This window comes from Coenobita brevimanus, chromosome 44 (assembly GCF_032717465.1).
Source record: "Coenobita brevimanus isolate Jiangsu-jjx chromosome 44, ASM3271746v2, whole genome shotgun sequence".
Lineage (NCBI taxonomy): Eukaryota > Metazoa > Arthropoda > Malacostraca > Decapoda > Coenobitidae > Coenobita > Coenobita brevimanus.
This window is the reverse complement of record NC_136997.1, coordinates 23,143,861-23,215,949: the sequence shown is the minus strand read 5'-3', so window position 1 is coordinate 23,215,949 and position 72,089 is coordinate 23,143,861.

The window sequence follows — 72,089 nt, the reverse complement described above, 5'->3', positions numbered from 1 at the left end:
AGGACCTGGCAGAGAATACAATTCAGAGTTTAATATCATTACTACATAAAATGGAAGAGAAATCTGAAAGAATTATATTAATTGGAGATTTTAATACAAATATAAATTGGAATACTCTAGATATAATTAGCCAAGAAAGCTGTTGGGACCAAAAGCTCCTAGATCTCGTGCAAGAGTTTTTCCTAATGCAATATGTGAGGGAAACCACCAGAAAAAGAGGACTCAATGTACCTTCAGTGCTAGATCTAATATTTACTAGGCAAGAAAATGATATTGACAGTTTAATATATCACCCTCCACTCGGCAAAAGCGATCATGCAGTACTAAATTACAACTTCAGGATAGCATATGACATAGTTAACAGCAATGAAAGTTACAAAAAGAGCCTAAACTATAAAAAGGGAAATTATCAAGACCTAAAGAAGTATTTCTTAGAAGTTGATTGGGAAAATGAGCTTAGAGGACAAGATTTAAATACTGTATATAAAAAATTCTGTGAATTTTATGAAATAGGAGTCCAGAAGTACATCCCACAGCACAAAGAGGCAGATAAGAAAATACAGAAATGGTTCAATACAGAATGTAAAAAATCAAAAGAAAGAAGAGATTTGTTGTGGAATAGATACAGAAGACATAATAGTGAAAGGGCGTATAATAATTACAAACAGGCAAGGAACGATTATACAAGAATAAGGAGGGAAGGCCAAAAACAGTTTGAGAAGGATATAATAAAAATAAGTAGTGATCAACCAAAGCTGTTTTACAGCTATATCAGAAGCAAAACCAAAGTAAAAGATATAATACAATCCATTACGGACGAGGGAATCACTTATACACAAGAGAAAGATATTTGTGAAGCACTAAATAAGAATTTCCAATTAGTTTTTACAAAAGAAAAAAAAAATTGAGAGGGACTATGTGGAACATGCATGTCCACACGTATTACCAGATATACAAATAGCGGAAAAAGTAATACAGGAGGAGTTTAGTAAATTAGACAGAGGAAAAGCAAGTGGTCCTGATGAAATTTCGTGTTGGGTACTACGAGAATGTGCAAAGGAGTTAAGTAAACCATTATTTTTAATTTTCAAGAAATCCTTGAGTCAAGGTAAACTACCTGATATTTGGAAAAAAAGCAAATATTGTCCCCTTATTCAAGAAAGGAAATAGGCAAAATCCACTTAATTACCGACCAGTATCACTGACCAGTGTTGTAAGCAAGGTCTTAGAAAAGCTTATAAGAAAAGCTTGGATAAATCATCTAGAAGAACACAGTATGATAACAGAAAGACAGTTTGGTTTCAGAAAAGGAAAGTCATGTGTAACTAATCTGTTGAGCTGCTATGACAGAGTAACAAACACAATACAGGAAAGAGAAGGATGGGTGGACAGTATCTATTTAGATTTCAAGAAAGCTTTTGACACAGTACCACACCAAAGACTTTTATGGAAACTGTACCATCAAGGAGGAATTCGAGGCAAACTGTTTTGTTGGATGCAAGATTTTCTCATAAAAAGAGAAATGAGAACAGTACTAAGAGGAAACTACTCATCATGGAAAGAAGTGACTAGTGGAGTACCACAGGGTTCAGTGCTGGCACCAATCATGTTTTTAGTGTATATAAATGATATAAACAGTAACACTGGAAATGAGAGCTATCTGAATATGTTTGCAGATGATGCACAAATACAAAGGAGAATTACAAACACAGACTCCTGTAAAGAGCTACAAGAAGAATTAAATAAACTTCATGAATGGAGTAATACATGGCAAATGGAATTCAATGTGGACAAGTGTCATGTAATCAAGTTTGGTAAAAGTGGAAAAAGACATGATTGGGATTATAAGTTAGGAAATAAAACCCTATACACATGAGAAAGAGAGAAGGACCTAGGTGTGATTATCAATAACAGACTATCTCCGGCTGACCACATCAGGGAGAAGGTACGGAACATGTATACACTGCTTGCAAATATGAGAATAGCATTCACATACATAAATGAAGACATGCTAAGAAGGATAATAACATCATTCATTAGACCAACCCTGTAATATGCATCAGTAGTCTGGAGTCCTCATCTCAAAAAACACATAGACAAGATTGAAAAAGTTCAAAGGGCCGCTACAAGATGGATACTAAGCTTAAGGGACCTAAGCTACGAAGAAAGGCTAAATAAACTGAATCTGCCAACACTACAGGAGAGAAGGAAAAGAGGTGACATGATAATGCTATATAAGTGCATATCAGGAAAGGAGAAAACAGACATAAATGATTACTTAACATATGGAGAAGCATCAGCAAGAGGACACTCCAAAAAACTGCATAAGAAGAGAGGTGAGAAAGACGTAAGGAAATTCCCAAATAGATGGCTACCAACCATCTCCTGAAGGAGGGGTGAGCGGCCATTGGCCATCTCAAGGGCACCTTCGCAATGGCTATCGGCCATCTCAAGACAAAGGCGGGAGTGGCTACTGGCCACTCCTTAAGGAGGGGTGAGCGGCTACTAGCCGTCGCAAAGGCATCTTCAGAGCGGCTACTGGCTGTCTCAATATGAAGGCGGGACCAGCTACTGGCTGTCTCCTGAAGGAGGGGTGAGCGGCTACTGGCTGTCTCAAGGGCACCTTTGGAGCGGCTACCAGCCATCTCCTGAAGAAGGGGTGAGCAGCTGCAGGTCGTCTCAAGGGTGCGGCTACCAGCCATCTCTTGGGTGCTGTCTGGAACTAGAGTAATAGATCCACCCTGATCCTGTTGAGGGTCAGCTCGCCCACAAGGTAGTCTCCTTTTCCTGTTATGGTGGCGGTAGGCGAGTTCCGGGTCATAGGAGCGCGGTGCCCGGGCGGACTTATGTCCCTGCCGCCCAGGGTCGGGTCGCGCTCTATCTGCCCCTCCGTAGGCTCCTCCTGGGAGTGTTGTGTTGCCCTCAGTCGCTGTTCCCAGCATTTTAACTAGTATAATAGTAAACCTCCCTGGGAACAAGGGAAATCGCCTGGAAAGCTTGATTCAAATCCATCAAATAGCCTAAAGGGGTTATATCACACACACACACACACACACACACACACACACACACACAGAGGCAATCAAAGGAGGTGGACATGCGACATCGGCGCTCTGTACCGAACCATCACGGCCAGTGGCATTACCTAAATTAGTATCTTTGTATGAGTCAAGCTCTGTACCAGGTTAGACTAAATGATTTTTCATTCTTAAAAAATAATAATAATAAGAAGGTTAAACAAGACTTGTTCAAACAGAAAAGAGAACCAAGACGGAAAAATGCGCTCAGTCAGCTGAGGTTTGTTTACAGCATCACAGGGAGTGTAAGTACATACTCTTTACTTTTAGTATTGCAAAATGGATACATACTTTAGTAAAGCAAATTTGGAAAAGAAAAGGGATAAAGGTAGAAAGCAAAATGATGATTTCTACCAAGAACTGGTTGAAGCGGAGACTCACAGCAGACTTGTTGAACGTGTAAACAAACTAGAAATGGCTTTCAAAAATGAAATTGACGAAATAAAGAAGCAGATGCACTTGCAAAAGGAAGAAATAGAAAAACTAAGAAGGGAGGCCAACAAGAAAGACACAACCATCTGTGAACTAACAGTGGAATTGAGTACACTTAGGAAGAAAATGAGTGAAATGGCAAGTACAGTAGTCAGTCACGAGAGTGTTATGGAAGAGTTCAAAAATGACACAGAGACAATTAGGCAAGTAAGCAGTCTTATAGACCAGAGCGTGATATTGAGGAGAAGATAACACAGGTGAATGAAGCTGTGCAAAGCTACAAAAATGATGTGGAAACCACATATGCTGAAATGGTGAAAGTAAAGAAAGACTTAGAAACAAGGGTGGAGGAAAAAAGCATTAAACAGGAAGTGAAAAGAATAATCCAAAACAATCCAAAGTTAGTCAGAGATTCAGTAGATATAAACAAATCTATAGTAATCACTGGTATAGAAGAGGAAGAAGTAAAAAACAAGATCATAAGAGACAAAAAGGAGATGGCAAATGTATTGAGCTTACCGAAAGAAGTATCAGAGGAAATCTGTAGTAAAGACATAGAGGAACACAAAAGGTTTGGGAAATACGAGAAAAGCAGGACAAGACCTCTAAAGGTGACTTTCCAGAGTATAAACACTGTGGAGGAGATACTAAAAAATGCAAAGAATCTTATGGAAAAAGAGGAGTTCAAAAATGTATGGATAAAAACATGCCTAACACAAGAGGAACTGGAATTACTGAAAGAGAAAAGGGAGGACGCAAAAACAAAAAAATGAGGGAAGATCAGAAGAGGACAAGAAGAAATAAACCATGTCATGACAAGTATATAAACAAGATGATAAAGTTGATGTACTCAAATGTGGATGGAATGGTATCTAAATTACTAGAGATGAATGATTATGTCAGAGAAAATGAACCACAAATAATATGCCTAACTGAAACAAAATTAACACCAAGGATATCCAATGACATACTAAACTTAGAGGAATACAATATATGGAGAAGAGACAGAAATTTAAAAAAGTAGGAGGAATTATAATATTAACTAAGAAAAATCTAAAAGTCAATGAAACAAAACTAGATATACCATCACAAGTAGAACTGATTGCAGTAGAGATCAACACATCTGAAGGGAAAGTAACTGTAGCCAAATTGTACATGCCACCCAGATCAAACACATGGGAAAGAGACGAATATGAGGACCTGGCAGAGAATACAATTCAGAGTTTAATATCATTACTACATAAAATGGAAGAGAAATCTGAAAGAATTATATTAATTGGAGATTTTAATACAAATATAAATTGGAATACTCTAGATATAATTAGCCAAGAAAGCTGTTGGGACCAAAAGCTCCTAGATCTCGTGCAAGAGTTTTTCCTAATGCAATATGTGAGGGAAACCACCAGAAAAAGAGGACTCAATGTACCTTCAGTGCTAGATCTAATATTTACTAGGCAAGAAAATGATATTGACAGTTTAATATATCACCCTCCACTCGGCAAAAGCGATCATGCAGTACTAAATTACAACTTCAGGATAGCATATGACATAGTTAACAGCAATGAAAGTTACAAAAAGAGCCTAAACTATAAAAAGGGAAATTATCAAGACCTAAAGAAGTATTTCTTAGAAGTTGATTGGGAAAATGAGCTTAGAGGACAAGATTTAAATACTGTATATAAAAAATTCTGTGAATTTTATGAAATAGGAGTCCAGAAGTACATCCCACAGCACAAAGAGGCAGATAAGAAAATACAGAAATGGTTCAATACAGAATGTAAAAAATCAAAAGAAAGAAGAGATTTGTTGTGGAATAGATACAGAAGACATAATAGTGAAAGGGCGTATAATAATTACAAACAGGCAAGGAACGATTATACAAGAATAAGGAGGGAAGGCCAAAAACAGTTTGAGAAGGATATAATAAAAATAAGTAGTGATCAACCAAAGCTGTTTTACAGCTATATCAGAAGCAAAACCAAAGTAAAAGATATAATACAATCCATTACGGACGAGGGAATCACTTATACACAAGAGAAAGATATTTGTGAAGCACTAAATAAGAATTTCCAATTAGTTTTTACAAAAGAAAAAAAAAATTGAGAGGGACTATGTGGAACATGCATGTCCACACGTATTACCAGATATACAAATAGCGGAAAAAGTAATACAGGAGGAGTTTAGTAAATTAGACAGAGGAAAAGCAAGTGGTCCTGATGAAATTTCGTGTTGGGTACTACGAGAATGTGCAAAGGAGTTAAGTAAACCATTATTTTTAATTTTCAAGAAATCCTTGAGTCAAGGTAAACTACCTGATATTTGGAAAAAAGCAAATATTGTCCCCTTATTCAAGAAAGGAAATAGGCAAAATCCACTTAATTACCGACCAGTATCACTGACCAGTGTTGTAAGCAAGGTCTTAGAAAAGCTTATAAGAAAAGCTTGGATAAATCATCTAGAAGAACACAGTATGATAACAGAAAGACAGTTTGGTTTCAGAAAAGGAAAGTCATGTGTAACTAATCTGTTGAGCTGCTATGACAGAGTAACAAACACAATACAGGAAAGAGAAGGATGGGTGGACAGTATCTATTTAGATTTCAAGAAAGCTTTTGACACAGTACCACACCAAAGACTTTTATGGAAACTGTACCATCAAGGAGGAATTCGAGGCAAACTGTTTTGTTGGATGCAAGATTTTCTCATAAAAAGAGAAATGAGAACAGTACTAAGAGGAAACTACTCATCATGGAAAGAAGTGACTAGTGGAGTACCACAGGGTTCAGTGCTGGCACCAATCATGTTTTTAGTGTATATAAATGATATAAACAGTAACACTGGAAATGAGAGCTATCTGAATATGTTTGCAGATGATGCACAAATACAAAGGAGAATTACAAACACAGACTCCTGTAAAGAGCTACAAGAAGAATTAAATAAACTTCATGAATGGAGTAATACATGGCAAATGGAATTCAATGTGGACAAGTGTCATGTAATCAAGTTTGGTAAAAGTGGAAAAAGACATGATTGGGATTATAAGTTAGGAAATAAAACCCTATACACATGAGAAAGAGAGAAGGACCTAGGTGTGATTATCAATAACAGACTATCTCCGGCTGACCACATCAGGGAGAAGGTACGGAACATGTATACACTGCTTGCAAATATGAGAATAGCATTCACATACATAAATGAAGACATGCTAAGAAGGATAATAACATCATTCATTAGACCAACCCTGTAATATGCATCAGTAGTCTGGAGTCCTCATCTCAAAAAACACATAGACAAGATTGAAAAAAGCTCAAAGGGCCGCTACAAGATGGATACTAAGCTTAAGGGACCTAAGCTACGAAGAAAGGCTAAATAAACTGAATCTGCCAACACTACAGGAGAGAAGGAAAAGAGGTGACATGATAATGCTATATAAGTGCATATCAGGAAAGGAGAAAACAGACATAAATGATTACTTAACATATGGAGAAGCATCAGCAAGAGGACACTCCAAAAAACTGCATAAGAAGAGAGGTGAGAAAGACGTAAGGAAATTCCCAAATAGATGGCTACCAACCATCTCCTGAAGGAGGGGTGAGCGGCCATTGGCCATCTCAAGGGCACCTTCGCAATGGCTATCGGCCATCTCAAGACAAAGGCGGGAGTGGCTACTGGCCACTCCTTAAGGAGGGGTGAGCGGCTACTAGCCGTCGCAAAGGCATCTTCAGAGCGGCTACTGGCTGTCTCAATATGAAGGCGGGACCAGCTACTGGCTGTCTCCTGAAGGAGGGGTGAGCGGCTACTGGCTGTCTCAAGGGCACCTTTGGAGCGGCTACCAGCCATCTCCTGAAGAAGGGGTGAGCAGCTGCAGGTCGTCTCAAGGGTGCGGCTACCAGCCATCTCTTGGGTGCTGTCTGGAACTAGAGTAATAGATCCACCCCGATCCTGTTGAGGGTCAGCTCGCCCACAAGGTAGTCTCCTTTTCCTGTTATGGTGGCGGTAGGCGAGTTCCGGGTCATAGGAGCGCGGTGCCCGGGCGGACTTATGTCCCTGCCGCCCAGGGTCGGGTCGCGCTCTATCTGCCCCTCCGTAGGCTCCTCCTGGGAGTGTTGTGTTGCCCTCAGTCGCTGTTCCCAGCATTTTAACTAGTATAATAGTAAACCTCCCTGGGAACAAGGGAAATCGCCTGGAAAGCTTGATTCAAATCCATCAAATAGCCTAAAGGGGTTATATCACACACACACACACACACACACACACACACACACACAGAGGCAATCAAAGGAGGTGGACATGCGACATCGGCGCTCTGTACCGAACCATCACGGCCAGTGGCATTACCTAAATTAGTATCTTTGTATGAGTCAAGCTCTGTACCAGGTTAGACTAAATGATTTTTCATTCTTAAAAAATAATAATAATAATAAGAAGGTTAAACAAGACTTGTTCAAACAGAAAAGAGAACCAAGACGGAAAAATGCGCTCAGTCAGCTGAGGTTTGTTTACAGCATCACAGGGAGTGTAAGTACATACTCTTTACTTTTAGTATTGCAAAATGGATACATACTTTAGTAAAGCAAATTTGGAAAAGAAAAGGGATAAAGGTAGAAAGCAAAATGATGATTTCTACCAAGAACTGGTTGAAGCGGAGACTCACAGCAGACTTGTTGAACGTGTAAACAAACTAGAAATGGCTTTCAAAAATGAAATTGACGAAATAAAGAAGCAGATGCACTTGCAAAAGGAAGAAATAGAAAAACTAAGAAGGGAGGCCAACAAGAAAGACACAACCATCTGTGAACTAACAGTGGAATTGAGTACACTTAGGAAGAAAATGAGTGAAATGGCAAGTACAGTAGTCAGTCACGAGAGTGTTATGGAAGAGTTCAAAAATGACACAGAGACAATTAGGCAAGTAAGCAGTCTTATAGACCAGAGCGTGATATTGAGGAGAAGATAACACAGGTGAATGAAGCTGTGCAAAGCTACAAAAATGATGTGGAAACCACATATGCTGAAATGGTGAAAGTAAAGAAAGACTTAGAAACAAGGGTGGAGGAAAAAAGCATTAAACAGGAAGTGAAAAGAATAATCCAAAACAATCCAAAGTTAGTCAGAGATTCAGTAGATATAAACAAATCTATAGTAATCACTGGTATAGAAGAGGAAGAAGTAAAAAACAAGATCATAAGAGACAAAAAGGAGATGGCAAATGTATTGAGCTTACCGAAAGAAGTATCAGAGGAAATCTGTAGTAAAGACATAGAGGAACACAAAAGGTTTGGGAAATACGAGAAAAGCAGGACAAGACCTCTAAAGGTGACTTTCCAGAGTATAAACACTGTGGAGGAGATACTAAAAAATGCAAAGAATCTTATGGAAAAAGAGGAGTTCAAAAATGTATGGATAAAAACATGCCTAACACAAGAGGAACTGGAATTACTGAAAGAGAAAAGGGAGGACGCAAAAACAAAAAATGAGGGAAGATCAGAAGAGGAGAAGAAGAAATAAACCATGTCATGACAAGTATATAAACAAGATGATAAAGTTGATGTACTCAAATGTGGATGGAATGGTATCTAAATTACTAGAGATGAATGATTATGTCAGAGAAAATGAACCACAAATAATATGCCTAACTGAAACAAAATTAACACCAAGGATATCCAATGACATACTAAACTTAGAGGAATACAATATATGGAGAAGAGACAGAAATTTAAAAAAAGTAGGAGGAATTATAATATTAACTAAGAAAAATCTAAAAGTCAATGAAACAAAACTAGATATACCATCACAAGTAGAACTGATTGCAGTAGAGATCAACACATCTGAAGGGAAAGTAACTGTAGCCAAATTGTACATGCCACCCAGATCAAACACATGGGAAAGAGACGAATATGAGGACCTGGCAGAGAATACAATTCAGAGTTTAATATCATTACTACATAAAATGGAAGAGAAATCTGAAAGAATTATATTAATTGGAGATTTTAATACAAATATAAATTGGAATACTCTAGATATAATTAGCCAAGAAAGCTGTTGGGACCAAAAGCTCCTAGATCTCGTGCAAGAGTTTTTCCTAATGCAATATGTGAGGGAAACCACCAGAAAAAGAGGACTCAATGTACCTTCAGTGCTAGATCTAATATTTACTAGGCAAGAAAATGATATTGACAGTTTAATATATCACCCTCCACTCGGCAAAAGCGATCATGCAGTACTAAATTACAACTTCAGGATAGCATATGACATAGTTAACAGCAATGAAAGTTACAAAAAGAGCCTAAACTATAAAAAGGGAAATTATCAAGACCTAAAGAAGTATTTCTTAGAAGTTGATTGGGAAAATGAGCTTAGAGGACAAGATTTAAATACTGTATATAAAAAATTCTGTGAATTTTATGAAATAGGAGTCCAGAAGTACATCCCACAGCACAAAGAGGCAGATAAGAAAATACAGAAATGGTTCAATACAGAATGTAAAAAATCAAAAGAAAGAAGAGATTTGTTGTGGAATAGATACAGAAGACATAATAGTGAAAGGGCGTATAATAATTACAAACAGGCAAGGAACGATTATACAAGAATAAGGAGGGAAGGCCAAAAACAGTTTGAGAAGGATATAATAAAAATAAGTAGTGATCAACCAAAGCTGTTTTACAGCTATATCAGAAGCAAAACCAAAGTAAAAGATATAATACAATCCATTACGGACGAGGGAATCACTTATACACAAGAGAAAGATATTTGTGAAGCACTAAATAAGAATTTCCAATTAGTTTTTACAAAAGAAAAAAATTGAGAGGGACTATGTGGAACATGCATGTCCACACGTATTACCAGATATACAAATAGCGGAAAAAGTAATACAGGAGGAGTTTAGTAAATTAGACAGAGGAAAAGCAAGTGGTCCTGATGAAATTTCGTGTTGGGTACTACGAGAATGTGCAAAGGAGTTAAGTAAACCATTATTTTTAATTTTCAAGAAATCCTTGAGTCAAGGTAAACTACCTGATATTTGGAAAAAAGCAAATATTGTCCCCTTATTCAAGAAAGGAAATAGGCAAAATCCACTTAATTACCGACCAGTATCACTGACCAGTGTTGTAAGCAAGGTCTTAGAAAAGCTTATAAGAAAAGCTTGGATAAATCATCTAGAAGAACACAGTATGATAACAGAAAGACAGTTTGGTTTCAGAAAAGGAAAGTCATGTGTAACTAATCTGTTGAGCTGCTATGACAGAGTAACAAACACAATACAGGAAAGAGAAGGATGGGTGGACAGTATCTATTTAGATTTCAAGAAAGCTTTTGACACAGTACCACACCAAAGACTTTTATGGAAACTGTACCATCAAGGAGGAATTCGAGGCAAACTGTTTTGTTGGATGCAAGATTTTCTCATAAAAAGAGAAATGAGAACAGTACTAAGAGGAAACTACTCATCATGGAAAGAAGTGACTAGTGGAGTACCACAGGGTTCAGTGCTGGCACCAATCATGTTTTTAGTGTATATAAATGATATAAACAGTAACACTGGAAATGAGAGCTATCTGAATATGTTTGCAGATGATGCACAAATACAAAGGAGAATTACAAACACAGACTCCTGTAAAGAGCTACAAGAAGAATTAAATAAACTTCATGAATGGAGTAATACATGGCAAATGGAATTCAATGTGGACAAGTGTCATGTAATCAAGTTTGGTAAAAGTGGAAAAAGACATGATTGGGATTATAAGTTAGGAAATAAAACCCTATACACATGAGAAAGAGAGAAGGACCTAGGTGTGATTATCAATAACAGACTATCTCCGGCTGACCACATCAGGGAGAAGGTACGGAACATGTATACACTGCTTGCAAATATGAGAATAGCATTCACATACATAAATGAAGACATGCTAAGAAGGATAATAACATCATTCATTAGACCAACCCTGTAATATGCATCAGTAGTCTGGAGTCCTCATCTCAAAAAACACATAGACAAGATTGAAAAAGTTCAAAGGGCCGCTACAAGATGGATACTAAGCTTAAGGGACCTAAGCTACGAAGAAAGGCTAAATAAACTGAATCTGCCAACACTACAGGAGAGAAGGAAAAGAGGTGACATGATAATGCTATATAAGTGCATATCAGGAAAGGAGAAAACAGACATAAATGATTACTTAACATATGGAGAAGCATCAGCAAGAGGACACTCCAAAAAACTGCATAAGAAGAGAGGTGAGAAAGACGTAAGGAAATTCCCAAATAGATGGCTACCAACCATCTCCTGAAGGAGGGGTGAGCGGCCATTGGCCATCTCAAGGGCACCTTCGCAATGGCTATCGGCCATCTCAAGACAAAGGCGGGAGTGGCTACTGGCCACTCCTTAAGGAGGGGTGAGCGGCTACTAGCCGTCGCAAAGGCATCTTCAGAGCGGCTACTGGCTGTCTCAATATGAAGGCGGGACCAGCTACTGGCTGTCTCCTGAAGGAGGGGTGAGCGGCTACTGGCTGTCTCAAGGGCACCTTTGGAGCGGCTACCAGCCATCTCCTGAAGAAGGGGTGAGCAGCTGCAGGTCGTCTCAAGGGTGCGGCTACCAGCCATCTCTTGGGTGCTGTCTGGAACTAGAGTAATAGATCCACCCCGATCCTGTTGAGGGTCAGCTCGCCCACAAGGTAGTCTCCTTTTCCTGTTATGGTGGCGGTAGGCGAGTTCCGGGTCATAGGAGCGCGGTGCCCGGGCGGACTTATGTCCCTGCCGCCCAGGGTCGGGTCGCGCTCTATCTGCCCCTCCGTAGGCTCCTCCTGGGAGTGTTGTGTTGCCCTCAGTCGCTGTTCCCAGCATTTTAACTAGTATAATAGTAAACCTCCCTGGGAACAAGGGAAATCGCCTGGAAAGCTTGATTCAAATCCATCAAATAGCCTAAAGGGGTTATATCACACACACACACACACACACACACACACACACACACACACACAGAGGCAATCAAAGGAGGTGGACATGCGACATCGGCGCTCTGTACCGAACCATCACGGCCAGTGGCATTACCTAAATTAGTATCTTTGTATGAGTCAAGCTCTGTACCAGGTTAGACTAAATGATTTTTCATTCTTTAAAAAAAAAAATAATAATAAGAAGGTTAAACAAGACTTGTTCAAACCGATAAGAGAACCAAGACGGAAAAATGCGCTCAGTCAGCTGAGGTTTGTTTACAGCATCACAGGGAGTGTAAGTACATACTCTTTACTTTTAGTATTGCAAAATGGATACATACTTTAGTAAAGCAAATTTGGAAAAGAAAAGGGATAAAGGTAGAAAGCAAAATGATGATTTCTACCAAGAACTGGTTGAAGCGGAGACTCACAGCAGACTTGTTGAACGTGTAAACAAACTAGAAATGGCTTTCAAAAATGAAATTGACGAAATAAAGAAGCAGATGCACTTGCAAAAGGAAGAAATAGAAAAACTAAGAAGGGAGGCCAACAAGAAAGACACAACCATCTGTGAACTAACAGTGGAATTGAGTACACTTAGGAAGAAAATGAGTGAAATGGCAAGTACAGTAGTCAGTCACGAGAGTGTTATGGAAGAGTTCAAAAATGACACAGAGACAATTAGGCAAGTAAGCAGTCTTATAGACCAGAGCGTGATATTGAGGAGAAGATAACACAGGTGAATGAAGCTGTGCAAAGCTACAAAAATGATGTGGAAACCACATATGCTGAAATGGTGAAAGTAAAGAAAGACTTAGAAACAAGGGTGGAGGAAAAAGCATTAAACAGGAAGTGAAAAGAATAATCCAAAACAATCCAAAGTTAGTCAGAGATTCAGTAGATATAAACAAATCTATAGTAATCACTGGTATAGAAGAGGAAGAAGTAAAAAACAAGATCATAAGAGACAAAAAGGAGATGGCAAATGTATTGAGCTTACCGAAAGAAGTATCAGAGGAAATCTGTAGTAAAGACATAGAGGAACACAAAAGGTTTGGGAAATACGAGAAAAGCAGGACAAGACCTCTAAAGGTGACTTTCCAGAGTATAAACACTGTGGAGGAGATACTAAAAAATGCAAAGAATCTTATGGAAAAAGAGGAGTTCAAAAATGTATGGATAAAAACATGCCTAACACAAGAGGAACTGGAATTACTGAAAGAGAAAAGGGAGGACGCAAAAACAAAAAATGAGGGAAGATCAGAAGAGGAGAAGAAGAAATAAACCATGTCATGACAAGTATATAAACAAGATGATAAAGTTGATGTACTCAAATGTGGATGGAATGGTATCTAAATTACTAGAGATGAATGATTATGTCAGAGAAAATGAACCACAAATAATATGCCTAACTGAAACAAAATTAACACCAAGGATATCCAATGACATACTAAACTTAGAGGAATACAATATATGGAGAAGAGACAGAAATTTAAAAAAAGTAGGAGGAATTATAATATTAACTAAGAAAAATCTAAAAGTCAATGAAACAAAACTAGATATACCATCACAAGTAGAACTGATTGCAGTAGAGATCAACACATCTGAAGGGAAAGTAACTGTAGCCAAATTGTACATGCCACCCAGATCAAACACATGGGAAAGAGACGAATATGAGGACCTGGCAGAGAATACAATTCAGAGTTTAATATCATTACTACATAAAATGGAAGAGAAATCTGAAAGAATTATATTAATTGGAGATTTTAATACAAATATAAATTGGAATACTCTAGATATAATTAGCCAAGAAAGCTGTTGGGACCAAAAGCTCCTAGATCTCGTGCAAGAGTTTTTCCTAATGCAATATGTGAGGGAAACCACCAGAAAAGAGGACTCAATGTACCTTCAGTGCTAGATCTAATATTTACTAGGCAAGAAAATGATATTGACAGTTTAATATATCACCCTCCACTCGGCAAAAGCGATCATGCAGTACTAAATTACAACTTCAGGATAGCATATGACATAGTTAACAGCAATGAAAGTTACAAAAAGAGCCTAAACTATAAAAAGGGAAATTATCAAGACCTAAAGAAGTATTTCTTAGAAGTTGATTGGGAAAATGAGCTTAGAGGACAAGATTTAAATACTGTATATAAAAAATTCTGTGAATTTTATGAAATAGGAGTCCAGAAGTACATCCCACAGCACAAAGAGGCAGATAAGAAAATACAGAAATGGTTCAATACAGAATGTAAAAAATCAAAAGAAAGAAGAGATTTGTTGTGGAATAGATACAGAAGACATAATAGTGAAAGGGCGTATAATAATTACAAACAGGCAAGGAACGATTATACAAGAATAAGGAGGGAAGGCCAAAAACAGTTTGAGGAGGATATAATAAATATAAGTAGTGATCAACCAAAGCTGTTTTACAGCTATATCAGAAGCAAAACCAAAGTAAAAGATATAATACAATCCATTACGGACGAGGGAATCACTTATACACAAGAGAAAGATATTTGTGAAGCACTAAATAAGAATTTCCAATTAGTTTTTACAAAAGAAAAAAAAATTGAGAGGGACTATGTGGAACATGCATGTCCACACGTATTACCAGATATACAAATAGCGGAAAAAGTAATACAGGAGGAGTTTAGTAAATTAGACAGAGGAAAAGCAAGTGGTCCTGATGAAATTTCGTGTTGGGTACTACGAGAATGTGCAAAGGAGTTAAGTAAACCATTATTTTTAATTTTCAAGAAATCCTTGAGTCAAGGTAAACTACCTGATATTTGGAAAAAAGCAAATATTGTCCCCTTATTCAAGAAAGGAAATAGGCAAAATCCACTTAATTACCGACCAGTATCACTGACCAGTGTTGTAAGCAAGGTCTTAGAAAAGCTTATAAGAAAAGCTTGGGTAAATCATCTAGAAGAACACAGTATGATAACAGAAAGACAGTTTGGTTTCTGAAAAGGAAAGTCATGTGTAACTAATCTGTTGAGCTGCTATGACAGAGTAACAAACACAATACAGGAAAGAGAAGGATGGGTGGACAGTATCTATTTAGATTTCAAGAAAGCTTTTGACACAGTACCACACCAAAGACTTTTATGGAAACTGTACCATCAAGGAGGAATTCGAGGCAAACTGTTTTGTTGGATGCAAGATTTTCTCATAAAAAGAGAAATGAGAACAGTACTAAGAGGAAACTACTCATCATGGAAAGAAGTGACTAGTGGAGTACCACAGGGTTCAGTGCTGGCACCAATCATGTTTTTAGTGTATATAAATGATATAAACAGTAACACTGGAAATGAGAGCTATCTGAATATGTTTGCAGATGATGCACAAATACAAAGGAGAATTACAAACACAGACTCCTGTAAAGAGCTACAAGAAGAATTAAATAAACTTCATGAATGGAGTAATACATGGCAAATGGAATTCAATGTGGACAAGTGTCATGTAATCAAGTTTGGTAAAAGTGGAAAAAGACATGATTGGGATTATAAGTTAGGAAATAAAACCCTATACACATGAGAAAGAGAGAAGGACCTAGGTGTGATTATCAATAACAGACTATCTCCGGCTGACCACATCAGGGAGAAGGTACGGAACATGTATACACTGCTTGCAAATATGAGAATAGCATTCACATACATAAATGAAGACATGCTAAGAAGGATAATAACATCATTCATTAGACCAACCCTGTAATATGCATCAGTAGTCTGGAGTCCTCATCTCAAAAAACACATAGACAAGATTGAAAAAGTTCAAAGGGCCGCTACAAGATGGATACTAAGCTTAAGGGACCTAAGCTACGAAGAAAGGCTAAATAAACTGAATCTGCCAACACTACAGGAGAGAAGGAAAAGAGGTGACATGATAATGCTATATAAGTGCATATCAGGAAAGGAGAAAATAGACATAAATGATTACTTAACATATGGAGAAGCATCAGCAAGAGGACACTCCAAAAAAACTGCATAAGAAGAGAGGTGAGAAAGACGTAAGGAAATTCCCAAATAGATGGCTACCAACCATCTCATGAAGGAGGGGTGAGCGGCCATTGGCCATCTCAAGGGCACCTTCGCAATGGCTATCGGCCATCTCAAGACAAAGGCGGGAGTGGCTACTGGCCACTCCTTAAGGAGAGGTGAGCGGCTACTAGCCGTCGCAAAGGCATCTTCAGAGCGGCTACTGGCTGTCTCAATATGAAGGCGGGACCAGCTACTGGCTGTCTCCTGAAGGAGAGTTGAGCGGCTACTGGCTGTCTCAAGGGCACCTTTGGAGCGGCTACCAGCCTTCTCCTGAAGAAGGGGTGAGCAGCTGCAGGTCGTCTCAAGGGTGCGGCTACCAGCCATCTCTTGGGTGCTGTCTGGAACTAGAGTAATAGCTCCACCCCTCAACATGCCACCTACCAACTCCTACAGGACTTGTGGCAACCCCACAGACGACCTACCCCTGGCATACACTCCAGACGTCCCATCCCCAATGCCCGGCCACTGCCTGCGGTTCCTGGCGCAGGGCCTCCTGCCGCCCATGACCCGAGCACTCCCCTCCGCCTGTTCCGTGAGGAAAAGATTCTGAGGTTGTTTGTACCCTAGAGTCTGGGAAGTCCCTACCCCAGTGGACCCGCCCTCTCGCCCCAGTGTCTCCCCCCTCAGTGTTACCTCCCTGTGTGAAATAGCCAACTCCCCACCAATAAGCTCACACGCGGAGTGCGTGGTGCTAGGCCATGGGCCACCCCCAAGAGCAACTATCCCCCCCAGTGTTACATACGGACAGACAGCATCAGTGCCTCACCCCCTCCCCTCCCATTTGCTTTGGCCATATGAAGTGAATAGAAAGTGATATATGAGGGGCACTCCCAACTTACTGTCTCGTAAGGAAGTCTATATCACCACTCCCCCCTCCCCCTCCCCCCCTCTGCCCCCAAGCGCGGATAGATCGTGAATGCTATATTATCTCGTCCTGTGTGACGCACATGTACATAAGGCTAGCTAGGGTATCGTCTGTCACGCGGATGCATGTAACTAGCATAGGAGGCCGTTTATGTTATGCGAATATATATTTAAGGAATTGAGTATATACTGTCGTCCATGTCACGCGTTTGGGTATATTGAGATATACATGACTGTCTGTTATATATATGAGACCAAGCGTACCTGGTGTATTGTGTGAACCATATGTACGACACTGTGTGGAAATTATCATATGTAAGGAAAGGTAGAATACTGTGTAAAGGTCAAACTCTCTGAACTAGGTGGAGATATTTATTGTAAGGGCTAGTCTTCTGAGATTATCTGGTTATTATATGTCCCATAGTTTTGATAACGGGTGTGTGTGTAGTTGTCTATTGTTAATATATAAGTGTGCCTTTGACCAGTTGCTTTTCCCTCCTTGCCTGTGACTGAGCCGGTCGAGAACAAAGAACCCACGGTCGCACTGTACCTGAACCCGAGAAGTCTGGACTCAGAATATGCTGCATAACATATATATATATATATATATATATATATATATATATATATATATATATATATATACTATGGCACTAGCCGACAAGAATTCATTATTATGAAACATAATAAGTAAAAAGTATACATCAGTATACATGGATAGTACCAGGACAAATACTTCCATCAATATATCACATATACGCTCATTACTGTACTACTACAATATAAAAAGATACAAATTCATGTAATTATACATATAAAGGAACAATTACGAATTTATTGGTCCTGAAAAAAGAAAAATTACACAATTATAAAAATGGAACCTCCTCCTGCAATTAAAGTTATATAAATATGTATTGAAGTATATACATATGAACAAAACTATAATCCTATAGACAAATAGATAACGTTATTAAAAGTGAAATAGGGAAAAAATATATATAAAAAAATAGATATATACAATAATTAAATCACAACCAATTTCATAAAATAAATCACAGCTCTCTGAGATGTCCGGTTTGTTTCAGGAAAGTCATCAGTTTGTTTGTCACACCAGCGTCCCCATCATCCAAGACAGAATCCAGTGTGAATGGAAGCGCATAAATTTTGTCTTACAGTTGGCAGGCAGAGGAGTACGTTCTCCAGAATTCCTACTGCAGTACAAAAGGATGTGACTGTTAGATAACACCGCATCACAGGTGGTACATTGCGGTGGAAATTGTCTCTTAATATATGGTAACATATGTGTAAGCAAAGTGGAATTCATGTGAAGGTGGGCTAAAACGACCTCCTCCCGTCTGTTTCCACGGAAGGAACTGGATCAGTCACAGATGGTCTTTTTGACTGATGGAAGTGCCAGGTCGGTCCACTGACTTTACTATGGAAGATTAATCGAATTATTTCCGAAAGAAAGACTAGACTGTTGCTCACGAGGGACGTCCCAAGTCTCCTCGAGTTCTACAGCCGATTTAGTTAGTATGTCAGCCTGCTCATTGCCGGAAATACACGATGACCAGGCACCCAGATCAGGAAGACGGATTTCGCACATGTGTGCAGCTTATTCATAATGTGGCCCAGGACCTCATGTGAATCAGTCCTTCATGAATTAATTGCCTGATGGGCCGACTTAGAGTCCGAAAAAATGGCAAAACTGTCGTGATTTTAATGCAAAACAAAATCTATAGCTTGATCTATGGCAAATAGTTTGGGAGTGAATACAGAAGTACGGGGGCAAGCGAAAACGGATATGGCACTCTGTAGACCATGCACTCGCACCCATACATTCGTCAACTTAGAGCCATCGGTGTACAAGTGGAATGACATAAGGTGTTTAATGAGTATCATCCGGAATAACTGTCGTATCTCCACTTCAAGTGCCCAGGACTTAGCAACAGGGAGCCAGTCAGCATTGAATGTGTTAGCAAGTGACTCCCATGGCGCTATTTTGGATGTTAAAACCTGATCACCACTTGAAAGTTCGTACCCTAATGCCTCACAGAGGAAGTGACCTCACAGCCACCAGCTTGAGGGCTGCTTACAGCAGTTATTCCCACTATAGGAGGATCCGACAAGTCAGGAGGTCAAGTGAGCACTTACGGTGCATAAGAAAATAGTAGGTGGTCTCGTCGTAGATGGAGAGATGGCACATTAGCCTCCACTTCCAACTGCTCCAAACAAGTACATAGAAGGGCTCCAAGACATATATGCAAGCACATGTTCTGAAGCACATCCAGTCTACGGAGTACAGCATCCTTTGCTGACCCATACACTTGTGAGCCATGGTCAAGCTAAGAACGGATAAGGGACTTATATACCAGCAATAAAGACGTTCCCCACGATTTACCAGAAAGAAACTTAAGGACGTTAACTTTTTTACATCAAGAAGCAAGGAAATTATTAATATGTGTTCTCCAAATGAGCCTACTGTCAAAATACAGACCCAAGAATCTTACTGATTTTCGAAAAGGTATCGGCTGATTATCTGAAGTTGTATACAATGGAGGTACGCTAAGTTTACAAGTAAAAACAACACTGATTAACTTAGGGACGGAAAATTTAAATCCCCACACCAGTGCCTAATATTGAATAGATTCAAGCCCCAGTCGAATTTGCTGTGCCAAGGATCGTGCATTGCAGGAAGTGCCATATTGCACAACCATCAGCATAGAGAAAGTATCAAAGCATCCTGTGGACGGAAGCAGATGGCAGAATGTCATTAATGGCGACATTAATTAAAGAATGGCCTAGCACACTTCCTTGTGGTACGCCGTTCTCCTGGACAAATACAGTATGTCCAATGTTACAATACAGGGCAATCTGACAGAAAAAGTTCTGTCATTATGGAAGTTCTGAAGGAAATTGGGAAAATTACCTCTTAAACCATGAGAGTAGAGTTTACGTAATATTCCATATCACCAGGTCATATCATAAGCCTTATGAATATCCAAAAAAATTCCTATCATGAATTTGCGATTGGCAAAAGCCACGGCTAGGTAATGTGCCAGGAGCACTAAGTGATCCAGAGTGGACCTGTATTTACGGAATCCACTCTGTTGATCATTTAACACACCCTTCAACTCTAAAACAAAGAGTAACCTTTTATTAACCATACATTCAAAGACCTTACACAGACAGTCAGTCAGCTCAGTAAGGCGAAACGAACTGGGACTCATAAAGTGACTGTTCTGGCAAGGTATCGGTATTACGTATGCATAGTGCCATGAGTTTGGAAATGTGTGAGACGCCCAAATCTCACTGTACACCGCTAACAGCTTACTCAGGTTGGCCTGGGTAAGATACTGAATCAAACCGTGCGTAATGGCGGACGGACTGGGACTGAACTCTTTACAGGATTTTAGGGCATGAAGATGTTCATCTAATGTAAATCTGGAGGTGTAGCTGATATCTCCGTCTTCCGTGGCAAAGGCTAAATTCTGCAGCTCAGTCGTACGTTTAAGGTGGAGAAAGCAAAGATTGTAGTTGGCTGAGCTGCTTACATGGGCAAAATGGTCGGCAATAGCATTGGCAATGTCCACAGGATCGTCAGTGACATGCCCGGCCACCTCAAGTGTGAGGGCTGAGTGACGGCTTGGGCTATCCAGGTGCCATGCATTGACGCCCCCACGCCCACACCGGAGGCACTGAATCTGTGGTGAACATAGGAGACGAGAGTGGGCAGCCATGGGGTTAGTGGGAGCTGGTGGTTTGGGTGGTTGGGGCAGTTATGGGAACTCAAATGAGTGGGGGTCAGGTGCAAGGGGACTGGGAGAGTGAACAGTGACAGAGTGCCTGGCAGGGCAGGTTGTGGTTGAACGGGGGCCACTGCACAGACCACACTGTTCTGCAGACCAGCAGTAGCGTGACAGGTGGCCGGACTCATAACTGCAATAACACAAGGGCTGTGATGGCGTGGCCTCTACAAAGGTGCAGGGGGGAAATGGTAGCTCATAGAGGTAATCGCGAGGGGGGGAGCCCTCTCCCTTCCATACAACAATGGCACTGTTGATGGGTTCGCCCAAAGAGTTGTATAGGTGACGTGCCAACTTGACACCAGGTATGTAGTGTAGGACTGTAACAGAACAGTCAGCTGCCATGCGTTTGACTTAATACTCCGTCAGCTTTTTTGGGCAAATTAGGGCATCAAGAAGTAAAAATCTGACACCCCAAAACCCCTCAGTTGTTCACGAGTCGGCGTGATTTTCTATTTAAATAAACTCGTGACATTAAATTTTAGTGGGAAACCGCGAATTCTAGTGGAATCCCAGTATGTATCACTCAGTCAACCGCCACGTATTCACCCGATCGGGAGTGTTTTTCAGGACATTTTTCACTATTTCATAAGTGATCGTCCTTGTGTGCGACGTTAGCACCTCTGCTGAGTGATTTATTGTGGGTGTGTATCGCTCACACTCGTTGGCCGTTAGCAAGTATGGCCCAGTCTTGCCTCCCTCTCTCACAATTTGAACTCAGTCACGATTTGAGCGCCGTGGAAACAGGTTACAGTCGTTCTATTTTATGAAGGCAGTTTGGGTGGGACGCTCTGGGACTTCACACTGTTAGCTCTGTTGTCACATCGCCGCCGATACACGTGTAATTATTTGTGTTCACCTCTCTCTCCCTCTCACACTCTCCTACTTTAAGCTAGTAACTACTTATAAATGAATTTTAAACACTCTGTATAGATGTAATTCAATAAAAAAGCTGTAGTATAGTATACATCTCATAAGACTCGTCAGTGTTGCCTTTCAGACGTTGTCAGGTGGTGACACGAGGGACAGCCCTGCGTGAGTGGGTCATACTCGGTCAGTCTCCCGCCATGGAAGCTATTTAAAAAAAACAAAAAAAAACCACCTATAGACTTTTACCTCAGGGGTGGTGTGGAAAAAAAGTCGAAAACAAGAGAAAAAAATTAAGAAAATACAATTAGTAGTAGTTAATATATAATATGAGAGAGAGAGAGAGAGAGAGAGAGAGAGAGCACACGTGTGTGGCGACGATGTGGCAACAGAGCTAACAGAGTGAGGTCCCAGAGGGCCCGACCCAAACTGCCTTGATAAAATAGAACGACTATAGCAGTGTGTGTGGCAGCGTCCTTCGTCAGCCGACGCCCAGTTCCTGCCAACGCCGTTGTCCAGTTACTGAATTCCCACCTAGCGTGATTTGGCAGGAGGCTCAGCGTGTGCAGCGTCCTTCTTCAGCAACGACGCCCAGTCATCCGCTTAGTCCACTCTCTGACCAGTATTTTCCTTTCGTTTTTCCTAGGTTTAAGAGTTAGCTTTTGAGTGAGCAAGTGAGTGCAATCTCCTTATTTTGAATTCATTTGAGACTCATGTAACGTAATTTATTTAATTGTAATCAATAAATTACAGTTCTTTTCTCTTGACCTTAATGTAATGTAAACTCATGTCTTATTTCTCCACAAGCTTATTTCACTTATAGCACCTAATTTGCATAAACTCTTTGCATTATTCATAACTGGTACTTAGGCCAGTTCTTTTTATTAACTTAAATCCATTGTGCAACCAGGAGTTAATGCACCAGCAAGAACCTGTTTATCATTAATAGCATTAGTTATTGATTGTCAGGGGTGGAGTCACTTTCTCCAGAGGCTAACAGTACTAGCAAACAGCATTTGTGAGGAATTAGTCTCTGCTGTGTACTGTTGAGAAAGTTTATAAATTCTCGTCCTTAGAGAATCGGCGAAGTAAGCCGCCATAAAATAATCATTGCTTGATTCTCACAAGTCAATTCTTTGTCCTGTTCTCAAGCATTATTGAATATTATTCTTTATTATTACATATTCTCAAAAATCCCGTGACATTTGACAGCCTCACCAGGATATTAACTCCTAGCTCTAAAGCTATTCACGAGATAATACTCACTCACTCATACTTAGGTATTTATCATTAACCCCTACACCGCGGGCATGTTTACCAATGTTTTGCGTGTCCCGCGGGGTTATTCGTGCTTCGACAGACTCTCAAAAAATATTTGCCAAAAATCAGTTATTAGTCCTAGAATATTAAAATTAAATATGCTTATGGCACATACCTTCAGCTTTCTCCTGGAATGTTTGTTGAGCCTTCGTCAGTTACCGTAGGACTTGTGGAGACCTGTGAAGTTGGGTAACGATGTCTCCACTTAACACTTCCCGACAACCTGTAATATGATTACCACAGCCAGATATTGACACTATAAACACTACTCTATGATTTTCAAGTAGTTTGGGATCCATACTCCAAAAAAAAACACTGTGAAAGCAATGGAAATTACGAGCGCGTCTGACCATCGCACTTGTGCTAGTTCGCTCTTGGTACTCTGTCATTTATTATTCATAAAACCCCTCACACTTTATATTTCTATTACTATATCACACTTATATATATCTGGAGTCTTTATCCATAAGTTTCCTTCAGTAGTATTAGTTTATTGTCACTGAAGTCATTCAATTTTTCATTCAGTAAAATACATAGAGAGCCACGGATTCACTTTCACTGTTATAACATAAAGTATTTGTACTCATATTCTTATATTACTAATTACTTACATTACTATTTACATTTTCTATTGTATTTTCAATATTTACCTTTCTATTTTACTTACACTATGTTATTCACTGTCACTTTCAGTAAGATAAAACTAGAATACACTGTTCAATCATATGAACTGAACATCCATTGCTTTCACTTGCTATTTACACATTATTTACACATTATTTACACATTACTCTCCTTTCCCACTTGCACTGTTAGAACTGCTTCTGGCTGTGGTAATCAAAGAAGCAGGTAACACAGAGGGGAACCTGGCACTCAGCGCACTGCCAAGAAGTGCGTTTGTGCTCAGGTGTGCGGCGGGTGGTATGTGCACACACCTGACACCTGCGGATCGCAGCCTTCCTTTTCCCTGTGGCAGGCATTAGCTCCAGTCTGTGCTGATCCATATACGCCCTCTGCTCAAGTCGGTCAGGAAGTGTTACTGGATGGCGCCTTGGAGTTGCTGCTGTCACCCTACCATATCTTTCCATCAGCTGCTGGACACAAGTCCTGGCGAACAACCTCAGGGAGAAGAACTTGGGTGGCTTGACCTTCATCTTGTACAGGATGAAGGCGTTCAGCATCGTCATATCTATGAGATGCAGAAAAACTTTCCTGTACCACCTAGTATTCTTCCTGAGGCAGTCGATCTCACCAATCATCATGTTGGACTTGTCCACCAGCCGCATGTTGATATTGTAGTCCATCAGGTTTCATCACAGGTTCGCCTGTCCTACGGTCGACCTTCCCACTGCCTGTCATCTCCCCCTTATGTACGGTGGTGAGCATGTGCACGACCCTCTTGTCATGCCACCGTATTGCCAGCATCTTCTCAGACTTGCGTAGGTGCACGTCTCCTCACTGCGAGGTTCCTGCCTCTGTGAATTTAGGGAAGTGGGCACGATTACTTTTGACAGTGCCGCAGGAGCCAATGCCGTGCTCTGAAAGGTATTTGGCAAGTTTCGGTGCTGTATAATAGTTGTCTGTATACAGCACATGATTCCCACCAAAATACTTTTCAAGGAGCACTTTCACTACACAGCCTGAGAAGCCAAGGGGGTGTGCTTTATCCAGATCGACAGTGCTGGCTGAATAAATGACGAAGTCAAGGATGTACCCCGTCTTACAGTCGCACAGTACAAAGAACTTAATTCCAAAGCGATGGCGTTTGCTTGGAATGTACTGAACAAAGCAAAGACGTCCTCTGAACAAAACCAAGGATTTGTCAATGACAACCTTCTGAAAGGGGTGGAAGAATGACATAAACTTATCCTTCATTCTGCTCAGAATCTCCCGGATCTTCCAGACTGGGTCGGTTTGGGAAGGTACATCGTTGTCAGCAAAGTGCAGGTTTCCCATGATGTTCCGGAAGCGATCTCTGGCCATGTACTTATTGAAGGTGGGTGAGGGTAGTAAGGGGTCCATGGACCAGTATTCTTCCAACTCATGCTTCTTGGAGTGTGGCATGAGAAGCATGAGGGCAAAGAACACATACAGCTCCTGCACTCCCAGCATGGACCACTGTTGCATCTTGGCTGCACCTGTACCACTTGCAGCACGTTGTGATTCATACCTGTTGGTCTCATCACATATGTGCTGCATGACTTTGTCATCTAGGAAGGCCAAAAGGTAGTCGACACACTCAGCATTATCGTCAATAGTGAAGGCAGGCTGAACTCCTGAGGAGCTCTCATCAAAAACTAAATGTTCAGGCACAAAATCTGACCCATCCACGCGAAGGCGTCCAGGATTCCCCGTCGTGGCGGTGTAGGGTGGGTGGTGGTGGTGGGTGGCTGTGAGGAAGATTTACCCCATTCAAGGTCACTCGCACTGACCCTGGGTTGCAGTACAGCACTAGCAGCCCTTACTCTACTACCAACTCTACTTTTACCAGTCCGGGATTTACCTCTTCCTCTATGCCCTGCCTTCACTGTTGATGCTGGTGGTGACTCCGACGACAAAGACTCCGGAGATAACTCAGCAGACAAAGAGGAAGAAATGAGTGAAGTGGGGCTTGGGGAATGGGGAGGTGAATCAACTTGGGACTCATGGTGGGCTGGGTCACGCGGGGGCATTGTTCTGGGGCTAACACGCCACCTTTTCACTCCCTTCCCAAATTCCTTCCCTTGCTGCACTAACGGCTCCTTTCCCTTGGAGCTAGGGATAACTTCCGACACTGAAGAGCTCGTACTAGCACTTTCTGGCATGATTACCTCACCCGGCTCATCACACGATTCACCCGAATCGTCAAAATCACTATCCATCATCACCATGGACAATTCTGCTAGTTCCCGTGCCACTGCAGAGTCACTAAGTCCTTTCCTGCTTCCCTCACGACTTTTTATGGGGGTAGAGGTCACGGGGCCCTTTGCAATGGGCATAGAAGCGGCAGAAATGGTGGGGTGCGAGTGCGACATGGTTTGACTACAGCGGAGGACAAGGAACTAAATGCCGCGGCTTATCTGAGAAGGCAAGGGTTGACAATGACACTGAGGCTGACTGCTGCTAACTTACATGCTAATTTTTTATTGGTAGAAAATCTCGGCAACACATAAAGAAATAGGTAGTTCCAGGTGAATGTAAATGTCACTTAGGCTTCTCCCTTCCTTTCTGATATATATTTTTATTACAGACATCGATTACAAGACATAATTCAAAGGGGAAATTACCGTGGTAATGTAGCGAATGAATGCACGTGAGGTGTTGTCAGGTGATAATTAGCCAATTCCTGGTGTATAACACTATCACTTACCTTATTTTGGGGGGGTATATATTATTTTGTATAAGTATAGGGCATAGGGCTTATTTCAATGGACGAAATCTGTTGAAAAATCTGGGGGAAATTTGCATAGCGCAGCGCGGCGTGGGAGGTGAGAGGACAGGGTAATGGACAGCAGGTAGGAAGGGGAGTCAGGAAGGGGGGAAAATCGCTATAATGTCAACAATGGATGGGAGTACAGATGAGATTTGGAGTGCTGACTAGTGTTGGACATTGCCAGTACTGATAGATGATACGAGCCACCACTTGAGAGCCTGAGATAATTCAAAATAACACAGAACCACAAAAGTGACGCCCAGCGGTATAATCCATTGTGGTCAAGCATCACTTAAGTGACGCCCTGCGGTTAAGGGGTTAAAGTCTATAGGCACTATCTTACTGGTGATTATTGATTCAGTTCTATTAATATTACATAATAGTTTTCACAGTCAGTTGTTTGTTTAATTTTATTTTATTTACCAGTTTAATTAGATAAAACTGGTCACCACTAACCTGTGCCTATATTCTTTATTATCGATTATTGGCATCTTTCGCTAAAAAATTGCAGTCAATACTGAGTCTCTAGTTCACTTAGATTGACTTAGCATCATGTCTACCAGCGTATATGTACAGGAAGCTAAAGATATGGGGTTTACGGATCCAGAGAAAATAAAGGACTATGTCCTCTCTCAGTTTAATTATGAGCAGCAACGCGAGAATGATGCTCGTGAAGAGTGTCAAATTCAGCGCGAGGAACGTGGAAAAGAGCGCGAATATCAGCGAGACCAGCGCGAACATGAACAAAAACAAGGCGAACTCAAGTTAGAACAACGCAAGAGAGAACATCGACACAAGTTAGAACAACGAGAGAGAGAACGTGAATACGAGCATGAACAACGAGAACATGAACATGCTGAGCGAGAAGCACACGAAAAACATGAACATGAAATGTTGAAGCTCAAGCGAGATTCCTTGGCTTCAGACACATCTGGTGCAGCTGGCCCAAGCTCTACGAGCGCTCTCCCTGCACATGTTCTGGCGACCCCACACATCTAGCTTCCCCCATACAAGGAAGGCGAGCGAATCAAGCCATACATAGCTCGTTTTGAAGACATGGCTCAACTTTACCAGCTGGATGATGCAGCTAAGTGGCTTCAGTTTCTTAGCCTGTTTGAGGGCCCTGCCCTCGATATTCTCCACAAAATTCGTGGAGACAGTCTCATGTATGAGATGATGAAGGCTGCACTCGTCAAAGCGTATGGTCCCACAGTTGACGACGCCAAGAGTCAGTTCATGAGGGCGCATTTACAGTAAAAAGAGACTGCCATTCAGTTTCTTGACCGGCTTACTGCTTACTTAGATGAGTGGATGGAGAAAGATGAAACTCCTTCCACGTGTGAGGGGATAATCGACCTTATGCTGCGCATACAGCTAGAAAAGTCGTGGCCTACTGACCTTATGGCTCAGCTTAAGATCTGCCAGGTAAGAGATGCCAGCCAAATGATGAAGAAGGCTGATGCATTCTTCACTGCATACGGGTATCAAACTCGTAACCAGCATACCTGGAACAGGAAACCTGATAAATCTGGGAAACCGTCTCAGACTGAATCCCAGCAACAAGGCCGTTCTCAGAATAATGGCCAAGGTCCAAAACCGCAGAAGAAGGACCAGGGGCAAAACACTCAGAAACATGAGTGGAAGGGGTACAACAGGTACCCTAACCAGCAGCAGTATCAGCCACACAACCGACCGTCGGGACTGTCCTTTTCAGCACCAGGCACTTGGAGGCAGGAGGCTAATGCAGCCTTCATTCCTCAACAGCAGCACGGTGGTGTCTTCCCTAGCAGTACGGGTACTTCCCCATAGTTCACTAGTCCCAAGGCGACAATGAACACTCCTCCACAGGAGGCCAATGCTCCATCTCCACAGACAGTGAGTACAACCCCTCAAGTATGTAATTCTCAGGGCACCATGTTTGCTGCACCATTTATTCAGCAGCCTAATCAGTGGCTAGCTGCTTCCTCCACAGGCCCTCCCATAGGTGACAGTGCCTTCCTTGTTCAGCCAGGGTTTGTGGGAGCCATTCCTGTGAAGGTCCTGAGAGACAATGGTTCCTCAGGTTGCTCTGTCAGGCAGAGTCTAGTTCGGCCTGAGGAGTACACAGGTCAACAGATCCAAGCTAACCTTATTGATGGATCAGTGAGATTGTTCCCTGAGGCACTTATCCAGGTGACATCTACATTTTACACTGGTACGACACTCGCAGTTGTCATGCCAGAACCTTTATTTGACCATATCATAGGCAATATTCCCGGTGCCAAGTATAGTTGCACTAAAGATGACGCTACTCTGACTTCGGCTACAGTAACATGAGCCATGGCTGAGGCTCCAAACTGTGTCACCCCGGTGACCATTGAATCGCCGCAAGATCTGATGTGTAGCCAACTTGTTGTTCAAGAACAACATTCTGACCCGACACTTGCTGCTGTGCGAAAGAAACAAAAGGGTAGAGTGATAAAGTATTCACTGGGAGGTCAAGCCAAGTTCCTTCGCAAACAAGGACTGCTGTACCGTGAGTCACGAACACCCCAGGGCAAGGTTCAACTGCAGCTTGTCGTTCCCGCCAAGTATCGCCAATCAGTATTAGAATGGGGTCATTGTTCAGCACCAGGAGGTCACTTGGGCAAAAGGAAAACCCAGGGCCGTATCCATGCTGACTTTTTCTGGCCAGAGATGGGACGAGAAATAGATAGTTTTGTGCGTTCCTGCAATGTGTGTCCACGTACCACTAATCAGGGACATGTCCTTCCTGTGCTGTTTGAAAACACACCCATAATCTCTGAGTCAGTTGAGAGACAGGGCAGTGGTGATGTGGATGCAGACCTGACGTCTCACCCATTGGCCCCACAGGACACAGTATGTCCAGGGCCTGTACATACATATGTACCGTAAGTTAAGGGCGAAGTTCGAGAACCCCGTAGAGACAGTCCGAGGCTGTGTATGAATTATCTTGTGGAATGTCTCGAGCTGTGGGCCTCTCTCAGGATTCCCGGAGAATGCACAATATCCACATGAATGTTCACACCCATGGTGGGTGTTAAAACGTGACCTGCCCGAGATTGTGTAGGGATTCTCACATTCCTGTCATTAATTGTAAGTGTAGTGTTAGGTTAACCAGTAAACTGCCCATTCTAAGAAATTTGTGAATTCAAGAACTGACACGTTTACTGGTTAATAATGTTAGGTTCACCAGTAAATTGCCCGTTCTAAGAGATTTGAGCAATTCAAGAACTGACACGTTTCCTGGTTAATAAGTTAGCTTAACCAGTAAACTACAAGGGTCCTGAGAGATTTGTAAATCCTAAGACTAAGTTTCCTGGTTAATAATGACATAAGTACTGATTGCTAGGCAGAGATAGAGAAATGACACTTTTGATGCTCCACTTTGATTCCTTTCACAGGTGCAGCTGGTGGCTGCAGCATTGTCGTGCAGATCAGCTGGTCATTCCTGTCACATACTGCTGCCCCTTCTCTTCTGCCTCGTCGTCATTATTTACTATAAATTTGTATTACTTGATTTTACACATAGGTACAGTTACACCACAGCTGTCACACCTACACCATGTATTACATACATCACACTTCATAACAATTAGTTGTTAATGTAAATGTAGCGAATTTTTCGCTCACTTTGACCTGAGTACAGGATTTTTCACCGTCGTCACAGAGTTTTTTCCTTAAGCTTGCTTCTATTAACATAAATATGAGATTTTTTCACTCAATGGCGACTGTGACTTTCTCCTATAGCAGGATAGCACATACACACCACAGTGTGAATCTTGTGTGAATGAGTAGGATTTATAAGTATGTATAATGAATTTGGTTTTTTTCCTGAGAAAAAAGAATTATTTTGATGGGACGTAATGTCATGAGTCGGCACGATTTTCTATTTAAATAAACTCGTGACATTAAACTTTGGTGGGAAACCGCGAATTCTAGTGGAATCCCAGTATGTATCACTCGGTCAACCGACACGTATTCACCCGATCAGGAGTGTTTTTCAGGACATTTTTCACTATTTCATAAGTGATCGTCCTTGTGCGTGACGTTAGCACCTCCGCTGAGTGATTTATTGCGGGTGTGTATCGCTCACACTCGTTGGCCGTTAGCAAGTACGGCCCGATCTCGCCTCCCTCTCTCACAATTTGAACTCAGTCAGGATCTGAGCACTGTGGAAGCAGGTTAGCGGCGTGTGTGGCAGCGTCCTTCCTCAGCCGACACCCAGTTTCCGCTGCCGCCATTGTCCAGTTTCTGAATTCCGACCTAGCGCGATTTGGCAAGAGGCTCAGCGTGTGCAGCATCCTTCTTCAACAACGACGCCCAGTCATCCGCTTAGTCCACTCTCTGACCAGTATTTTCCTTTCGTTTTTCCTAGGTTTAAGAGTTTGCTTTTGAGTGAGCGAGTGAGTGTGATCTCCTTATTTTGATTTCACTTGAGACTCATGTAACGTAATTTATTTAATTGTAATCAATAAATTACAGTTCTTTTCTCTTGGGCGTAATGTAATGTAAACTTGTGTTTTATTTCTCCACAAGCTTAATTCACTTATAGCACCTAGTTTGCATAAACTCTTTGCATTATTCATAACTGGTACTTAGGCCAGTTCTTTTTATTAACTTAAATCCGTTGTGCAACCAGGAGTTAATGCACCAGCAAGAACCTGTTTATCATTAATAGCATTAGTTATTGATTGTCAGGGGTGGAGTCACTTTCTCCAGAGGCTAACAGTACTAACAAACAGCATTTGTGAGGAATTAGTCTCTGCTGTGTACTGTTGAGAAAGTTTATAAATTCTCGTCCTTAAAGAATCAGTGAAGTAAGCCGCCATAAAGTAATCATTGCTTGATTCTCACAAGTCAATTCTTTGTCCTGTTCTCAAGCATTATTGAATATTATTCTTTAATATTACATATTCTCAAAAACCCAGTGACATTTGGGGACCTCGCCAGGATATTAACTCCTAGCTCTAAAGCTATTCACGAGATAATACTCACTCACTCATACTTAGGTATTTATCATTAAAGTCTATAGGCACTGTCTTACTGGTTATTATTGTTTCAGTTCTATTAATTTTACGTTATAGTTTTCACAGTCAGTTGTTTGTTTAATTCTATTTTATTTACCAGTTTAATTAGATAAAACTAGTCACCACTAACCTGTACCTATATTCTTTATTCTCGATTATTGACATCTCTCTCTGCAAAGTTGCAGTCAGTACTGAGTCTCTAGTTCACTTAGATTGACTTAGCATCATGTCTACCAGCGTCTATGTACAGGAAGCTAAAGGTATGGGGCTTACGGATCCGGAGAAAATAAAGGACTATGTCCTCTCTCGGTTTAATTATGAGCAGCAACGCGAGAATGATGCTCGTGAAGAGCGTCAAATTCAGCATGAGGAACGTGAAAAAGAACGCGAATATGAGCGAGAACAGCCACGAACATGAACAAAAACTACGCGAACTCGAGTTAGAACAACGCGAGAGAGAACGTCAACACGAGTTAGAACATGAGAGAGAACGTGAATACGAGCATGAACAACGAGAACATGAACATGCTGAGCGAGAAGCACACGAAAAACATGAACATGAAATGTTGAAGCTCAAGCGAGATTCCTTGGCTTCAGACACATCTGGTGCAGCTGGCCCAAGCTCTACGAGCGCTCTCCCTGCACATGTTCTGGCGACCCCACACATCTAGCTTCCCCCATACAAGGAAGGCGAGCGAATCAAGCCATACATAGCTCGTTTTGAAGACATGGCTCAACTTTACCAGCTGGATGATGCAGCTAAGTGGCTTCAGTTTCTTAGCCTGTTTGAGGGCCCTGCCCTCGATATTCTCCACAAAATTCGTGGAGACAGTCTCATGTATGAGATGATGAAGGCTGCACTCGTCAAAGCATACGGTCCCACAGTTGACGACACCAAGAGTCAGTTCATGAGGGCGCATTTACAGTAAAAAGAGACTGCCATTCAGTTTCTTGACTGGCTTACTGCTTACTTAGATGAGTGGATGGAGAAAGATGAAACTCCTTCCACGTGTGAGGGAAAAATCGACCTTATGCTGCGCATACAGCTAGAAAAGTCGTGGCCTACTGACCTTATGGCTCAGCTTAAGATCTGCCAGGTAAGAGATGCCAGCCAAATGATGAAGAAGGCTGATGCATTCTTCACTGCATACGGGTATCAAACTCGTAACCAGCATACCTGGAACAGGAAACCTGATAAATCTGGGAAACCGTCTCAGACTGAATCCCAGCAACAAGGCCGTTCTCAGAATAATGGCCAAGGTCCAAAACCGCAGAAGAAGGACCAGGGGCAAAACACTCAGAAACATGAGTGGAAGGGGTACAACAGGTACCCTAACCAGCAGCAGTATCAGCCACACAACCGACCGTCGGGACTGTCCTTTTCAGCACCAGGCACTTGGAGGCAGGAGGCTAATGCAGCCTTCATTCCTCAACAGCAGCACGGTGGTGTCTTCCCTAGCAGTACGGGTACTTCCCCATAGTTCACTAGTCCCAAGGCGACAATGAACACTCCTCCACAGGAGGCCAATGCTCCATCTCCACAGACAGTGAGTACAACCCCTCAAGTATGTAATTCTCAGGGCACCATGTTTGCTGCACCATTTATTCAGCAGCCTAATCAGTGGCTAGCCGCTTCCTCCACAGGCCCTCCCATAGGTGACAGTGCCTTCCTTGTTCAGCCAGGGTTTGTGGGAGCCATTCCTGTGAAGGTCCTGAGAGACAATGGTTCCTCAGGTTGCTCTGTCAGGCAGAGTCTAGTTCGGCCTGAGGAGTACACAGGTCAACAGATCCAAGCTAACCTTATTGATGGATCAGTGAGATTGTTCCCTGAGGCACTTATCCAGGTGACATCTACATTTTACACTGGTACGACACTCGCAGTTGTCATGCCAGAACCTTTATTTGACCATATCATAGGCAATATTCCCGGTGCCAAGTATAGTTGCACTAAAGATGACGCTACTCTGACTTCGGCTACAGTAACATGAGCCATGGCTGAGGCTCCAAACTGTGTCACCCCGGTGACCATTGAATCGCCGCAAGATCTGATGTGTAGCCAACTTGTTGTTCAAGAACAACATTCTGACCCGACACTTGCTGCTGTGCGAAAGAAACAAAAGGGTAGAGTGATAAAGTATTCACTGGGAGGTCAAGCCAAGTTCCTTCGCAAACAAGGACTGCTGTACCGTGAGTCACGAACACCCCAGGGCAAGGTTCAACTGCAGCTTGTCGTTCCCGCCAAGTATCGCCAATCAGTATTAGAATGGGGTCATTGTTCAGCACCAGGAGGTCACTTGGGCAAAAGGAAAACCTAGGGCCGTATCCATGCTGACTTTTTCTGGCCAGAGATGGGACGAGAAATAGATAGTTTTGTGCGTTCCTGCAATGTGTGTCCACGTACCACTAATCAGGGACATGTCCTTCCTGTGCTGTTTGAAAACACACCCATAATCTCTGAGTCAGTTGAGAGACAGGGCAGTGGTGATGTGGATGCAGACCTGACGTCTCACCCATTGGCCCCACAGGACACAGTATGTCCAGGGCCTGTACATACATATGTACCGTAAGTTAAGGGGGAAGTTCGAGAACCCCGTAGAGACAGTCCGAGGCTGTGTATGAATTATCTTGTGGAATGTCTCGAGCTGTGGGCCTCTCTCAGGATTCCCGGAGAATGCACAATATCCACATGAATGTTCACACCCATGGTGGGTGTTAAAACGTGACCTGCCCGAGATTGTGTAGGGATTCTCACATTCCTGTCATTAATTGTAAGTGTAGTGTTAGGTTAACCAGTAAACTGCCCATTCTAAGAAATTTGTGAATTCAAGAACTGACACGTTTACTGGTTAATAATGTTAGGTTCACCAGTAAATTGCCCGTTCTAAGAGATTTGAGCAATTCAAGAACTGACACGTTTCCTGGTTAATAAGTTAGCTTAACCAGTAAACTACAAGGGTCCTGAGAGATTTGTAAATCCTAAGACTAAGTTTCCTGGTTAATAATGACATAAGTACTGATTGCTAGGCAGAGATAGAGAAATGACACTTTTGATGCTCCACTTTGATTCCTTTCACAGGTGCAGCTGGTGGCTGCAGCATTGTCGTGCAGATCAGCTGGTCATTCCTGTCACATACTGCTGCCCCTTCTCTTCTGCCTCGTCGTCATTATTTACTATAAATTTGTATTACTTGATTTTACACATAGGTACAGTTACACCACAGCTGTCACACCTACACCATGTATTACATACATCACACTTCAAAACAATTAGTTGTTAATGTAAATGTAGCGAATTTTTCGCTCACTTTGACCTGAGTACAGGATTTTTCACCGTTGTCACAGAGTTTTTTCCTTAAGCTTGCTTCTATTAACATAAATACGAAGTTTTTTCGCTCACTGGCGACTGTGACTTTCTCCTGTAGCAGGATAGCACATACACACCACAGTGTGAATCTTGTGTGACTGAGTAGGATTCATAAGTATGTATATTGAAATTTGTTTTTTTCCTGAGAAAAAAATAATTATTTTGTTAGGGCGTAATGTCACGAGTCGGCACGATTTTCTAATTAAATAAACTCGTGACATTAAACTTTGGTGGGAAACCGCGAATTCTAGTGGAATCCCAGTATGTATCACTCGGTCAACCGACACGTATTCACCCGATCAGGAGTGTTTTTCAGGACATTTTTCACTATTTCATAAGTGATCGTCCTTGTGCGTGACGTTAGCACCTCCGCTGAGTGATTTATTGCGGGTGTGTATCGCTCACACTCGTTGGCCGTTAGCAAGTTCGGCCCGATCTCGCCTCCCTCTCTCACAATTTGAACTCAGTCAGGATCTGAGCACTGTGGAAGCAGGTTAGCGGCGTGTGTGGCAGCGTCCTTCCTCAGCCGACACCCAGTTTCCGCTGCCGCCATTGTCCAGTTTCTGAATTCTGACCTAGTGCGATTTGGCAAGAGGCTCAGCGTGTGCAGCATCCTTCTTCAACAACGACGCCCAGTCATCCGCTTAGTCCACTCTCTGACCAGTATTTTCCTTTCGTTTTTCCTAGGTTTAAGAGTTAGCTTTTGAGTGAGCGAGTGAGTGTGATCTCCTTATTTTGATTTCATTTGAGACTCATGTAACGTAATTTATTTAATTGTAATCAATAAATTACAGTTCTTTTCTCTTGGGCGTAATGTAATGTAAACTTGTGTTTTATTTCTCCACAAGCTTAATTCACTTATAGCACCTAGTTTGCATAAACTCTTTGCATTATTCATAACTGGTACTTAGGCCAGTTCTTTTTATTAACTTAAATCCGTTGTGCAACCAGGAGTTAATGCACCAGCAAGAACCTGTTTATCATTAATAGCATTAGTTATTGATTGTCAGGGGTGGAGTCACTTTCTCCAGAGGCTAACAGTACTAACAAACAGCATTTGTGAGGAATTAGTCTCTGCTGTGTACTGTTGAGAAAGTTTATAAATTCTCGTCCTTAAAGAATCAGTGAAGTAAGCCGCCATAAAGTAATCATTGCTTGATTCTCACAAGTCAATTCTTTGTCCTGTTCTCAAGCATTATTGAATATTATTCTTTAATATTACATATTCTCAAAAACCCAGTGACATTTGGGGACCTCGCCAGGATATTAACTCCTAGCTCTAAAGCTATTCACGAGATAATACTCACTCACTCATACTTAGGTATTTATCATTAAAGTCTATAGGCACTGTCTTACTGGTTATTATTGTTTCAGTTCTATTAATTTTACGTTATAGTTTTCACAGTCAGTTGTTTGTTTAATTCTATTTTATTTACCAGTTTAATTAGATAAAACTAGTCACCACTAACCTGTACCTATATTCTTTATTCTCGATTATTGACATCTCTCTCTGCAAAGTTGCAGTCAGTACTGAGTCTCTAGTTCACTTAGATTGACTTAGCATCATGTCTACCAGCGTCTATGTACAGGAAGCTAAAGGTATGGGGCTTACGGATCCGGAGAAAATAAAGGACTATGTCCTCTCTCGGTTTAATTATGAGCAGCAACGCGAGAATGATGCTCGTGAAGAGCGTCAAATTCAGCATGAGGAACGTGAAAAAGAACGCGAATATGAGCGAGAACAGCCACGAACATGAACAAAAACTACGCGAACTCGAGTTAGAACAACGCGAGAGAGAACGTCAACACGAGTTAGAACATGAGAGAGAACGTGAATACGAGCATGAACAACGAGAACATGAACATGCTGAGCGAGAAGCACACGAAAAACATGAACATGAAATGTTGAAGCTCAAGCGAGATTCCTTGGCTTCAGACACATCTGGTGCAGCTGGCCCAAGCTCTACGAGCGCTCTCCCTGCACATGTTCTGGCGACCCCACACATCTAGCTTCCCCCATACAAGGAAGGCGAGCGAATCAAGCCATACATAGCTCGTTTTGAAGACATGGCTCAACTTTACCAGCTGGATGATGCAGCTAAGTGGCTTCAGTTTCTTAGCCTGTTTGAGGGCCCTGCCCTCGATATTCTCCACAAAATTCGTGGAGACAGTCTCATGTATGAGATGATGAAGGCTGCACTCGTCAAAGCGTATGGTCCCACAGTTGACGACGCCAAGAGTCAGTTCATGAGGGCGCATTTACAGTAAAAAGAGACTGCCATTCAGTTTCTTGACCGGCTTACTGCTTACTTAGATGAGTGGATGGAGAAAGATGAAACTCCTTCCACGTGTGAGGGAAAAATCGACCTTATGCTGCGCATACAGCTAGAAAAGTCGTGGCCTACTGACCTTATGGCTCAGCTTAAGATCTGCCAGGTAAGAGATGCCAGCCAAATGATGAAGAAGGCTGATGCATTCTTCACTGCATTCGGGTATCAAACTCGTAACCAGCATACCTGGAACAGGAAACCTGATAAATCTGGGAAACCGTCTCAGACTGAATCCCAGCAACAAGGCCGTTCTCAGAATGGCCAAGGTCCAAAACCGCAGAAGAAGGACCAGGGGCAAAACACTCAGAAACATGAGTGGAAGGGGTACAACAGGTACCCTAACCAACAGCAGTATCAGCCACACAACCGACCGTCGGGACTGTCCTTTTCAGCACCAGGCACTTGGAGGCAGGAGGCTAATGCAGCCTTCATTCCTCAACAGCAGCACGGTGGTGTCTTCCCTAGCAGTATGGGTACTTCCCCATAGTTCACTAGTCCCAAGGCGACAATGAACACTCCTCCACAGGAGGCCAATGCTCCATCTCCACAGACAGTGAGTACAACCCCTCAAGTATGTAATTCTCAGGGCACCATGTTTGCTGCACCATTTATTCAGCAGCCTAATCAGTGGCTAGCCGCTTCCTCCACAGGCCCTCCCATAGGTGACAGTGCCTTCCTTGTTCAGCCAGGGTTTGTGGGAGCCATTCCTGTGAAGGTCCTGAGAGACAATGGTTCCTCAGGTTGCTCTGTCAGGCAGAGTCTAGTTCGGCCTGAGGAGTACACAGGTCAACAGATCCAAGCTAACCTTATTGATGGATCAGTGAGATTGTTCCCTGAGGCACTTATCCAGGTGACATCTACATTTTACACTGGTACGACACTCGCAGTTGTCATGCCAGAACCTTTATTTGACCATATCATAGGCAATATTCCCGGTGCCAAGTATAGTTGCACTAAAGATGACGCTACTCTGACTTCGGCTACAGTAACATGAGCCATGGCTGAGGCTCCAAACTGTGTCACCCCGGTGACCATTGAATCGCCGCAAGATCTGATGTGTAGCCAACTTGTTGTTCAAGAACAACATTCTGACCCGACACTTGCTGCTGTGCGAAAGAAACAAAAGGGTAGAGTGATAAAGTATTCACTGGGAGGTCAAGCCAAGTTCCTTCGCAAACAAGGACTGCTGTACCGTGAGTCACGAACACCCCAGGGCAAGGTTCAACTGCAGCTTGTCGTTCCCGCCAAGTATCGCCAATCAGTATTAGAATGGGGTCATTGTTCAGCACCAGGAGGTCACTTGGGCAAAAGGAAAACCTAGGGCCGTATCCATGCTGACTTTTTCTGGCCAGAGATGGGACGAGAAATAGATAGTTTTGTGCGTTCCTGCAATGTGTGTCCACGTACCACTAATCAGGGACATGTCCTTCCTGTGCTGTTTGAAAACACACCCATAATCTCTGAGTCAGTTGAGAGACAGGGCAGTGGTGATGTGGATGCAGACCTGACGTCTCACCCATTGGCCCCACAGGACACAGTATGTCCAGGGCCTGTACATACATATGTACCGTAAGTTAAGGGGGAAGTTCGAGAACCCCGTAGAGACAGTCCGAGGCTGTGTATGAATTATCTTGTGGAATGTCTCGAGCTGTGGGCCTCTCTCAGGATTCCCGGAGAATGCACAATATCCACATGAATGTTCACACCCATGGTGGGTGTTAAAACGTGACCTGCCCGAGATTGTGTAGGGATTCTCACATTCCTGTCATTAATTGTAAGTGTAGTGTTAGGTTAACCAGTAAACTGCCCATTCTAAGAAATTTGTGAATTCAAGAACTGACACGTTTACTGGTTAATAATGTTAGGTTCACCAGTAAATTGCCCGTTCTAAGAGATTTGAGCAATTCAAGAACTGACACGTTTCCTGGTTAATAAGTTAGCTTAACCAGTAAACTACAAGGGTCCTGAGAGATTTGTAAATCCTAAGACTAAGTTTCCTGGTTAATAATGACATAAGTACTGATTGCTAGGCAGAGATAGAGAAATGACACTTTTGATGCTCCACTTTGATTCCTTTCACAGGTGCAGCTGGTGGCTGCAGCATTGTCGTGCAGATCAGCTGGTCATTCCTGTCACATACTGCTGCCCCTTCTCTTCTGCCTCGTCGTCATTATTTACTATAAATTTGTATTACTTGATTTTACACATAGGTACAGTTACACCACAGCTGTCACACCTACACCATGTATTACATACATCACACTTCAAAACAATTAGTTGTTAATGTAAATGTAGCGAATTTTTCGCTCACTTTGACCTGAGTACAGGATTTTTCACCGTTGTCACAGAGTTTTTTCCTTAAGCTTGCTTCTATTAACATAAATACAAAGTTTTTTCGCTCACTGGCGACTGTGACTTTCTCCTGTAGCAGGATAGCACATACACACCACAGTGTGAATCTTGTGTGACTGAGTGGGATTCATAAGTATGTATATTGAAATTTGTTTTTTTCCTGAGAAAAAAATAATTATTTTGTTAGGGCGTAATGTCACGAGTCGGCACGATTTTCCATTTAAATAAACTCGTGACATTAAACTTTGGTGGGAAACCGCGAATTCTAGTGGAATCCCAGTATGTATCACTCAGTCATCCGACACGTATTCACCCGATCAGGAGTGTTTTTCAGGACATTTTTCACTATTTCATAAGTGATCGTCCTTGTGCGTGACGTTAGCACCTCCGCTGAGTGATTTATTGCGGGTGTGTATCGCTCACACTCGTTGGCCGTTAGCAAGTTCGGCCCGATCTCGCCTCCCTCTCTCACAATTTGAACTCAGTCAGGATCTGAGCACTGTGGAAGCAGGTTAGCGGCATGTGTGGCAGCGTCCTTCCTCAGCCGACACCCAGTTTCCGCTGCCGCCATTGTCCAGTTTCTGAATTCCGACCTAGCGCGATTTGGCAAGAGGCTCAGCGTGTGCAGCATCCTTCTTCAACAACGACGCCCAGTCATCCGCTTAGTCCACTCTCTGACCAGTATTTTCCTTTCGTTTTTCCTAGGTTTAAGAGTTAGCTTTTGAGTGAGCGAGTGAGTGTGATCTCCTTATTTTGATTTCATTTGAGACTCATGTAACGTAATTTATTTAATTGTAATCAATAAATTACAGTTCTTTTCTCTTGGGCATAATGTAATGTAAACTTGTGTTTTATTTCTCCACAAGCTTAATTCACTTATAGCACCTAGTTTGCATAAACTCTTTGCATTATTCATAACTAGTACTTAGGCCAGTTCTTTTTATTAACTTAAATCCGTTGTGCAACCAGGAGTTAATGCACCAGCAAGAACCTGTTTATCATTAATAGCATTAGTTATTGATTGTCAGGGGTGGGGTCACTTTCTCCAGAGGCTAACAGTACTAACAAACAGCATTTGTGAGGAATTAGTCTCTGCTGTGTACTGTTGAGAAAGTTTATAAATTCTCGTCCTTAAAGAATCAGTGAAGTAAGCCGCCATAAAGTAATCATTGCTTGATTCTCACAAGTCAATTCTTTGTCCTGTTCTCAAGCATTATTGAATATTATTCTTTAATATTACATATTCTCAAAAACCCAGTGACATTTGGGGACCTCGCCAGGATATTAACTCCTAGCTCTAAAGCTATTCACGAGATAATACTCACTCACTCATACTTAGGTATTTATCATTAAAGTCTATAGGCACTGTCTTACTGGTTATTATTGTTTCAGTTCTATTAATTTTACGTTATAGTTTTCACAGTCAGTTGTTTGTTTAATTCTATTTTATTTACCAGTTTAATTAGATAAAACTAGTCACCACTAACCTGTACCTATATTCTTTATTCTCGATTATTGACATCTCTCTCTGCAAAGTTGCAGTCAGTACTGAGTCTCTAGTTCACTTAGATTGACTTAGCATCATGTCTACCAGCGTCTATGTACAGGAAGCTAAAGGTATGGGGCTTACGGATCCGGAGAAAATAAAGGACTATGTCCTCTCTCGGTTTAATTATGAGCAGCAACGCGAGAATGATGCTCGTGAAGAGCGTCAAATTCAGCATGAGGAACGTGAAAAAGAACGCGAATATGAGCGAGAACAGCCACGAACATGAACAAAAACTACGCGAACTCGAGTTAGAACAACGCGAGAGAGAACGTCAACACGAGTTAGAACATGAGAGAGAACGTGAATACGAGCATGAACAACGAGAACATGAACATGCTGAGCGAGAAGCACACGAAAAACATGAACATGAAATGTTGAAGCTCAAGCGAGATTCCTTGGCTTCAGACACATCTGGTGCAGCTGGCCCAAGCTCTACGAGCGCTCTCCCTGCACATGTTCTGGCGACCCCACACATCTAGCTTCCCCCATACAAGGAAGGCGAGCGAATCAAGCCATACATAGCTCGTTTTGAAGACATGGCTCAACTTTACCAGCTGGATGATGCAGCTAAGTGGCTTCAGTTTCTTAGCCTGTTTGAGGGCCCTGCCCTCGATATTCTCCACAAAATTCGTGGAGACAGTCTCATGTATGAGATGATGAAGGCTGCACTCGTCAAAGCGTATGGTCCCACAGTTGACGACGCCAAGAGTCAGTTCATGAGGGCGCATTTACAGTAAAAAGAGACTGCCATTCAGTTTCTTGACCGGCTTACTGCTTACTTAGATGAGTGGATGGAGAAAGATGAAACTCCTTCCACGTGTGAGGGAAAAATCGACCTTATGCTGCGCATACAGCTAGAAAAGTCGTGGCCTACTGACCTTATGGCTCAGCTTAAGATCTGCCAGGTAAGAGATGCCAGCCAAATGATGAAGAAGGCTGATGCATTCTTCACTGCATTCGGGTATCAAACTCGTAACCAGCATACCTGGAACAGGAAACCTGATAAATCTGGGAAACCGTCTCAGACTGAATCCCAGCAACAAGGCCGTTCTCAGAATAATGGCCAAGGTCCAAAACCGCAGAAGAAGGACCAGGGGCAAAACACTCAGAAACATGAGTGGAAGGGGTACAACAGGTACCCTAACCAGCAGCAGTATCAGCCACACAACCGACCGTCGGGACTGTCCTTTTCAGCACCAGGCACTTGGAGGCAGGAGGCTAATGCAGCCTTCATTCCTCAACAGCAGCACGGTGGTGTCTTCCCTAGCAGTACGGGTACTTCCCCATAGTTCACTAGTCCCAAGGCGACAATGAACACTCCTCCACAGGAGGCCAATGCTCCATCTCCACAGACAGTGAGTACAACCCCTCAAGTATGTAATTCTCAGGGCACCATGTTTGCTGCACCATTTATTCAGCAGCCTAATCAGTGGCTAGCCGCTTCCTCCACAGGCCCTCCCATAGGTGACAGTGCCTTCCTTGTTCAGCCAGGGTTTGTGGGAGCCATTCCTGTGAAGGTCCTGAGAGACAATGGTTCCTCAGGTTGCTCTGTCAGGCAGAGTCTAGTTCGGCCTGAGGAGTACACAGGTCAACAGATCCAAGCTAACCTTATTGATGGATCAGTGAGATTGTTCCCTGAGGCACTTATCCAGGTGACATCTACATTTTACACTGGTACGACACTCGCAGTTGTCATGCCAGAACCTTTATTTGACCATATCATAGGCAATATTCCCGGTGCCAAGTATAGTTGCACTAAAGATGACGCTACTCTGACTTCGGCTACAGTAACATGAGCCATGGCTGAGGCTCCAAACTGTGTCACCCCGGTGACCATTGAATCGCCGCAAGATCTGATGTGTAGCCAACTTGTTGTTCAAGAACAACATTCTGACCCGACACTTGCTGCTGTGCGAAAGAAACAAAAGGGTAGAGTGATAAAGTATTCACTGGGAGGTCAAGCCAAGTTCCTTCGCAAACAAGGACTGCTGTACCGTGAGTCACGAACACCCCAGGGCAAGGTTCAACTGCAGCTTGTCGTTCCCGCCAAGTATCGCCAATCAGTATTAGAATGGGGTCATTGTTCAGCACCAGGAGGTCACTTGGGCAAAAGGAAAACCTAGGGCCGTATCCATGCTGACTTTTTCTGGCCAGAGATGGGACGAGAAATAGATAGTTTTGTGCGTTCCTGCAATGTGTGTCCACGTACCACTAATCAGGGACATGTCCTTCCTGTGCTGTTTGAAAACACACCCATAATCTCTGAGTCAGTTGAGAGACAGGGCAGTGGTGATGTGGATGCAGACCTGACGTCTCACCCATTGGCCCCACAGGACACAGTATGTCCAGGGCCTGTACATACATATGTACCGTAAGTTAAGGGGGAAGTTCGAGAACCCCGTAGAGACAGTCCGAGGCTGTGTATGAATTATCTTGTGGAATGTCTCGAGCTGTGGGCCTCTCTCAGGATTCCCGGAGAATGCACAATATCCACATGAATGTTCACACCCATGGTGGGTGTTAAAACGTGACCTGCCCGAGATTGTGTAGGGATTCTCACATTCCTGTCATTAATTGTAAGTGTAGTGTTAGGTTAACCAGTAAACTGCCCATTCTAAGAAATTTGTGAATTCAAGAACTGACACGTTTACTGGTTAATAATGTTAGGTTCACCAGTAAATTGCCCGTTCTAAGAGATTTGAGCAATTCAAGAACTGACACGTTTCCTGGTTAATAAGTTAGCTTAACCAGTAAACTACAAGGGTCCTGAGAGATTTGTAAATCCTAAGACTAAGTTTCCTGGTTAATAATGACATAAGTACTGATTGCTAGGCAGAGATAGAGAAATGACACTTTTGATGCTCCACTTTGATTCCTTTCACAGGTGCAGCTGGTGGCTGCAGCATTGTCGTGCAGATCAGCTGGTCATTCCTGTCACATACTGCTGCCCCTTCTCTTCTGCCTCGTCGTCATTATTTACTATAAATTTGTATTACTTGATTTTACACATAGGTACAGTTACACCACAGCTGTCACACCTACACCATGTATTACATACATCACACTTCAAAACAATTAGTTGTTAATGTAAATGTAGCGAATTTTTCACTCACTTTGACCTGAGTACAGGATTTTTCACCGTCGTCACAGAGTTTTTTCCTTAAGCTTGCTTCTATTAACATAAATACAAAGTTTTTTCGCTCACTGGCGACTGTGACTTTCTCCTGTAGCAGGATAGCACATACACACCACAGTGTGAATCTTGTGTGACTGAGTGGGATTCATAAGTATGTATATTGAAATTTGTTTTTTCCTGAGAAAGAAATAATTATTTTGTTAGGGCGTAATGTCACGAGTCGGCACGATTTTCTATTTAAATAAACTCGTGACATTAAACTTTGGTGGGAAACCGCGAATTCTAGTGGAATCCCAGTATGTATCACTCAGTCAACCGACACGTATTCACCCGATCAGGAGTGTTTTTCAGGACATTTTTCACTATTTCATAAGTGATCGTCCTTGTGCGTGACGTTAGCACCTCCGCTGAGTGATTTATTGCGGGTGTGTATCGCTCACACTCGTTGGCCGTTAGCAAGTACGGCCCGATCTCGCCTCCCTCTCTCACAATTTGAACTCAGTCAGGATCTGAGCACTGTGGAAGCAGGTTAGCGGCATGTGTGGCAGCGTCCTTCCTCAGCCGACACCCAGTTTCCGCTGCCGCCATTGTCCAGTTTCTGAATTCCGACCTAGCGCGATTTGGCAAGAGGCTCAGCGTGTGCAGCATCCTTCTTCAACAACGACGCCCAGTCATCCGCTTAGTCCACTCTCTGACCAGTATTTTCCTTTCGTTTTTCCTAGGTTTAAGAGTTAGCTTTTGAGTGAGCGAGTGAGTGTGATCTCCTTATTTTGATTTCATTTGAGACTCATGTAACGTAATTTATTTAATTGTAATCAATAAATTACAGTTCTTTTCTCTTGGGCATAATGTAATGTAAACTTGTGTTTTATTTCTCCACAAGCTTAATTCACTTATAGCACCTAGTTTGCATAAACTCTTTGCATTATTCATAACTAGTACTTAGGCCAGTTCTTTTTATTAACTTAAATCCGTTGTGCAACCAGGAGTTAATGCACCAGCAAGAACCTGTTTATCATTAATAGCATTAGTTATTGATTGTCAGGGGTGGGGTCACTTTCTCCAGAGGCTAACAGTACTAACAAACAGCATTTGTGAGGAATTAGTCTCTGCTGTGTACTGTTGAGAAAGTTTATAAATTCTCGTCCTTAAAGAATCAGTGAAGTAAGCCGCCATAAAGTAATCATTGCTTGATTCTCACAAGTCAATTCTTTGTCCTGTTCTCAAGCATTATTGAATATTATTCTTTAATATTACATATTCTCAAAAACCCAGTGACATTTGGGGACCTCGCCAGGATATTAACTCCTAGCTCTAAAGCTATTCACGAGATAATACTCACTCACTCATACTTAGGTATTTATCATTAAAGTCTATAGGCACTGTCTTACTGGTTATTATTGTTTCAGTTCTATTAATTTTACGTTATAGTTTTCACAGTCAGTTGTTTGTTTAATTCTATTTTATTTACCAGTTTAATTAGATAAAACTAGTCACCACTAACCTGTACCTATATTCTTTATTCTCGATTATTGACATCTCTCTCTGCAAAGTTGCAGTCAGTACTGAGTCTCTAGTTCACTTAGATTGACTTAGCATCATGTCTACCAGCGTCTATGTACAGGAAGCTAAAGGTATGGGGCTTACGGATCCAGAGAAAATAAAGGACTATGTCCTCTCTCGGTTTAATTATGAGCAGCAACGCGAGAATGATGCTCGTGAAGAGCGTCAAATTCAGCATGAGGAACGTGAAAAAGAACGCGAATATGAGCGAGAACAGCCACGAACATGAACAAAAACTACGCGAACTCGAGTTAGAACAACGCGAGAGAGAACGTCAACACGAGTTAGAACATGAGAGAGAACGTGAATACGAGCATGAACAACGAGAACATGAACATGCTGAGCGAGAAGCACACGAAAAACATGAACATGAAATGTTGAAGCTCAAGCGAGATTCCTTGGCTTCAGACACATCTGGTGCAGCTGGCCCAAGCTCTACGAGCGCTCTCCCTGCACATGTTCTGGCGACCCCACACATCTAGCTTCCCCCATACAAGGAAGGCGAGCGAATCAAGCCATACATAGCTCGTTTTGAAGACATGGCTCAACTTTACCAGCTGGATGATGCAGCTAAGTGGCTTCAGTTTCTTAGCCTGTTTGAGGGCCCTGCCCTCGATATTCTCCACAAAATTCGTGGAGACAGTCTCATGTATGAGATGATGAAGGCTGCACTCGTCAAAGCGTATGGTCCCACAGTTGACGACGCCAAGAGTCAGTTCATGAGGGCGCATTTACAGTAAAAAGAGACTGCCATTCAGTTTCTTGACCGGCTTACTGCTTACTTAGATGAGTGGATGGAGAAAGATGAAACTCCTTCCACGTGTGAGGGAAAAATCGACCTTATGCTGCGCATACAGCTAGAAAAGTCGTGGCCTACTGACCTTATGGCTCAGCTTAAGATCTGCCAGGTAAGAGATGCCAGCCAAATGATGAAGAAGGCTGATGCATTCTTCACTGCATTCGGGTATCAAACTCGTAACCAGCATACCTGGAACAGGAAACCTGATAAATCTGGGAAACCGTCTCAGACTGAATCCCAGCAACAAGGCCGTTCTCAGAATAATGGCCAAGGTCCAAAACCGCAGAAGAAGGACCAGGGGCAAAACACTCAGAAACATGAGTGGAAGGGGTACAACAGGTACCCTAACCAACAGCAGCAGTATCAGCCACACAACCGACCGTCGGGACTGTCCTTTTCAGCACCAGGCACTTGGAGGCAGGAGGCTAATGCAGCCTTCATTCCTCAACAGCAGCACGGTGGTGTCTTCCCTAGCAGTATGGGTACTTCCCCATAGTTCACTAGTCCCAAGGCGACAATGAACACTCCTCCACAGGAGGCCAATGCTCCATCTCCACAGACAGTGAGTACAACCCCTCAAGTATGTAATTCTCAGGGCACCATGTTTGCTGCACCATTTATTCAGCAGCCTAATCAGTGGCTAGCCGCTTCCTCCACAGGCCCTCCCATAGGTGACAGTGCCTTCCTTGTTCAGCCAGGGTTTGTGGGAGCCATTCCTGTGAAGGTCCTGAGAGACAATGGTTCCTCAGGTTGCTCTGTCAGGCAGAGTCTAGTTCGGCCTGAGGAGTACACAGGTCAACAGATCCAAGCTAACCTTATTGATGGATCAGTGAGATTGTTCCCTGAGGCACTTATCCAGGTGACATCTACATTTTACACTGGTACGACACTCGCAGTTGTCATGCCAGAACCTTTATTTGACCATATCATAGGCAATATTCCCGGTGCCAAGTATAGTTGCACTAAAGATGACGCTACTCTGACTTCGGCTACAGTAACATGAGCCATGGCTGAGGCTCCAAACTGTGTCACCCCGGTGACCATTGAATCGCCGCAAGATCTGATGTGTAGCCAACTTGTTGTTCAAGAACAACATTCTGACCCGACACTTGCTGCTGTGCGAAAGAAACAAAAGGGTAGAGTGATAAAGTATTCACTGGGAGGTCAAGCCAAGTTCCTTCGCAAACAAGGACTGCTGTACCGTGAGTCACGAACACCCCAGGGCAAGGTTCAACTGCAGCTTGTCGTTCCCGCCAAGTATCGCCAATCAGTATTAGAATGGGGTCATTGTTCAGCACCAGGAGGTCACTTGGGCAAAAGGAAAACCTAGGGCCGTATCCATGCTGACTTTTTCTGGCCAGAGATGGGACGAGAAATAGATAGTTTTGTGCGTTCCTGCAATGTGTGTCCACGTACCACTAATCAGGGACATGTCCTTCCTGTGCTGTTTGAAAACACACCCATAATCTCTGAGTCAGTTGAGAGACAGGGCAGTGGTGATGTGGATGCAGACCTGACGTCTCACCCATTGGCCCCACAGGACACAGTATGTCCAGGGCCTGTACATACATATGTACCGTAAGTTAAGGGGGAAGTTCGAGAACCCCGTAGAGACAGTCCGAGGCTGTGTATGAATTATCTTGTGGAATGTCTCGAGCTGTGGGCCTCTCTCAGGATTCCCGGAGAATGCACAATATCCACATGAATGTTCACACCCATGGTGGGTGTTAAAACGTGACCTGCCCGAGATTGTGTAGGGATTCTCACATTCCTGTCATTAATTGTAAGTGTAGTGTTAGGTTAACCAGTAAACTGCCCATTCTAAGAAATTTGTGAATTCAAGAACTGACACGTTTACTGGTTAATAATGTTAGGTTCACCAGTAAATTGCCCGTTCTAAGAGATTTGAGCAATTCAAGAACTGACACGTTTCCTGGTTAATAAGTTAGCTTAACCAGTAAACTACAAGGGTCCTGAGAGATTTGTAAATCCTAAGACTAAGTTTCCTGGTTAATAATGACATAAGTACTGATTGCTAGGCAGAGATAGAGAAATGACACTTTTGATGCTCCACTTTGATTCCTTTCACAGGTGCAGCTGGTGGCTGCAGCATTGTCGTGCAGATCAGCTGGTCATTCCTGTCACATACTGCTGCCCCTTCTCTTCTGCCTCGTCGTCATTATTTACTATAAATTTGTATTACTTGATTTTACACATAGGTACAGTTACACCACAGCTGTCACACCTACACCATGTATTACATACATCACACTTCAAAACAATTAGTTGTTAATGTAAATGTAGCGAATTTTTCACTCACTTTGACCTGAGTACAGGATTTTTCACCGTCGTCACAGAGTTTTTTCCTTAAGCTTGCTTCTATTAACATAAATACGAAGTTTTTTCGCTCACTGGCGACTGTGACTTTCTCCTGTAACAGGATAGCACATACACACCACAGTGTGAATCTTGTGTGACTGAGTAGGATTCATAAGTATGTATATTGAAATTTGTTTTTTTCCTGAGAAAAAAATAATTATTTTGTTAGGGCGTAATGTCACGAGTCGGCACGATTTTCTATTTAAATAAACTCGTGACATTAAACTTTGGTGGGAAACCGCGAATTCTAGTGGAATCCCAGTATGTATCACTCAGTCAACCGACACGTATTCACCCGATCAGGAGTGTTTTTCAGGACATTTTTCACTATTTCATAAGTGATCGTCCTTGTGCGTGACGTTAGCACCTCCGCTGAGTGATTTATTGCGGGTGTGTATCGCTCACACTCGTTGGCCGTTAGCAAGTACGGCCCGATCTCGCCTCCCTCTCTCACAATTTGAACTCAGTCAGGATCTGAGCACTGTGGAAGCAGGTTAGCGGCATGTGTGGCAGCGTCCTTCCTCAGCCGACACCCAGTTTCCGCTGCCGCCATTGTCCAGTTTCTGAATTCCGACCTAGCGCGATTTGGCAAGAGGCTCAGCGTGTGCAGCATCCTTCTTCAACAACGACGCCCAGTCATCCGCTTAGTCCACTCTCTGACCAGTATTTTCCTTTCGTTTTTCCTAGGTTTAAGAGTTAGCTTTTGAGTGAGCGAGTGAGTGTGATCTCCTTATTTTGATTTCATTTGAGACTCATGTAACGTAATTTATTTAATTGTAATCAATAAATTACAGTTCTTTTCTCTTGGGCATAATGTAATGTAAACTTGTGTTTTATTTCTCCACAAGCTTAATTCACTTATAGCACCTAGTTTGCATAAACTCTTTGCATTATTCATAACTAGTACTTAGGCCAGTTCTTTTTATTAACTTAAATCCGTTGTGCAACCAGGAGTTAATGCACCAGCAAGAACCTGTTTATCATTAATAGCATTAGTTATTGATTGTCAGGGGTGGGGTCACTTTCTCCAGAGGCTAACAGTACTAACAAACAGCATTTGTGAGGAATTAGTCTCTGCTGTGTACTGTTGAGAAAGTTTATAAATTCTCGTCCTTAAAGAATCAGTGAAGTAAGCCGCCATAAAGTAATCATTGCTTGATTCTCACAAGTCAATTCTTTGTCCTGTTCTCAAGCATTATTGAATATTATTCTTTAATATTACATATTCTCAAAAACCCAGTGACATTTGGGGACCTCGCCAGGATATTAACTCCTAGCTCTAAAGCTATTCACGAGATAATACTCACTCACTCATACTTAGGTATTTATCATTAAAGTCTATAGGCACTGTCTTACTGGTTATTATTGTTTCAGTTCTATTAATTTTACGTTATAGTTTTCACAGTCAGTTGTTTGTTTAATTCTATTTTATTTACCAGTTTAATTAGATAAAACTAGTCACCACTAACCTGTACCTATATTCTTTATTCTCGATTATTGACATCTCTCTCTGCAAAGTTGCAGTCAGTACTGAGTCTCTAGTTCACTTAGATTGACTTAGCATCATGTCTACCAGCGTCTATGTACAGGAAGCTAAAGGTATGGGGCTTACGGATCCAGAGAAAATAAAGGACTATGTCCTCTCTCGGTTTAATTATGAGCAGCAACGCGAGAATGATGCTCGTGAAGAGCGTCAAATTCAGCATGAGGAACGTGAAAAAGAACGCGAATATGAGCGAGAACAGCCACGAACATGAACAAAAACTACGCGAACTCGAGTTAGAACAACGCGAGAGAGAACGTCAACACGAGTTAGAACATGAGAGAGAACGTGAATACGAGCATGAACAACGAGAACATGAACATGCTGAGCGAGAAGCACACGAAAAACATGAACATGAAATGTTGAAGCTCAAGCGAGATTCCTTGGCTTCAGACACATCTGGTGCAGCTGGCCCAAGCTCTACGAGCGCTCTCCCTGCACATGTTCTGGCGACCCCACACATCTAGCTTCCCCCATACAAGGAAGGCGAGCGAATCAAGCCATACATAGCTCGTTTTGAAGACATGGCTCAACTTTACCAGCTGGATGATGCAGCTAAGTGGCTTCAGTTTCTTAGCCTGTTTGAGGGCCCTGCCCTCGATATTCTCCACAAAATTCGTGGAGACAGTCTCATGTATGAGATGATGAAGGCTGCACTCGTCAAAGCGTATGGTCCCACAGTTGACGACGCCAAGAGTCAGTTCATGAGGGCGCATTTCCAGTAAAAAGAGACTGCCATTCAGTTTCTTGACCGGCTTACTGCTTAATTAGATGAGTGGATGGAGAAAGATGAAACTCCTTCCACGTTGGACGGAAAAATCAACCTAATGCTGCGCATACAGGTAGAAAAGTCGTGGCCTACTGACCTTATGGCTCAGCTTAAGATCTGCCAGGTAAGAGATGCCAGCCAAATGATGAAGAAGGCTGATGCATTCTTCACTGCATTCGGGTATCAAACTCGTAACCAGCATACCTGGAACAGGAAACCTGATAAATCTGGGAAACCGTCTCAGACTGAATCCCAGCAACAAGGCCGTTCTCAGAATAATGGCCAAGGTCCAAAACCGCAGAAGAAGGACCAGGGGCAAAACACTCAGAAACATGAGTGGAAGGGGTACAACAGGTACCCTAACCAGCAGCAGTATCAGCCACACAACCGACCGTCGGGACTGTCCTTTTCAGCACCAGGCACTTGGAGGCAGGAGGCTAATGCAGCCTTCATTCCTCAACAGCAGCACGGTGGTGTCTTCCCTAGCAGTACGGGTACTTCCCCATAGTTCACTAGTCCCAAGGCGACAATGAACACTCCTCCACAGGAGGCCAATGCTCCATCTCCACAGACAGTGAGTACAACCCCTCAAGTATGTAATTCTCAGGGCACCATGTTTGCTGCACCATTTATTCAGCAGCCTAATCAGTGGCTAGCCGCTTCCTCCACAGGCCCTCCCATAGGTGACAGTGCCTTCCTTGTTCAGCCAGGGTTTGTGGGAGCCATTCCTGTGAAGGTCCTGAGAGACAATGGTTCCTCAGGTTGCTCTGTCAGGCAGAGTCTAGTTCGGCCTGAGGAGTACACAGGTCAACAGATCCAAGCTAACCTTATTGATGGATCAGTGAGATTGTTCCCTGAGGCACTTATCCAGGTGACATCTACATTTTACACTGGTACGACACTCGCAGTTGTCATGCCAGAACCTTTATTTGACCATATCATAGGCAATATTCCCGGTGCCAAGTATAGTTGCACTAAAGATGACGCTACTCTGACTTCGGCTACAGTAACATGAGCCATGGCTGAGGCTCCAAACTGTGTCACCCCGGTGACCATTGAATCGCCGCAAGATCTGATGTGTAGCCAACTTGTTGTTCAAGAACAACATTCTGACCCGACACTTGCTGCTGTGCGAAAGAAACAAAAGGGTAGAGTGATAAAGTATTCACTGGGAGGTCAAGCCAAGTTCCTTCGCAAACAAGGACTGCTGTACCGTGAGTCACGAACACCCCAGGGCAAGGTTCAACTGCAGCTTGTCGTTCCCGCCAAGTATCGCCAATCAGTATTAGAATGGGGTCATTGTTCAGCACCAGGAGGTCACTTGGGCAAAAGGAAAACCTAGGGCCGTATCCATGCTGACTTTTTCTGGCCAGAGATGGGACGAGAAATAGATAGTTTTGTGCGTTCCTGCAATGTGTGTCCACGTACCACTAATCAGGGACATGTCCTTCCTGTGCTGTTTGAAAACACACCCATAATCTCTGAGTCAGTTGAGAGACAGGGCAGTGGTGATGTGGATGCAGACCTGACGTCTCACCCATTGGCCCCACAGGACACAGTATGTCCAGGGCCTGTACATACATATGTACCGTAAGTTAAGGGCGAAGTTCGAGAACCCCGTAGAGACAGTCCGAGGCTGTGTATGAATTATCTTGTGGAATGTCTCGAGCTGTGGGCCTCTCTCAGGATTCCCGGAGAATGCACAATATCCACATGAATGTTCACACCCATGGTGGGTGTTAAAACGTGACCTGCCCGAGATTGTGTAGGGATTCTCACATTCCTGTCATTAATTGTAAGTGTAGTGTTAGGTTAACCAGTAAACTGCCCATTCTAAGAAATTTGTGAATTCAAGAACTGACACGTTTACTGGTTAATAATGTTAGGTTCACCAGTAAATTGCCCGTTCTAAGAGATTTGAGCAATTCAAGAACTGACACGTTTCCTGGTTAATAAGTTAGCTTAACCAGTAAACTACAAGGGTCCTGAGAGATTTGTAAATCCTAAGACTAAGTTTCCTGGTTAATAATGACATAAGTACTGATTGCTAGGCAGAGATAGAGAAATGACACTTTTGATGCTCCACTTTGATTCCTTTCACAGGTGCAGCTGGTGGCTGCAGCATTGTCGTGCAGATCAGCTGGTCATTCCTGTCACATACTGCTGCCCCTTCTCTTCTGCCTCGTCGTCATTATTTACTATAAATTTGTATTACTTGATTTTACACATAGGTACAGTTACACCACAGCTGTCACACCTACACCATGTATTACATACATCACACTTCAAAACAATTAGTTGTTAATGTAAATGTAGCGAATTTTTCACTCACTTTGACCTGAGTACAGGATTTTTCACCGTCGTCACAGAGTTTTTTCCTTAAGCTTGCTTCTATTAACATAAATACGAAGTTTTTTCGCTCACTGGCGACTGTGACTTTCTCCTGTAGCAGGATAGCACATACACACCACAGTGTGAATCTTGTGTGACTGAGTAGGATTCATAAGTATGTATATTGAAATTTGTTTTTTTCCTGAGAAAAAAATAATTATTTTGTTAGGGCGTAATGTCACGAGTCGGCACGATTTTCTATTTAAATAAACTCGTGACATTAAACTTTGGTGGGAAACCGCGAATTCTAGTGGAATCCCAGTATGTATCACTCAGTCAACCGACACGTATTCACCCGATCAGGAGTGTTTTTCAGGACATTTTTCACTATTTCATAAGTGATCGTCCTTGTGCGTGACGTTAGCACCTCCGCTGAGTGATTTATTGCGGGTGTGTATCGCTCACACTCGTTGGCCGTTAGCAAGTACGGCCCGATCTCGCCTCCCTCTCTCACAATTTGAACTCAGTCAGGATCTGAGCACTGTGGAAGCAGGTTAGCGGCATGTGTGGCAGCGTCCTTCCTCAGCCGACACCCAGTTTCCGCTGCCGCCATTGTCCAGTTTCTGAATTCCGACCTAGCGCGATTTGGCAAGAGGCTCAGCGTGTGCAGCATCCTTCTTCAACAACGACGCCCAGTCATCCGCTTAGTCCACTCTCTGACCAGTATTTTCCTTTCGTTTTTCCTAGGTTTAAGAGTTAGCTTTTGAGTGAGCGAGTGAGTGTGATCTCCTTATTTTGATTTCATTTGAGACTCATGTAACGTAATTTATTTAATTGTAATCAATAAATTACAGTTCTTTTCTCTTGGGCATAATGTAATGTAAACTTGTGTTTTATTTCTCCACAAGCTTAATTCACTTATAGCACCTAGTTTGCATAAACTCTTTGCATTATTCATAACTAGTACTTAGGCCAGTTCTTTTTATTAACTTAAATCCGTTGTGCAACCAGGAGTTAATGCACCAGCAAGAACCTGTTTATCATTAATAGCATTAGTTGTTGATTGTCAGGGGTGGGGTCACTTTCTCCAGAGGCTAACAGTACTAACAAACAGCATTTGTGAGGAATTAGTCTCTGCTGTGTACTGTTGAGAAAGTTTATAAATTCTCGTCCTTAAAGAATCAGTGAAGTAAGCCGCCATAAAGTAATCATTGCTTGATTCTCACAAGTCAATTCTTTGTCCTGTTCTCAAGCATTATTGAATATTATTCTTTAATATTACATATTCTCAAAAACCCAGTGACATTTGGGGACCTCGCCAGGATATTAACTCCTAGCTCTAAAGCTATTCACGAGATAATACTCACTCACTCATACTTAGGTATTTATCATTAAAGTCTATAGGCACTGTCTTACTGGTTATTATTGTTTCAGTTCTATTAATTTTACGTTATAGTTTTCACAGTCAGTTGTTTGTTTAATTCTATTTTATTTACCAGTTTAATTAGATAAAACTAGTCACCACTAACCTGTACCTATATTCTTTATTCTCGATTATTGACATCTCTCTCTGCAAAGTTGCAGTCAGTACTGAGTCTCTAGTTCACTTAGATTGACTTAGCATCATGTCTACCAGCGTCTATGTACAGGAAGCTAAAGGTATGGGGCTTACGGATCCGGAGAAAATAAAGGACTATGTCCTCTCTCGGTTTAATTATGAGCAGCAACGCGAGAATGATGCTCGTGAAGAGCGTCAAATTCAGCATGAGGAACGTGAAAAAGAACGCGAATATGAGCGAGAACAGCCACGAACATGAACAAAAACTACGCGAACTCGAGTTAGAACAACGCGAGAGAGAACGTCAACACGAGTTAGAACATGAGAGAGAACGTGAATACGAGCATGAACAACGAGAACATGAACATGCTGAGCGAGAAGCACACGAAAAACATGAACATGAAATGTTGAAGCTCAAGCGAGATTCCTTGGCTTCAGACACATCTGGTGCAGCTGGCCCAAGCTCTACGAGCGCTCTCCCTGCACATGTTCTGGCGACCCCACACATCTAGCTTCCCCCATACAAGGAAGGCGAGCGAATCAAGCCATACATAGCTCGTTTTGAAGACATGGCTCAACTTTACCAGCTGGATGATGCAGCTAAGTGGCTTCAGTTTCTTAGCCTGTTTGAGGGCCCTGCCCTCGATATTCTCCACAAAATTCGTGGAGACAGTCTCATGTATGAGATGATGAAGGCTGCACTCGTCAAAGCGTATGGTCCCACAGTTGACGACGCCAAGAGTCAGTTCATGAGGGCGCATTTACAGTAAAAAGAGACTGCCATTCAGTTTCTTGACCGGCTTACTGCTTACTTAGATGAGTGGATGGAGAAAGATGAAACTCCTTCCACGTGTGACGGAAAAATCAACCTTATGCTGCGCATACAGCTAGAAAAGTCGTGACCTACTGACCTTATGGCTCAGCTTAAGATCTGCCAGGTAAGAGATGCCAGCCAAATGATGAAGAAGGCTGATGCATTCTTCACTGCATACGGGTATCAAACTCGTAACCAGCATACCTGGAACAGGAAACCTGATAAATCTGGGAAACCGTCTCAGACTGAATCCCAGCAACAAGGCCGTTCTCAGAATAATGGCCAAGGTCCAAAACCGCAGAAGAAGGACCAGGGGCAAAACACTCAGAAACATGAGTGGAAGGGGTACAACAGGTACCCTAACCAACAGCAGTATCAGCCACACAACCGACCGTCGGGACTGTCCTTTTCAGCACCAGGCACTTGGAGGCAGGAGGCTAATGCAGCCTTCATTCCTCAACAGCAGCACGGTGGTGTCTTCCCTAGCAGTATGGGTACTTCCCCATAGTTCACTAGTCCCAAGGCGACAATGAACACTCCTCCACAGGAGGCCAATGCTCCATCTCCACAGACAGTGAGTACAACCCCTCAAGTATGTAATTCTCAGGGCACCATGTTTGCTGCACCATTTATTCAGCAGCCTAATCAGTGGCTAGCCGCTTCCTCCACAGGCCCTCCCATAGGTGACAGTGCCTTCCTTGTTCAGCCAGGGTTTGTGGGAGCCATTCCTGTGAAGGTCCTGAGAGACAATGGTTCCTCAGGTTGCTCTGTCAGGCAGAGTCTAGTTCGGCCTGAGGAGTACACAGGTCAACAGATCCAAGCTAACCTTATTGATGGATCAGTGAGATTGTTCCCTGAGGCACTTATCCAGGTGACATCTACATTTTACACTGGTACGACACTCGCAGTTGTCATGCCAGAACCTTTATTTGACCATATCATAGGCAATATTCCCGGTGCCAAGTATAGTTGCACTAAAGATGACGCTACTCTGACTTCGGCTACAGTAACATGAGCCATGGCTGAGGCTCCAAACTGTGTCACCCCGGTGACCATTGAATCGCCGCAAGATCTGATGTGTAGCCAACTTGTTGTTCAAGAACAACATTCTGACCCGACACTTGCTGCTGTGCGAAAGAAACAAAAGGGTAGAGTGATAAAGTATTCACTGGGAGGTCAAGCCAAGTTCCTTCGCAAACAAGGACTGCTGTACCGTGAGTCACGAACACCCCAGGGCAAGGTTCAACTGCAGCTTGTCGTTCCCGCCAAGTATCGCCAATCAGTATTAGAATGGGGTCATTGTTCAGCACCAGGAGGTCACTTGGGCAAAAGGAAAACCTAGGGCCGTATCCATGCTGACTTTTTCTGGCCAGAGATGGGACGAGAAATAGATAGTTTTGTGCGTTCCTGCAATGTGTGTCCACGTACCACTAATCAGGGACATGTCCTTCCTGTGCTGTTTGAAAACACACCCATAATCTCTGAGTCAGTTGAGAGACAGGGCAGTGGTGATGTGGATGCAGACCTGACGTCTCACCCATTGGCCCCACAGGACACAGTATGTCCAGGGCCTGTACATACATATGTACCGTAAGTTAAGGGCGAAGTTCGAGAACCCCGTAGAGACAGTCCGAGGCTGTGTATGAATTATCTTGTGGAATGTCTCGAGCTGTGGGCCTCTCTCAGGATTCCCGGAGAATGCACAATATCCACATGAATGTTCACACCCATGGTGGGTGTTAAAACGTGACCTGCCCGAGATTGTGTAGGGATTCTCACATTCCTGTCATTAATTGTAAGTGTAGTGTTAGGTTAACCAGTAAACTGCCCATTCTAAGAAATTTGTGAATTCAAGAACTGACACGTTTACTGGTTAATAATGTTAGGTTCACCAGTAAATTGCCCGTTCTAAGAGATTTGAGCAATTCAAGAACTGACACGTTTCCTGGTTAATAAGTTAGCTTAACCAGTAAACTACAAGGGTCCTGAGAGATTTGTAAATCCTAAGACTAAGTTTCCTGGTTAATAATGACATAAGTACTGATTGCTAGGCAGAGATAGAGAAATGACACTTTTGATGCTCCACTTTGATTCCTTTCACAGGTGCAGCTGGTGGCTGCAGCATTGTCGTGCAGATCAGCTGGTCATTCCTGTCACATACTGCTGCCCCTTCTCTTCTGCCTCGTCGTCATTATTTACTATAAATTTGTATTACTTGATTTTACACATAGGTACAGTTACACCACAGCTGTCACACCTACACCATGTATTACATACATCACACTTCAAAACAATTAGTTGTTAATGTAAATGTAGCGAATTTTTCACTCACTTTGACCTGAGTACAGGATTTTTCACCGTCGTCACAGAGTTTTTTCCTTAAGCTTGCTTCTATTAACATAAATACGAAGTTTTTTCGCTCACTGGCGACTGTGACTTTCTCCTGTAGCAGGATAGCACATACACACCACAGTGTGAATCTTGTGTGACTGAGTAGGATTCATAAGTATGTATATTGAAATTTGTTTTTTTCCTGAGAAAAAAATAATTATTTTGTTAGGGCGTAATGTCACGAGTCGGCACGATTTTCTATTTAAATAAACTCGTGACATTAAACTTTGGTGGGAAACCGCGAATTCTAGTGGAATCCCAGTATGTATCACTCAGTCAACCGACACGTATTCACCCGATCAGGAGTGTTTTTCAGGACATTTTTCACTATTTCATAAGTGATCGTCCTTGTGCGTGACGTTAGCACCTCCGCTGAGTGATTTATTGCGGGTGTGTATCGCTCACACTCGTTGGCCGTTAGCAAGTACGGCCCGATCTCGCCTCCCTCTCTCACAATTTGAACTCAGTCAGGATCTGAGCACTGTGGAAGCAGGTTAGCGGCATGTGTGGCAGCGTCCTTCCTCAGCCGACACCCAGTTTCCGCTGCCGCCATTGTCCAGTTTCTGAATTCCGACCTAGCGCGATTTGGCAAGAGGCTCAGCGTGTGCAGCATCCTTCTTCAACAACGACGCCCAGTCATCCGCTTAGTCCACTCTCTGACCAGTATTTTCCTTTCGTTTTTCCTAGGTTTAAGAGTTAGCTTTTGAGTGAGCGAGTGAGTGTGATCTCCTTATTTTGATTTCATTTGAGACTCATGTAACGTAATTTATTTCATTGTAATCAATAAATAACAGTTCTTTTCTCTTGAGCTTATTGTAATGTAAACTAGTGTTTTATTTCTCCACAAGCTTAATTCACTTATAGCACCTAGTTTGCATAAACTCTTTGCATTATTCATAACTGGTACTTAGGCCAGTTCTTTTTATTAACTTAAATCCGTTGTGCAACCAGGAGTTAATGCACCAGCAAGAACCTGTTTATCATTAATAGCATTAGTTATTGATTGTCAGGGGTGGAGTCACTTTCTCCAGAGGCTAACAGTACTAACAAACAGCATTTGTGAGGAATTAGTCTCTGCTGTGTACTGTTGAGAAAGTTTATAAATTCTCGTCCTTAAAGAATCAGTGAAGTAAGCCGCCATAAAGTAATCATTGCTTGATTCTCACAAGTCAATTCTTTGTCCTGTTCTCAAGCATTATTGAATATTATTCTTTAATATTACATATTCTCAAAAACCCTATTTTACTGCATCAGCCCCTGGCAACAACAGTTACCAACCAGGAGACGTCAAAACATGCAAGAGTCTTCTTACATTATATAGCACCCTAAATCATTACCATACGAACTTGAATTACATAATTAACAGGAAGTCACATAAATAAAATATTACTGAGATAAAGAGCACAAAAATTAATGCATAACTTATGAAATAACTATCCTCACAAACAGAAGGCAAACTGGCAACTCTGACTCATACCAGCACCAGCTACCGTAAACATCGAGAAATGTCAAGAAGCTACGAGACTACCTAACTACCAAATCTCGCTTCTTAAAACTACCCCTTCCCTAGTCCTTTGTCGTCCCGACAAAACTACATAATATATACAAACATAAATCTTAATCCTAGTGAAACATCTAACTATACACGAAATAATCCTTCCACTTATCAGGTTTTCTTCTGTGCCACTTCTGACGATGTCCTTGCTCCTCCACACAGTCCACTCCTCCTGGAGGGTCTTGGTCTTCTTCTTGATTCACTTCTTCTCTCAAGAAACTGTCACCATCCTCTTGCACTTCGGTTCCTTGGTTCCTCTCAACATCCTCGGCTGTGGGAAAGCACAAATCCTTGGAGACATCCCAGCTGTACTGTGGCATTAGTGGGGTCGTCCTGCTCTTCTTGATTCCCAATAACTTGCAGCACTCACGGAACATAACAGACTCGACGCTACTACCCTGGTCTGAATGTAACTCTTGTGGCATCCCAAAACAATAGAAATCTGCATCCCCCATCTGCATCCTCTTCAGGTCTGCTTCATCTGTCGCTGGCCCTGTCATTACAGTATGGCAACATTTCTTCCTATAATTCCCATTCCTATTATACTGCATTTCGTCTGTTCTTCCGTCTTCTTGCACACTATTCATCAAGGTAATCCTGCATTTCCTCAGTGGTGGGGCTTCTTTGGAAAAGCTGGCTGGTTGTTGCCTCTTGTCACCAGCCTCCACAAGGGACTGACAACTGTTCCTCTCCATCACTGACATGTGGCCCAGAATTTCCAATGCGGCACCCTTAAGGGTAGTAGCAAGCTGAACTGCCCTCTGCCTATCAACTCAACCATTCTGATCCGCAGGTAACTCAAACTGTGCATGACAAGCTTCCCAAGATACTCTACCATCAGTTTCCTGAGGTATCTTTTTAATTGGACCTCCATTATATCCAAGCACTTTACTGGTTTGGGGCCTAAAAACTGGGGCATCATAATTGAGGCCAAGACTTAAATCTCCTACATTCTGCTTATTCAACCCTGTACTGCTATCTTTAGATGCTTGGGATCCGTCAAGATTCACCATACACTGTTCATTCTTTTCATATGCTCCCTGTAAATTAGCCTGAGGCTCAGCAGTACAATATTTCTCTACAGCCTCAATTTTCTCACTGATTATCTTTACATGGTCAACTACATGCTTCAACTGGTTATCCACATGCTGTCTGCACTCCATCACTATTCCTTCACTAATCTTCAGCTGGTTGTCCACATGCTGTTTGCACTCCATCACTATTTCGTCACTAATTGACTTCAACTGGTTGTCAACATGCTGTTTGCCCTCTATCACATTATAGCTTACCTAATTCTTCTGCTGTTCTAGCTTGGCATCTACTTCCTTCTTAAGCTGTTGCTGTTCTTCCTTCATTTCCCCCGTGAATACATCCAGATGTCCTTGCACCCTCAGTTGTACTTCCCTCCGTTGCCTCTGTAATGCCTCTTGAAGTTGTTCATTATCTTTGCTTTTGTTCTTTACATTGTGCCTCTAATTGCTCACTCTGTGCTTGCAATTGTTCTTTGATTTCGTTCCTGAGCTCTTTCTGTTCTTCACTTTGGGCCTGTAGTCCTTCATTCAATGCTTGTAGTTGAACACTTTATGTTTGTAATTGGACACTTTGTGCTTGTATTTGTTCTTTGAGTTCTTTCTTGAGCTCTTTCTGCTCTTCATTCTGTGCCTGTATATGTGCTTGTAATAGTTTCATAATTGCACCCAGCGATGCCTCTTCCTGCCTAGCTTGGCCTCTTGTCTGGACACCTTCTTGCTCCATGTCGAAGATTAGCCTCACTGCAGCCCTTAATAATAATAATCCACACTCCTGACACCAGTGTTGCGTCTCTCTCTCTAACATTTCAACAGGCTCCAACAGCAATAGTTCAGTACAGGAAGGACGTTGCCTGGTGAATTGTTCTTCTTATGGTCAGCCTTCAAGTGTACAGTACACAAGAGCAGCTGAGGGGTTGTTAATAAGCAATGGCTTCTTAAAGTTCACTGTCTTTATTTTCCAAATGGTTACACTTAATGCTTTCCAACTTCACTTCACTATTCTCACAAGCACTGGAGCTATGCAAAGTTTACCAACTGCTAATACACTTAATGCTTGCCAACACTTCACTGGTATTACAGTTAATGCTTGACAACACTTCACTGTTATTACACATAATGCTTGACGGTACTTCATTGTTATTACACTTAATGCTTGACAACACTGTTTTCACAAGTACCGAGAATAAGCTTCACTAACACTGCACTACACTCAGACTGAACCAAAACCGACTGAACTTGTTCTAGTCTCTTATCCATCCTTATATAGGATTGCATTGTACTAGAATGCTCTACTCCAACATTCTAGGACGTGCCGGTCCTGCATCAACCCCTAGCAACAACAGTTACCAACCAGGACACATCCAAACATCCCAGAGTCTTCATATATTATATAACACTCTAAATCATTTACCATACGAACTTAATTTACAAAATTAACAGTCACATAAATAAAACATTGAGAAAAAGAGCACAAAAATTAATGCATAATTTACGAAATAACTATGCTCACAAACAAGAGGCAAACTTGCAACTCTGACTCGTACCAGAACCAGTTACAGCAAACATAGAGAAACGTCAAGAAGCTACTTGACTACGTAACTACCAAATCACTTCTTAACACACACACACACACACTATATATATATATATATATATATATATATATATATATATATATATATATATATATATATATATATATATATATATTAGTGGTAGGTGGTGGCGACCATCATCCACTCACTTAATGTAGTGCTGCCAACTTCTTCCTTAGCCTTGTATCATTCTTTTTCTGTGCCTGCCCTCCTCTCTTCCTATTTCTCCCATCTTTCCTGTCACTTCTTATTGTTTTTCTTTCCTTTACAGGTGGCTTTACATTGAGTGACAATCCAAATGTTTTCCTGTAAGCCAAGAAACCATTTACAATGCTGGGTGGTAACCATATAACCAAACCATACATGCTCCCTACGTGTCATCAAGTGGGTTGGTGGAGGGTTAGTGCCCCTTCCTGTAAAACAAATAACTCGGAGTCAATTGGCCACCCCTAACGGGATTATGGCATCAGGCAATATATATATATATATATATATATATATATATATATATATATATATATATATATATATATATATATATATATATATATATATAAGTGTCGCGCCGTTGTCCCAGCACCAGCGCATTGCAATGAAAGGAAGTCGGGGTGGAGGGTGAGAATGTCTTCTAGTGCATCAAGAAGTGTGATGAAGTAGGTACACAAAGCAGAAAACAAGAGTCCCGGGGGCCTGAAGGCAGTAACTGGGCAGTTAACGACATGATGGGATAATGCTTCATCCATGGGACTGTGGCAGAGTTTACATGGCCAATTGGCGGTCGGTCCTCCGGTGATTTTCCCCTGGGAAGCTATATCCCAGGAGAATGCGGGTGACAGCAACATCACAGCCGCGGGTGAGGGCGGGGGTGCTTGCCATAGGCGTGTCCAATGACCAAACTAGAGTAGTATGTAATTATATATATTCATTTTCTTAATAGTACACAGTAAAGAAAACGGGAAATTTTATCCTAAACTTATCTATCGGAGACAAACTATTCTCCTAATTAGATTTCTTTAGACTTTATATCTAATAGGCCTACCTCTGTCACCTTAATTTTTGAACTAGATAAGGAATTTTTTTTTTTTTTTTTTTTATCTGTACGATCTCCAGACGATTTCATTCGGCTTAGGAGATACTGTTAGATCTTGACTGGTTAGATAATATAGGCTATTCTTAGTAAACATCGAAAATCCATGTTAAAGGTGAGTAAATTTGTTGAATAAAATCGTCTAGTGGCAGTGTGATAAGCTAATATTATACTGTACTGAATGGGTTAAAATGTGGAAGAAGAAAAAGAGAAGAATTATAGAAGACAGGAAAGAAGGAAAAGAAATGAGTAAAAAGATAGTGAAAAAATGAGGAAGTTGGAATGAAGAGAAAATGTCTATCTATCTACTAAGTTCCAATTGTTTAGGTGAACTTGACCAGCCTCGTTAGCCCCTGATTGGCATTATGTCGACAATACACCTCAACCATGTCTCCTATGTATACTCAGTTGCAGCAGCTTAACCCACTAGACCACCTGGTGTTAATTAGATAAGGGTACCTCCCTGCGTAGTAAACGACTTCTTGCGTTGATTTTCAGACGCATTTATCATCAATTCACCATCATAACTTACATATGGTACAACAGGATGATCTAGACTAGGCAAGATATTTATTCATGGTTTTACAGGATGAACTAGACTAGGGAAGGTTTTGTACTCATGGTTCTACAGGATGAACTAAATGAGGGAAGATTTAGTACTCAGGGTTTTACAGGATGAACTAGACAAGGGAAGTGAAATACCCAACCCAATGGGAGACCACAGGGAGGCATGTGGACAGGATGATGAAACACCCACCCCCAAGGAGAGCATGCGCCCCTCTTCCCCTTAATGGAGCCAGTGGGAAGTATGCTACCCCACCACACTACTCTCCAGCCAGACCAGCATTCGCCAGGATTAGGGTGGGACTTGTGCTCTCACAGTCCCCAGTAAGACCGAGGCAGCATCCACCGTACTTGCCGGGGAGGGAACGTCCACTGTGCTTCCCTCACCTACAGACCCAAGCAAGACCGCAACGACGCCCGTTGTGCTCGTCAGGGAGGGAATGTCCACCATTCTCCCCTCACTTGCAGGCCCCCACTGGGAGCAGGACTGCGGCAGTGCCCCATTGTGCTTGTTGGGGGGGGAACGTCCACTGTACTTCTCTCACCTGTCATCCCAGGGACTAATGAAACCACGACAGCGTCCTATGTGCCCATCGGGGAGGGAACATCCACCGTAATTCCCTCGTCCACTACCCCCGCAGCTACCTTTGAGGGTAGTATCCCTTGCTCTCCTCACTCCTCCAGCGGCACTCCCCTCACACCCCTAGGGGTGGAACTTGCTCCCCACCAGAGTCCTTCTTGGACTGTGTCTGGAACGGCCTCATCATGAGCCTGGATGTGTGCTCACCACAGCCAGTGCCCTGATGTCACCAGCCATTGCCAGACTCCCCAAGGACAAGACACCGCAGGCAGTCCCTGACAGCCTCTCGATGCCGGTGAGACCGTAGTCCCCCAGCCACCGAAGGATGCTCCGAAATCCCAGGTCAGGACCTACCCAGACCCACCAGTGAGCCATCCTCCTCCTCCAAGGGCAGGCTCTGAGCTCGCCTGCTTGCCCTATTCGGGCCCAGTCCCGAGGGCCGCCACAGGCACCGAGGCCCCATCAGAGGAGCCTCCCTTGACGCCACCCCGCAGCACACAGCAGACGATCCATCACAACCAGGGACCTGTGCCCCTCCCGAGAGCACACACCTGACAGGATGCCTCCCACACTTTGGCGACACCTGCAACTACCTGGTCTCCCATAGTGCAACTCCTATTCTTGTGTATTAATATTGTGTTTGTTTTATGTTATTTGTACTTTTTCCTCCACTTATATTCTTTGTGGCAATATATGTGTAAGATTGGCTAGCCTGTGTTTGAGCCCTGTTCCTTTGGTTGCATGCTTTAGACCCGGTTCTGAAAAGAACCCAAGTCAGTTACTCGTACTCAGAGGACAAGAAGTTGAACTCTGAGTACGCAGCATAACAGGAAGATTTTGTACTCCTTTCCTTGAGTTTCCTGCAGAAAATATAATTATAACCTGCTCTAATTTTCGTATTGTAATTTAAGATTTATTTATGAAGTTAAAGCAAGATAGAAAGGAAGATTTTAACCCCCCCCCTTGTCTTTCCTGCATTAAAAAAAAAAAAAAATGAAAGCAACACCACATGGAATGAGTTTTTTTTTCATGCACGGAAGAAGGAATCAAAGGCCAGGAGCCCACATAAGTGTTCCAAGAAAAAACAAAACAGTGCAACAGAGAACCAAATTCAAGACTCGTTCATTTCGAGATGCCTAGACACACTGCATTTGAAAGGCTAGGAGATCAAAGGAAGTAGGAAATACAGACAGAGGGAGACAATTCCAAAGTTGACCTGTTGCATAAATGAAGGACTAGGAGTAACGGTTAACTTCAGTACTAGAGAGTTGGACAGAAAAGGGATGAGAGTTTAATGCCAGACAGGTGCTACACACCCGTCGTAGTGGTGGAGGGATGCAAGCAGACAGTTCAGCAGTGACCACTGAAGTAGCGATAGAAAAGAGATAAAGATGCAACAATGAGGCGAAGAGACAGAGTTTGAAGGGAGCCAGTAAGAGGAGGAGAGTTAATGAAATGAAAAGCCTTTGACTTCACCTTGTTGAGAAGAGCTATATGTGGGAAGCCTCGCAATACATGAGAGGTTTACTCTACACAGGGATGAATAAAACCAGTCATTTTTTTCCTACAGTCCATTTCCTCTCTGGCCGTGTTCTCATAGAACCACAAATCTCTCCCTGTACTACCCCCATTTTGTTTTCCTGGTTACCATCTCCTCACAAACTTCCGTAACAAAGGTGGCACCTGTTGTTATATCAAATCTGAATATGCAGTTGACACTTTATTATGCTTCTATTAATTCTGATTACCCACTGTATAAACTAAGTTATCTAAATATTACCAAATATATCTGTATAGTCTATTGCTCCCCAGTGCTTCTCCAGAACCCAGTGTTTGACTCCATATCCACACAGTTGAGTAACCTTTTAACCTTGCCCTTAGCACCGAAATTACCATTTTGGGTGATTTTAACATACATAACGTTGAATGGTTATTGCATTCCTCCAGGAGTGACGATGCTGGTCTAGAGTGCAAGCTGTCTGCAGAATCGTTTAATCTCACACAGTTGGTGAAGCAACCAACAGGAGTATCAGATAATCCTGACGACAATGCCCATCTCTTGGATCTATTCCTGACAAGTAATCCGGATCAATACAGGATAGAAGTACTGTCACCACTTGGATTCTCTGACATTAATTTCATCAGAACCTCATTATACCCTGTTTGATATATGTGTGCAGCTGAGATGTATGGGGTGAGTAGGGTGTGTTTGATTTGTGGCTGCTGATTGGCCAGCGATGATGGAAATCTACGACTCTTCTTATTTAAAAACGCATACATTTTGAATTTTTAAATTGCCTGGAATATAAGCAGTCAGTTTAATATGGGGTAATTCTGAAGTTAAGCGATCAAACTTAGCTTAAAAGTTTCCTGTTATTAAAGAAAACTGAAGATTATAATTTTTTATAATATGATGAGTGACGTTTGTAGTAAATTACCCACCCTATGGTGTACACTCACGTCCGCATGTTGCACTGCATCCACCCACGGTGTACACCTACGTCCGCATGTTGCACTGTAATATCCACCCACGGCGAACACCTATGTCTGCATGTTGCACCACAGTACATGCCTGTATTTACATCAATGACATCATCAGTGACCAATCAGCAGCTGCGAATCAAACACACCCTACTTGCCCCATACATCTCAGCTGCACAGGTCAATCAAATTAGACTATAGTTAGCCCCCCAAAACCTCCCCGTTCTGAACCAGTCAGGGTGACCCGATGGCATTTTGGTTGGGCAAACTGGGATGGATTTAGAAATTATCTTGCTGACATTCCGTGGCAGTCTTTCTTCTCTAGTGATGTCAGTTCTACCCAGTCCTACATTAATGATTTAATACTAGCTGGTATGGATTCATTCATACCAAGTCAACACTTCACAAAAAGATAGAACTCTCCAAAATGGTTTGATAGCAACTGTACCAGAGTAACGGCCCAAAGGTCACTGGCATATAATTCCTACTTAAAATATAAAAAAAGTCTGAATCACTCTGTCAATTTAAAATTGCTAGAAGCCACGCAAAAACCGTAATAAATCTCGCTAAATCAAACTTTCTTCAAAATCAAGCATCAAAACTACTTAACTACCCTAATGATAATAGAATATTCTGGTCAACGCTCAATTCTTTCAGCAATAACTTTAACAAGTCATCATTCATTCCCCCACTAAAATCTTCAGATGGCATCATTACAAATGACCCGCGTGTGAAAGTGAATATCTTTGCCAGTACATTTGCTAGAAATTCTACCATAGAGAAAGGCAGCCAGAACGTCCCAGTACTAGAACTTAACTCTCCCGGATTTTTTCCATTGAAAATACGGACAAGATACGTCAAATCCATCCTAGGCAGTTTACCAACCAAGAAAGCTCCAGGCCCAGAGAGAATTCCTTCAATTGTTTTGAAAAAGTGTTCCCCAGAACTTGCCTCTGTTCTAGCTAAATTATTCAGATCACCTAGTAAACCCGCCTCAAAGAAACTTGGATTATTGCACAGAGTCTATAACTTCATCACTGATGAGCAGTCAGCTATAATCTATAAGAGTCATGTGTGCTCTCAGTTTGAAAATTGCTCACCCTTGTGGAATGAATGTGGAGAGGTTGCACTAAAACAACTAGATAAAATTCAGAACAAAGCTGTTGAAATGATTAATAACCCTGCTATTATAAATAAACTACCTTCCCTACAAGTAAGAAGGAACGTTGCCTCCCATGCATTATTTTACAGGAATTTTTATGGCAAATGCTCATATGAAGTTCGGTCCATTGTGCCACCTCTCCATGCCATCCCTCGTGCTATAGTCATCTGGTAGTGCTCATGACTGGAATGTCACACAGAAACTGCAAAACTTCTGCCTATCAGAATTCTTTCATTCCCTAAACTGTATTCCTCTGGAACTCGCTTCCCTGAAGTTGCTTCCCCGCAAACTTCAACCTGCAGCTGTTCAAGTCCAACTGTTACATATATTTTATGAATGGAGGAAGCCAGTAATCGCGTGTATGGATTATTCTTTTATTCATTTGTTTTTCCTTTCTCTGTTCTGTTATAAAAAAAGAAACTGTCAGGGGTAAAAAAAAAGTCGGCTTAGCACGCTTAATCTCTTGGAAGCAGATTTTACAAGTGGTGTAATATGATCTTTCCAAGATAAATCTCGAGAGAATGAAACCCCAAGTATGTTTAAGGATGATGCAGGATTGAGTTGGATATTATTAAACATTAGTGGGTACTCCTGTGGAAGATTTTGACTGGTTTAATAGGTGTAAGAACTGAGTCTTTGATGCATGAAAAACAAACAAGATTACTTTTACCCCAGTCAGAGCCAAGGCAGACATTAGGTGTGCCATAGCCTCATCCCTTGTATGTTGAAGCAATTGCTGAAATGGACATTGAGGCAACCAAATGGAAAGGTGAAGGGTGGAACATCAGCACATGAGTGGATAAGGTTCGATGTACAGCTTAGAAGGTCATTGATTGAGTGGATGATGGACGCCTTGCGGAAAATAAAGACAAATTTTCTCTTGTAGCTATGAGTGGAGAATGAGAGACTGAGTAGAAGTGTCTGTGAGTGAAGTGGAGTGGGGAGGAAAGGGGAGGCTGTGAAAGCTAGTGCTAATATTTATATTGCAAATTCATATGGTGAAGTGTATTAGCAGGGTGATGATTAGGGCGGAGTGAAAATAGGGGTCAAAAATCAAATCGGTGATTTATTGGATGTAATACCTACCAAAAGTTGCCAGTGCTATAACTCATTAATTATACAAAATTTTATTGAAATAAAACCAAAAATTCTGCTCTCAACCAACTTTTTTTTTTTTTTTTTTTTTTTTTACCAACCTGAGAAACTAATGACACAGTTCCTTGGCACTCATTGTATTATATCGTATAATATACAATTATACATTATAATATGCAATTTACAAAAGTTCATGGCACAATATGTACAGCTTAAGCAAGCAAGCACAACACTTGCAACAAATCTAAAAAGTTACTGTGTGGTGCGATATTCACTCAGTGTTAAATGTTGGCAGGATAGCTCGAGCCATGTATTCTTGCCTGAATAAAGCCATCCCTTGTTTTTTGTCCAACAACAGCTATTGATGCTTCTGTGACTGCCTTTCCACACCTTTCCACTGTTTGTGTATGACATGTGAAACGTGGAATTTGAGTGGCAAGAATTGTTTCATTACAAACCACACTTTCCAGGTCAGCATCAGAGACTGATTCTGTGATTGGAGGCTCAGTCAGGACACACTTCTGCTAGTCAGTTAAATCAATGTATTTCTCGGCATTGAGATTGAGAGGTGGTACTTGAAAACATCTGATAACACGTTGATGTGTATTGGAGGTTCGAGCTCACATGATTCGTCGAATGCTAAGCTCCCTGATATGTTGTTGCTCGTTGGTTACCATGGTCAGCAAAATGTTCTCAGGGTGGCCAAAGTAGCCATGTAAGTAGACGTAGCCGAGGGGTGTAATTATAGAAAAGGTTATCTGGTTGAATCATTGATGGGAGAGTCACTAGGAGAGAGTAATGGTGATGCGTTGTAGATGTAGGCCTTCTCTGTTCCATTATCCTCTTTGTAATATAAGTGGGATGATGAAATAGGCAGATTTGAGTTGATGGGGTTTATTGTGAGACAGTTATAAGAAAAAAAGTTAGGACCCGTGTAGCCTATGGTTAGTAACAGTTTATGCTAGCTGCAGTCTTCCTACTTTACTCTCACTCTTCTACTCCCTATCGTTCTCTCCTTGTCCAACTCTTGTTCTCACCTGTCCTACTCTGTCTGACTCTTGTCTTCTTTTCTACTCTTCCTAACAACTTTCGTGCATGTGGTATCGGACTTACATCTCCCTCTAGCTTCCGGCTAAAATGTGTGGACGTACATGTGCATATCTTTGTGTATGTGTGTGTGTCGGTCATATTTCCTGTAAACCAGGAAATTATTTACAACACTGGGTGGCTTAGTTATGTATTGGCTTAGTTTTGTTGCACAGTTTATATTTAAATGGTATTATATGTAACCTCATATTTTGTTATTTTATATAAAATTTTATATACAATATTTACAATATATACAGTGTTCACTTAGTTTCCTTTGTACCACTCATCACTTGACACTACAGTATAGTCCTCCAAAGGTTGTGAAGTCACTTTGATATGTTTCATCTTTAGGTAATGGTTGTTAAGTACTAATGTGTGTGGTTGAGTATAGCATACTGTTGTTAGCTCCACATTGTTAGGCATTTTTACTCGATTTTCCTTGTCACTGTAAAATGAAGGATACATGTGTACTTACATGTTAATTCTCTGATCTTAATAGATTATCATATGTATGTATTATATGTTGATGTAAGGATATTGTCTATCACTGTGTTTATACATAACGTTGTATATAAATGAAGTAGTACTAACCCTCCCAGGCATGTTGATGCGAATTGCATTCTTTGTGGTTTGGCACATAAATGCACACTGACGTGAATTGCGTGAAAAAACAGAAAAAATGCCATCAAAAGGAATGTTTTTGGCTGATTTCAGTCAAATCTTGGTGCGTTCTAGTGGATGCATCCCTCTTCCGAGGTAAACACTTGGCAACACTGTACAGCCTCCTCGGACCCTGGCCATAGCGATAAACCTCAGTACCTCACAAGGAGTCAGGCTGTAGGGTTGCATCACGTGTGTTGTCCCTTTAAACGACTCTAATTTTCCCCACTCCCTCCCGAGCCAAAGCCCCTATGGACTGAGTGTAATAATATATTATTTCTGAGCATATTTTGATGTGATTTTGTCTATGGAACATAGATATATATCTTGAGAAGAAATGGTGCCCGTCATCAGTCGTTAGGCCTTGGGACAAGACGCGTGTTCACTGTAGTGGGGTTTCACCACTCCACCTCCCCTGGGCCTTAAGCTGTGAGTACATATACATATATAGTGAAGCCAATGCCTAAACTGTATATTGTGTGAAAGATATAGTGGCTGGCTTTGTGATATATTGGAACTAGT